The sequence below is a fragment of the Strongylocentrotus purpuratus genome, unplaced genomic scaffold, assembly GCF_000002235.5.
Source record: "Strongylocentrotus purpuratus isolate Spur 01 unplaced genomic scaffold, Spur_5.0 spur5_scaffold_21, whole genome shotgun sequence".
Lineage (NCBI taxonomy): Eukaryota > Metazoa > Echinodermata > Echinoidea > Camarodonta > Strongylocentrotidae > Strongylocentrotus > Strongylocentrotus purpuratus.
This window is the reverse complement of record NW_022145607.1, coordinates 10,676,734-10,739,626: the sequence shown is the minus strand read 5'-3', so window position 1 is coordinate 10,739,626 and position 62,893 is coordinate 10,676,734. Positions and strand designations below refer to the sequence as shown.

At 38.3% G+C, this 62,893-nt stretch overlaps 4 protein-coding genes across 4 annotated transcripts; 3 read left to right on the top strand and 1 right to left on the bottom strand.

Annotated features, from left to right (window-relative positions):
* Window positions 1-26,081: 26,081 nt before the first annotated feature.
* Window positions 26,082-33,645, bottom strand: LOC585651 (frizzled-9). The gene is given in 2 exon segments (XM_011666096.2): window positions 26,082-32,149; window positions 32,152-33,645. Coding segments are annotated over 2 exon segments (1,830 nt in total). The 5' UTR covers window positions 32,345-33,645; the 3' UTR covers window positions 26,082-30,512.
* A 5,748-nt stretch (window positions 33,646-39,393) lies between these two features.
* On the top strand, window positions 39,394-43,061 carry LOC585636 (general transcription factor IIE subunit 1). The gene is made up of 3 exons (XM_785456.4): window positions 39,394-39,490; window positions 40,556-41,256; window positions 42,200-43,061. The coding sequence occupies exons 2-3, from the start codon at window positions 40,598-40,600 to the stop codon at window positions 42,849-42,851; spliced, it is 1,311 nt and encodes a 436-aa protein (XP_790549.1). The 5' UTR covers window positions 39,394-39,490; window positions 40,556-40,597; the 3' UTR covers window positions 42,852-43,061.
* A 3,166-nt stretch (window positions 43,062-46,227) lies between these two features.
* LOC585619 (ubiquinone biosynthesis O-methyltransferase, mitochondrial) lies at window positions 46,228-51,191 on the top strand. The gene is made up of 6 exons (XM_030995311.1): window positions 46,228-46,545; window positions 47,346-47,481; window positions 48,013-48,159; window positions 48,709-48,951; window positions 50,045-50,204; window positions 50,953-51,191. Exons 1-6 carry the CDS (start codon window positions 46,319-46,321, stop codon window positions 51,093-51,095), a joined length of 1,056 nt encoding a protein of 351 aa, XP_030851171.1. The 5' UTR covers window positions 46,228-46,318; the 3' UTR covers window positions 51,096-51,191.
* Window positions 51,192-54,457: 3,266 nt separating this feature from the next.
* On the top strand, window positions 54,458-61,834 carry LOC753836. Its single transcript, XM_011666095.2, has 7 exons — window positions 54,458-54,593; window positions 55,577-55,904; window positions 57,586-57,821; window positions 58,368-58,518; window positions 58,984-59,152; window positions 60,025-60,192; window positions 60,659-61,834. The coding sequence occupies exons 2-7, from the start codon at window positions 55,665-55,667 to the stop codon at window positions 61,639-61,641; spliced, it is 1,947 nt and encodes a 648-aa protein (XP_011664397.1). The 5' UTR covers window positions 54,458-54,593; window positions 55,577-55,664; the 3' UTR covers window positions 61,642-61,834.
* Window positions 61,835-62,893: the final 1,059 nt, after the last annotated feature.

Here is a 62,893-nt window from a genome sequence, read left to right as displayed (position 1 = left end):
GGAGAATCACTGTATCACTGTATCAGCCAGTCTTCTCTTTTGTAAATGTCGCCCTCTAAACAAAGTTGATGACAGTGAAAAATGCAACTTTTGGAGGACAGCTAATAATGAAACGAATTGTGTAAACTTGAGTAAGAACCAAACATTAGGTCACGTAAATACATTAAGTGCTTTGGGGGATCTTGGTGGATGACAAACTTACCTATGAAAACACTGGTTGGAATATGATTATTTGTTAAACCATCGCCTACCAGAACCGGTTGTTCCTGTATAACGTCCGTGGAAATAGGAGAATTCAGTAGTCAATAGGTTAAAAATGAATCTGAAGTTGTTGGAGCTGTAACTTAAGTTTATTCGACAGCCAAAGTATATCTGGCGGTAATACGCCAGAGATGTAGACGGGGAGAGAGATAGAGGTGGAGATAGACAGAAAGAGCAAGACAGAAAAGGAGAGGGAGAGAAAGAAAAATAAGATGATTATGGTGGTGGTGGTGGTGGTGACGATGATGATGAGACTTCTCTATTTTCAAACTAGACTCATGTAATTACGTGATTTAGAATATTCTTTTGTTGACAAATTTGAATGAAGATTAACGGGACTGTACTGGGTATCCGTGAACAGATGGGAGGGGGGGGGGAGGGGAGGAGGTTGTAACATATTCAAAAGAGGAATTTCTCGAGGCGACAGCATAGGTATGTCTTACAGAGAGACAATCAGGGGATAGGCTATGGCACTAGTTTAGAACATTTATGATAATAATAATAATAATAATACTCAGTTCTTTTATAGCGCATAACACATTACAGGATAGCATGTCCCTATGCGCTTCAAATAGAAAGGAAAAAATTACAAGAACAAGTCATACACAATAGAAAATCCACTTAGAAGCAAAGAAGTAGTAGTGTTGATGTTGATGTTGCTTCTAACGTGACAAGCCCAACAAGCCTTGAACATTTTTATTGTGAAAAAACAAACATAACACCAACCTATACACACTAATATTTGGCTACCATTTAAGCACTTTACAACCTTATTTACGTGGGAGACGAGGTTGCTCTCCGTTTTACACAGACTGCGTAAGCTTGAGACTTTTTTTTTTTCTTACGCTCCTTCCTCCCCCGATTTGGAAAATTTACGGTCAGTTTTTATGAAATCATGAGGTTGCGGCGGGGTCGGGGAGGGGGGGGGGAGGGCACCTTGCATCATCATAACTGTAGGGCTAGTGTTGCAAGTTTCCAAATTTTCTGGAAGAATCAACAAACGTACTCAACCCTACATTTTATAAGATGTGATGATTTTTTTTCCTCTCGTCTTTTCTTCTTTAGAACCTCACTGTGAAATCAGCAGTGTTCTTGCTTTGATTGTAAGCAGAGGAGAGGAATGGAGCGGCAGTGGCGTAGTTTGGTCCTGCCATTGAGGGGGGCTCTTTCTTCACTAGGGTCACTTGTCTTACTTCACTTTTTAAACACTGGTAAAGGAACTTGGTATAAAATCGTATCATCATCTTCTCCCAATGTTCCCTATTCTATCTTTATTCTCCTCTCCTTACCTGTCTTCTTTTCCTTTGTCGTCATTCGATTGGAGTAGACGCAGTACCCCCCCCCCCCCCCCCCCCCCCCCCCCCCCCCCGCGAGCTTCACCACTTGGGAAATGAAACCAGCACGTGGAAGGTGTAAACCCTGTTTGTAGATCATAAAGTAACCAAGAAACGACCATGGAACGGTTTATATAGCCTGCAAAAATGAAAGAACAAAGATTCCCTAATGACCCCGACTGTGCCCGCCAGATTTTATGTCATCTGATTAAAATGTTCCAAGGTTTATTCACGTGTTTGTAGTTACATGGTTTATTACAAACAAAATTGCACGGGAACAAGTTAGTATGTCATGGAACAAAGTACAATCTTTCAATAAAGTCGTTAGGCAATTGATTCGAAATCTGTTTTCTTCTTTCTTTCCCCCCTAACCCATGACCATGAAACTCACCGTATTCTACCACGGACTTACTACCCTGATTATACGAAGGGTTATATACCCCCTTTCCTGAGATCAGCTCAAAATCAGTTACATGTACATACATGTATTTCATCAAGATAGAATCATGTACCTCGAATAAACTGTTAGGAATAAAGTTAGATTCATGCCAAGCGAACACAAGTCCGAGTTACACTGACAAGTCAGTGTTAAACCACTAATTCTGTTATCACTGCCTTTAACACGTTTATAGCGTAAAATTAAAATGAGATTGAATGTAGTTAACAATAGAAGCCTCCCCCTATTATTAGCTAGGAGTTCAGAGAAAGGACCATCACCTAGCCGATATTTTGGATTATCTTTTCTTTTCCTTTCAGTAACTGGCTTCGTTTCAAATCCCCTGGGTATACCCACCTCATTCTGGACTCGCCTCTGCCTCTGGTTTATACCTCAGGAGCACAAAATAAAACATCGAGAAAATAAAAGTCAGGTTGTAATTGGATGAAGTAATAAATCACTGGCCATTATATGTCGATATCTGAGGCTTTATCACCGTTGATGTGTTCAATGACCCACGAGTCGGTGCCTCGTTAAATGAAGGTATTTTTTGTTTGCTTTCTTTGGGAAAGCAGTATTCTCCCACTTGTTTCTACCCGTCTACATAAGATAGCACTATAGACTCGTATAAAGGTGCCTTCTTATCTTGATCAACATGATGTAGATAGTAACCCAAATAGAATTAATTCATATTTTTTCGTCCCCTACTCCTTCCGTTATTTTTTGTTCCAGCCCACCTCAATTTTTGTTTTAATTGATATTTTTGTTCTGAAATGAAGTTAATTAGAATCTTAGCATATCTAGAAAACATTGACTTGGCCTTATCTATTTTGTTTGTTTACAGTAAGGCATACTGATGTGAATTCATAACGGTGGAAACTTTCTAATGACTAGTAAAGGAGTACATAATTATGGGCAATTAGTCATAATAATCTTTGTCACGAATGACATTTTAGAAATTGAAGTTGAGCGATTGAAGAAAATAGGCCTAAAAAAAAAAGACACATGATGAATGAAATAAGAGGGTGCGTTTAGCTTGGTAATACTTAGTATATACCCCCCCCCCCCCCCCAGAATCAATATTATTCTTTACATTCTGGTTATGCTTAATAACATGGATCTATTCATTCTAATTAATACAACACTATTTTTAATGGCTGCATTCATTTGCTGTATGATTGCAAATTCAATTTCAATACCATATTGGCATATTGTATGTTCTTCTTCGAAATTACATGTTGATTAAGAAAAAGAGTAGGGCAGATTAATTTGTCTTTTCCCAAAGTTGTGCAAGATGTATTACCTCAGGGATTTGTGATAAATCCCTGATTAACTTATACAACTAATAAGAAAATCATATACAATATCTTGTAAAATAAACACTACGATTTACGAAATGTGCGCAGTGCATAAGTTTAATTTGTTTCAAGTTACATAATATCAGTTATACATGAATTTATTTACTACATTGAAGAGCTTCAGAGTATTATGCAGGTAGGAGCTAAGGAGAAGAGTGTTGTTATGCAGATAAGTCTATATAACACACATCTGAAATTGAATTTAAATGTTTACATGCTCTTTTTACTCTCATAGATTAATTCATATGATCCATAATATCACCGGATATAACAACAAACAATCTTTCGGGTTCAATGTATAACACCAACAACAACAAAAAAGATTGTGAGGTGAAATTACGGTGGCCTTCTTCAATCGGAGGACATTACATTTTTTATTTATTACCCCATTTACCAATTTGGCGTGAACAACCTTTAAATCGATTGGCTATCGGTTAACTTGACTATCGGATCATTTTTTTGGCGGCAAACTTCAGAGGGTGCACCGAGCCATGCATGTGCCTTGATTACATGAACAGGATAAGCTATCTGACAAGAGCTTTCCAAAGTCGAGTTCAAAGTCACGTTAACATCGGCCCAGTCTGTTCACATTTTCCTCATACGGGTCAAATTATATAGCTCACCCTGTTCAAATTCAATCACCATGTTTACATTTACTGGTATTCACTCACCAAACTAGCATGTATAGGCCTAATAACTTTTCATCTATCCACCCTCTTCACATTTACCTCGTGTTCTCATGCTCTGATCCTGTTCACATCTAATTCCCGTGTTCACATTTGTCACGGTTACTTTAGCTCTATCCCTATACAGTCACTCGTCCTTTTCCTATTAATTTCGCTGATACTGTTACACATTCACGAATCTCTCACATATTGACTCACTCGCCCTGAAACCGTGTTCACATACAATTACCATCTTGTTCTTCACGTGCCCTGTTCACATTAGTTCATCCTTTTCACATTAACTTACCTTGTTCACACTCATTCATCCTCTTCTCACGTACCCTGTTCTCACTCACTCATAAACCCTATTCATATCCACCTAGCTTACTGCTCGCGTTAACTCACCATCTTAACATTTACTAACCCTGTTCACATTTGGTTCACAATCGACTCCCATTCACTGGCTCTGTTTACATTCGCTCACCTTATTCACACGTTTATTCTCTCATCGTGATCACATTCACACGCTACAGTAGCAACATACTTAGGCCCTAAATGGAAAGGCTTAAACTACAGGACATAACTTATTAAACTACATGTATTTGAGCTATGTTTATCCCCCACAAAATTAATGATGTTAGATACAGTTCTTCAGATTTTTCAATTAAATATCCTGTTTGGATATTGTGTCATCTCACAGAAATGTCTATGAATCGGTAACAAAATGGTCGAACTATACAGTCAACAAAGTTCTCTTTTACTTGGCAAGATGACAGGATTTTTAATGGGATTTTGACTTATTCAGAGCTCTATATTAAACATGATTTACATTTGTATTCCATTCCATCAAATACAAAATACACACCAGCCGATGATGTATTTATGGACAAAATTTACATTTTTCCTTTTACAAATACGCTTCGAATCTATTTAAATGCCCCAGCCGGCAAACGATTTGCATTCGAACGTTAGATAATACTTTTATTTATGTTCCAAAACACCTGTTATGTCTCAGAAAAATATTTCCATTTCTAGAGCTTTCTCTCTCTAATGTGGAAATGTTTCCGTCGCCATCTTTCAAATCACCACATTTCCATTTTGATTTAGTTCTGCCCTTTGAAGCTGCCGCCTGATGCCATCCCGAGAAAATGTTGCTAATGCGAGGAGTATGTTTTCAGGAGGAAGATCCCCGCCACTCATCTATGGCATATGTTAGCATGTTTTATGGATCTGCAGAGGGTCTCCATCCGATCATGTTGCCGTCGTTAAAACATCAGGTTTCCTCGCGTGTCGGGTTTGTTGAAGGTAGGAGGTAACAGCAATGTTCAGCCGGGACTGTGGTAGATTTACACTGTCAATTTGTGAAATCTCGATCTTTTTTAAACAACGATCCACTAACCGAGGAGTGTTCACACGAGATTGAGACAAGGAGTGGTCGAGTTTAAACCACTAGCCGGGCATGTACTAAAGGAGTCACAAGCTGGCATAACCTTGAAGTCAATTGCGTCCACACGACACAGAACTTTGAGTGATGACCCCCCCCCCCCCCCCCCCACACCCACACAATATTTGCAGCTCGTTTTTATCGCAGTAACCATGAAATCGTGGTTTATAACAGCGAGTAAATTTTAATTTTAGAAATGAATAAGTGCGTCCGCACGGTCCCTAAAACATGACTACCTCGAAGAGTTAAACATAATACATTATGAATAGTAATAATCCAATTATTAAATATGTTTTGAGGTCTATACAAAAAGAAATAATTATGGTGAATGGTATTGTAGATCAGGGTTAGTTGAGCTCGGTAATAATAATTATTTGTTATACCCCAGCGAAGTTTAAAACCACGACTTAAACTTTAAAACTGTCGTATGAACCTTACTCAAGATAATGAGCCCACATCGTCTTTTCTGTTATGTCGTCTGCAAAGAAACATTCGGCGGGAAAAGGTATTTGATTTATTCAAGTCCAATTCTCGAGGCTGTTCGTAAAATGAGATGAAAGGGGGATGTAGGTAATGACTCCCCAGTCAGCTATCAGGATACCGATGTGTGCATTTCATATTTTCCTTCTTCTCCTTTGTCCTTTCTTTTTAGTTGAGTTTTGTTTTTGTTTGTCGGTTTATTCAATTTTGACGAGTGCTATCAAAATATACAGTATCAAATAACATTCTTAGTCGTCATTTTAGTACCCCTCAAAGACTACAACTTGCACGATTTCTAGGATTTTATTTCATGATTCCTTGGGTTGAGTTAAGAGATTCCGTTGAATGTTGTTTTTGGCAAGGAGACATCGAGAGAAGGAACGTATTCTTTGTGTATGGATTCCCATTCCTTTGATTGATCTAAATTTCCCGAATTTATCAATAAAATTATTCAGAATGCGAAATGTACATCGATTAGATTGTTTTTCATGTTTTCATTCCATTGCTATAGGAATGCTAGAGACTAATATCCAGAAAAGGCACTTCTTCCCCTGTTTGATATAATACTCCAGGCATTTATTACATCTACGTTCATATTATATCATCGTACATCGATGTATACATTTCAAGATTCATACATGATCCTATTTTCGATCTGAATTCAGCGACTCTATTTTACGCTGCCCTTTGGTGCACCACAAATCGAGAATTCGCTGGTGGAATGTCAGACGCGATGCGGAATAAACAAAACCTTTTACTTCATTTGCGTCTAAATTAAATCAGACAGGGTATATCTATTCTAATTCTAGCTATGGGGCTTTCTATTTGCAGGAAAGATGCATATATTTATTCCCGACGAGTATTTCTGTACTTTTGGATAATCGGGAGAAGCTATCAGACAAATCTTCGTAAAGCTCTTTTCACAGATGGGGTTAAAGGGGAGAGATATATAGTTGAGAATATCCCGGAAAGGTTATTTCACTCTGAGGTATTAAGTTACGCTGTGATATCCTGCAATCTGAAATTCTGATTTTAAATTGTTATACACGAAGGTAAACTTGTTACAAATCCGACCAACTTTAGACATTACTATGTTCAGTGTAATGTCTGTGATCACTCTGTACCAAAACACAAGGCAATTATAGTGTAAGTCTTTAGTTTCAATAATTTTGAATGTTTTCAGAGAAATAATTTCATTTCATTTTAATAATAACAACTAGTTAGTCTAATTTTCTGATTTTTTAGAACCGAGATTAGTCTATCATCTTAGGATAAAAAGGAGACCCGTGACATTTGCATGCATGTTCTTTCTTTTATTCATCACTCTGTTTTCAGAATGTTTGTAAGTTGGAATTAAAAATTGTTCATTTTATCTATTGATTGAATAACAAGCTGACATAGCATTGTTATTTTTACATGTACTTTTAATGACAGACCTTATTAGCAGACCAGAAGACATTGCAAAGAAGGTATCCATTAAATTCTATGATTTAGGATAAGTCCCATCGCTCCATGCGATGCTGGATACACCGCTAGCACTGACAGCCACCCTTGATTTAAAAAAAAAAAAAAAAAAAAAAAAAAAAAAATCTAAAACCTTGGATACTACAATCCTTTAAGTTTCATGACCAAGGTACCCAAACCAGATAATGTTTACCTCCCCGATTACATTGTGTACAGGTGCAAATATCCAACAAACTAGCCAAACATAGTACACTAAGGGTTCAGTGTATCAACTGCTCCCTATAGATCTGGAAGTCAGAGGTGCGCGGGGGGGGGGGGGGGAGGAGGGGGTACTGCAACACCCCCCTCAAATCGTTGCGATGTGGAGGTGTTGTTAGCGAATTTTGGAGTAGAAAAGGGTAGCCCAAATTTGTAAAAACTTTACAAATTGTATGCAGAACTGTGGGGTGGAAACAACACCCCAAATGTAAAGAATTTGTTAACAGTTCGCTTATCAAGGCATTTTAGAGTGAAGAAAGGCGACTTTCTGCGCCCCCCCCCCTTTCCCGGGGACAAATCGCTTTCATAATATGCCCGCTGTTCTCTTTTGCCGCATAATACTGTCTGATTTTCAACTCGCTTCATCATTTTCATCCATTATGTTATGTATACGCAAAATTATCAAGCACGTAAAATCACTCAAATCAAACATGCATATTTACCGAAGAACATCAAAGAATCAAGTAAAATCGGCTAAATTATCATAAAATAAACACTCTCGTGATTACCACCCATGTGTTACTCAGTGTCAAGAAGAGTAAATTGCATATCAAAATAACAATAGTACATTTAAATTTGAATTTTGATCCGTGCACCTTGTATTTGGTCATTTGCATAACCATAATAAACGATACTTTTGTCTTGGGAAGTATTTTCTTGTTCAATATTTCCACTGACATGTAGGCACTAAAAATCGCTCGATATTGTAGTGATTATACCAGCTTGCATGGTTAAGGTCATTGGTGTCATTTCAGGGTTACAAGTTATACTTAACCACCGAGCTTATAAAGTGCAAGGTTGGGCTCTAAGGTTAAGAGCGCTGCCCTCCCCCATTTTATTCTTCTTTTTACTCGAGAATAAGTTCATCGCCATAAGCAAAATCACATTCCCCTTCGCTTATTATTCTTTTCATCTGAATAGATTCATGTATTTGAAAACTAGTTGGAGTCGCCTCGAACTAAACTCTCGTTGTTCAATTATACACCGCATAACAGTAGCCTTATTGATAAAGCACTGTGTGTGATTGTGAGAGCGATAATATATCCAACTCAAAATGACATGTCTGCAAACAGGAGCTGAAAGAAAAATTAGTTTTTGAGATTGTCTGATAATTTCTTGCAACTTCCCCGCAGGCTTGGCGGGAATGTGCTCTTTACACGGCGCTATCATGAAAAAAGGAGGTTGAAAAAGCATCGCGAATGTAAAAAGTGTTTGAATGGGTGTTTAAGAGAGGTAATTTGCATCAATTCTATCTGTTACGAATGATCGTCAAAGGGACGCGTTGGTCCCCGAGGGGCGGAGAGGAGGATAATGATATCATTAGTATCATTTAGCTATAGCAGGGTGGAACATTTATGCGTTATTTATTTAATATTATACTTTGTTTGTGTAATATCAGTTAGTATCTGTTTCATGTAATTGTCGTGATAGAGCTTGTTAATCGCCACATTTCATTTTAGATCTTAAGTGCATGCATATTCTATTATCCCGAACATAATGGCATCATTTTCAAAAAAAAACCTCATAAGAAAGTTATTACACCCCATATGCTGTACTTGTAACACTTAGTTCGCATCGGCTGAATGTGAAAACTTTTAAACTTGCAATCTGAACGATAATGACTATAATCATGGTAATCTTAGGCATATTTCGCCCCTGTGAAATACAGCTTTTTACAGATACCTTTTTATTGACAAACTTTGCAATCAGTTTCCCCTTAAAATGAATGAATAAACAATGCCAGTAGTTTGGTTTTAGGGTAGATGTAATGCAAGTATATGTACAGTGAAGAGTTGAAGTTTATTTTCTCGAATAATGGTAACCATGCGTGAGTGGGGATAAATATTATATTATGTCCGCTTCATATTTTGAATATCAAATTCTTCATTTACAGTAAGTGAACTCTCTCTCTCTCTCTCTCTCTCTCTCTCATTCTCTCTTTTTCCTCCCTCTCTCTCTCTCTCTCTACCTCTCTCTAGCCCCCTCTATCAATCCCCTCCTTCCTTTTTACTTTACTTTTTCCTATAGTTCGGTCTCTGTTCTCTAAGAAATCAACTATAGGTGGAAGCTGAGCTTCTAACAGAAAATCGATTGCAATGAAGGGGGTAGTACAGAGGGAGTGAGAGAGGTTGATGATAATACTACAAAAAGAGACAATGTTATGTATTTTCTTATATTCTCATATCAAAAAAGTTTACAATGACATAGGTAGGACGTGTTTGGTATTCAGTAACGGATATCATCTTTCAAACGGAACAAAATTAGTGAAGGAATGCTACCATCTTCCCTTGTGGCAAATTCGGTCTTCTTTTACACGATTCAAACTCTGAACAGTTTGACATAGCGGGGGTGTCTGATGGTGGCACTTGTGGCACCCTGGTTGTCGCTCGTGGTCTACGGCTGTCTCCTCTGTTTTGCAGATGGGAGATGTATACAATTAGATGGATGAAGAGCTTGGTATCTTCTAGAGGTGATGTAGTATTGATTAACTGTCACTCGAAGGAGTCATGGGATAGCTGTTGAATACATCATCCTAGCTCTCATCTCGATAGAGGGTTTCGATCGCGCGACTGTTTCACTTCATCTCTGATAGCGTTGGAAGGGTACAATGATGCTGATGTTGCCATGGTAACTATGGAAGAAGGGCTGAAGATGTTGGTGTCATTTTAAAAGTATTTATGATGCTTTGCTTTTTTTTTTTTTATCATTCAGTTTTCAGCATCAGTTGCATCGTCACCTGTCGAGGAAAGGCTTGCTGCATGCACGTGTTTTCAATTATTTGTACACCGATGTAGTAGTTGTTGATTATGTCTTGTTACTGTTGCTGCTGCTGCTGCTGGTGGTGGTGGTAGTAAAGAGTTACAATTAGCGATTATTAAAGATAATGATGCTGCAATGGTGCAATGCTCCTGCTACAGCAAATGGTGATGATGACGATGATGATGTTGCTGATGATGATGATTATGATGATGATGAGGATGATGAGGATGATGAGGATTATGAGGATGATGTTAAGGATGATGAAGAGGATGATGATGATGATGATGATGATGATGACGATGATAATAATTATGATGATGAAGACGATGGTGATGATGATGATGAGGATGATGATGATGATGATGAATGTCATTGATGATAACGATGATGTAGAAGTTGAAATAACTGAAGTCATTGATATGGTTTGAGATAATTCGATCAATTATGATTATACCCGAATATTAATTCAGGATGTATCTCTTTCAAACAATATACATTTCTAGAGAAATGATATAACCGCAAATGTATTTAAATATATTACATTTATGATATAAATCTCCACCGGTGCGAATATACATTTCGAATCGTAACAGATTTCAATGTTTATGCGATTTTTGTTCTGCCATACTTAAAGATAAAGTTGAGTTCTGGTCATGCGATTGCATTGTGAAAGAAACGTGTGGAATCGATCAGAAAAGGTTGATCATCTAGCATATAAGTATTGGTGTGAACTGCAAGGTTCTGGAATCATCACAATGATAAGAAATTTGGCCCAGTCTTGGTAAATTTACAAGCACTGTACACAGAAAGAGGTATATGGGACTACACGAACATGTGCCATAAAAATCCGTCACGATTTGTTATGCTGTCACATGCCATATTTAGAATATTAAGGCATTTGAAGAGCCATGCTTTTCACTGTCATACTACACTTGCATGATAACAATGATAACGCTCACAATTTTTTTTCACCTCTTCCCAGAACTCAATCTTCTCTTTAAAACGCCTTTTGTTTTTCTTTCTCTCCTTCAAGAGAAGCAAAATTCGCCTCATTCTAAAAGCTTCCTCGCTACACCTCCCGAGGCGGGCATCCATTTCCATTTTGCCAATTACTGCCTTTCAATAAAGGCATGCAATTCCGCGCAGTATCTATAAATGAATCCTTGTTAAAGTTAGGTGCGATAAAATCTTTTTGCTCTGAGGGTATTTCTATTTTCTATTATTATATATTTTATTACTTTTTTTTTATAGATTGTCCACTGTTATGCCATCAGATAGGAATGGTTTTTGCCTGCAAGGGAAATGGACCGATTGTATGGTATAATGGTATGATTTCGATTAATGGTGAATTTCTATGGTTGCACTTATTTCTTTCCTGCTTTTATAGAATGCACTGAGCGTTTGTATAATAATTACCGTGTGATGTGTATGGACTATAGAAGGCTATGAACACGAGTTTATTCACAAGCCCCGATTCTTCGAATAAATTGTAAAATTCTGGAGGGAAACAAAATAATAATTTCGTATTTAAATGGTTTGGGGCGGCAAATATCGGCGTATACTTGCTATAGCCATATTTTCTCAAGGTAACGGATAAGTTTTACACAAAACAACGTTACAATTTGCTAATTATGTGTATTTGTGAATTACTACAGAGATATATTATAATGGGTGTGATGAGGGCGGGGGAGGGGGGTTACCATGGGTGCTACCCTCATCCGGTCCATATTTATTCGGCTTACAAGTAAGGTTCAACAATAGAAAATGTCAACGAGGAAAACATCATTTCATAAAGCAGAAATCGTAAATATATTGTAAATTCTTTTTCTTCATTTAAAATGCTGTAAAGATATTTCACTCGATTAAAAAGTCTGGTCTAAAACCGTTTTTCATGGAATATAATATATGCGGCTTTAACATTGCAAGAAGGAAAGGAAAGCTTTAAGATTATATATGAACCTATATCTGTAAGGTCTCTTCTTCTAAACACCATTAAAACAACATCCACAATGACATCATATAATGGTATATAAAATGCATCCACCATAGATGCATGCAGTATGCATTAGATCGCTGTTGATGTGTCTGTCTTTGCCATTACGCCTTCGTCAGAGCGATGCTGCCACATCATGCACAGAGAACACTGTACTTTTTCAGCGGTGGTGCAGCCTTATGGGACTCTCCCAAACATGCCTTTTTTCAGAAGACTGTAGAAGAGCTTCAGGGCGCGCCGGATTACTCGTTTTAACCGACATAATATCCGAGCCGACGATGATTTGAATTCCAAAACTGCCGACTAATTGGGTTAAAGATGACTTGATTAGTCCCGACAATTCGCCCCCTTTAACCGATCTTCCATCCGCCTTTCTTTCTTGGAGAAAAGGAAAGGAGCTTGGAGACATTGATGTGAGTTGCAATGATACCTTGAAACATGTTAGAGGAATATATAGGGTATTTAACAATTTTCATAGTGTGTTACTTCAAATCATTATTTTATTATTTTAGTATAATGTAATTTTTTTTAAAGAGAAATAGAGTGAAATTTCTGAAAGAAAATACGTGTCACTTTAAATTGAATTGAAAAGTATGAAAGGTTCTTATATACGTTTAACTATTATGAATATTTTACTCAAATTCACGTTCTCTCCCCCCCCTCTCTCTCTCTCTCTTTCTCTCCTTCTTGTCTCTCGCCCCTCCCCTTTCTCCCTTCTCCCTCTCCTTTCCCCCTATCTCTTTTAAAAAGTGAATTTTATTGGTAATGAACATTGTTACTTTTTTCTTTACGGAACACACTCAAAGACAAATTTAACTCTTGAGAAGAAGAACGATATTTCTTTTGTTTTTAGTATGTCATATATATAATAAAACATTTTAAAATCAAAAATCTTAGATAATATCTCCATGACGATGCTATGCATTAACTGACCAAAAACAAATTGAGAGAAAAAAAATACAGCGCAAAGATTCCATCGAACATGCAAAATAAAGTTATTAGCTTCGAGCGAAGCGTTTCTTTTTGAGGAGTCAGCTCTTTAGAAATACAAGATACAATGAACAACTCATGATTGTATCAAAGCATCTATTCCAAAAACCAATATTGATTCATGTCTGTGATAACAAAATGAATCAGATTCTAGCATTGCTCAAGAGAAGCCGTCACTATGAAGAAATACAGCAATCATTTATGTTACACATGATCTGCAAAGTTTGTTCAACAAACATATTGTAATTCTAAATTTTATCCATTTATGTGCTTTTCTCAAACATCATTAAATATTGCTGAATATTTTCTCTCTGCATATTTGATGGGCGATCATCCACTTTTATACATTCACGTATTTATAAAGTCTTTTCCTATTCAGGAAGTTTGCTTCAATCGAGTCACAAGGAAGCAAATAATGAAGCAAAAATAAGTGGGGAAAAAACCTACAAAAATGATATAAATACCAACTTTACACAAAGGAGCAGAGGAATTTTTTATGGGAAAACAATCATGTCAGATCGTGGATAAGACTCTGATAATTAGTTCATATAGTTATATAATCATTTCACGTTTTAGTGAGTTTTAATCTGTGTCTTATACAACACAAATTTGTTTATTGTGGGATTCTCCATTATCAAATCAGCATAGATTCAATTTAGTGCAATGTTTTGTCCACTAAAAGGTAAACGGAAATTAGCTTCGTTTATATACATGCACAAAGTGCAAACAAAATCATGACACGTTTTCTATACATTTTACTGTGGGCAATTTCAATATATTTCGTGAATAGCGGGTAATATAGTACAGAGCGCATACATGAAAAGTGAAAAGTACTTTACATTCTACACACTCTAAAAGCCATTTCTTGTCGAAACACAATTATTTTGACAAACGAAATATAGGAGGTCGTTTCATTTTTTATTTCCTCGACTCTTCCTTGATCCGGGCGCTTTGATTACTTTTTCGGAAATACTATTTTCTAAAAGGACGTGTGCTTTGGAATCAAATCATTCTTTAGGCGGAACGTGAACGTGGATAGGTAGGTTATTTTGAAATGATGAATAAAATGAAGAAGTGGCGGGTTGGTGGAAGCTAACATTGCCAATAACCAGCCAATCAGCGGTCTGCAAACGAAGCCTGATAGAAAACGTCAGCTTTCATTATTCTGCTGGATAAATTGTATCGTACAATGACTAATGCGTAAAGCAAGCCGACAAAGTGCAGCGTACGTCCCGTCTCCCTCCCTCTCTCTCTCTCTCCACCCCTCCCCCTGCTCTTCCTCTCTCCATCTCCTTCCCTTTCCCCTTCTATCTACGTCTATCTGTGCCTAACCCTCTCTCTTCCTTTATGTTTGTTTTCTGTATCTCCCATTCTCTCTTTTACCTATTCTCAATCTCTTTCCCTATGTCTCCCGGTCCACCTTCTTCTCACTCGATATCTCTACATTCCCTTCTTTTCCATCTCTTGCTTTCTTTCTCTCTCCCTCCCCCCTCTCTCTCTCTCCCTACCTCTCGCTCACTCATCATTCTCTTTATCTTCCCTCTTGCTATCCCTGTCTCTTTCGTCCTCCCCCTTTTTCCTCTCAATGTCTCTTTCTCTATATCTCCCTCCCCCTCCATTCCTACCTCACATACTAACATCCTCTTTGCTCCTCTCTCCATCCATCTCCCCTCTCCCCATCTATTTACCTATCTCTCCCTCCCATGCATCGCTGATGAAGTGAACATTATTCAAGCGGAGCCGACAATGCGGCTTCTTTTTAGGAGAGCGAGAAAAATATAGGTTGGGATTTTAACGTAAATAGCAGACTCCAAGTTGCTATCAAAAGTGCAGCGTAGTTAGCATGATGTCATTTAGGAGCGCATCTTCTTCAAGATGAGGCATATCGAGGGAGAGAAAGATCCCACAACAAATTGTCTTGTCTCCTATGCACAAGGCTGTTCTTATGTGTAGTTATGACATCACATTCTTCGCTTGTTGAAAGAGAAATCAATTCGATTCTATTCAATTAAAGAATAAACCACAATGATTTTGCATCTCCGCTCAAGTATTTTGAATGTTTTCTTTGTGGAGGGGGAGGAGGCTTCATGCTTTCTGACGTGTGCATTGTATATTATTTTAGTCCCTCTATTTGAATGTCATTCGAGCTGAATTTTATCATAAAGAGTGTAGACAGCTGGTTATTTTTAAAATGCAATATTGTTGGTTATCACGAGGCATGAAATAGTGTATTGTAATCTCCTCTACTTAATGACTTTTTATATGATAGCTGTTAAATTTATCGATGGTAACGATGTTTTCTACAATTTCAACAAAGATATTTCCAGATGGAATCATTTTTATTAGGCCTAGTTGCTTCTAATGTTAATATTATTAGAAATATACCTTTGGAGTTAACATTTTCAGTAATGGTTACGTATCTAAACTTTTATACATGATTTCATCATATTCATTGGGTTTTATTTATTATCATTTATATTCAGTTATTTCATGTGATGTTATTATGTATTCATTTCATCGCTTTTATTTTGATGCTTCCAAGACTTATATTATTTCCTTTCCTCGTCTGTTTGATGTCATTACACTTCATGGAAAATGCATGAAAACGTTGCTTTTCCATTTTCTTTAGTCGTAAATTTCAGAAGGGACAGAACGAATACAAAGTGTTGGTTACTATTCAATTTTATCGCGTTAGTTTCCATGCTTCCAAGATTTACATCATTTATTTTCTTCATCTTCTTTCATGCCATGTTAACTCATGGAATACACATTGAAAAAAACTACTGCACTACCTTCTTTTCCAAAAGAAAAACATTAGAGTATGCAAGCAACGATGTTTGTTCGTTACATTACCAAGCGTTCACCCTTTCTTTCTATTTTTTCCTCCTCAGGAATATGAATTAGTTTTGCAGACGTCGCTTCGGCTCTCCGGTGCTCTTAGTCTAATCAGCTCACTAATTAGATTCATTAATTAATCAACAATAATTAGTGCCGGCTAAAAAGTGCATCGGTTTCAAACATGCTGGTATAAAAATAAGTCAATAACATAGTAAAGCAGACATGAGTAAGATATATATTTTGTTCAGAAACGTAGATGAAATAGAAAGTGTAGACAAACATTGCGCAAAATTCATGAATGTTACGAATTAGTATGGGTACGGAGTTTAATGGCTAATTGTGAGTTAAAATACGATTGTGTATTATGGATCTTCTGCAGGCCAATATGATTTTGAGAAATGGAGTAATCTGAAAAGTTAGTACCCATGCGAAGGGGTGGGGGGGGGGGAGGAGGGGGCGGGGCGGGGGTGAGGAAGCAAACAAACTAATGCCTTCACCATTGTCCATAGTTTCAATGACGATTTTCTTTTCTTTCTTTTTTCAATGCGGTAACTTGGGAAGGCCTACATCTAAATTCTTGTTGATATAATGATAAGTTTTCGATGTACAGGTACTTTTGTTATTCCATTGAAAGCACACCCCCCCCCCCCTTATAATAAATCTTTTCCATTCATTTGAAGACTACGAACTTAGATGAGTTCATGGTAATTAATTAGTATATTCATTCATAGTCTTATTCTTTTTATTTCCGTATTTGTTTTAAAAAAATGAATGTGGGTGAGGCTAACATGACACTATCGCAATGTAGAAAAATTTGATTATTTTTTTATTTGATTTTTTTTTTGTGGACCATCGACGATTGATTATTTCATATTTGATAACCGCAATCAACTACACAGACAATACATTGTGTACAAACTTGCATGCCGGTGTTGCCCATATAGGCTTTTCAGTACCATATTTCAAAATTACAATATACCTACTCCTCTGCCTATAACGTACACTGCAAGCTATTCTTTCTAAATATGAGTCATACCGTATTTTCAATCCGCAATTAATAACCTTAAGAAATATTTGAGATCCTTCATGATATTACGAAGCGCCCCTTTCATGAAGCCGTCACAGGATAGACTACCCAGCAGAACTGACGCCTGTAGCCATCGGGTCTTATCAACGTCATCCAGATATGAGATGTAACGGACCCACCAGGTTCACTGCCCTGTCCGAAATGACCACGTAACTACATGTACTTTTCAAGTGACCATTGTATCGGAATCGGGTATTGGGTAGTTGGTGGGGCGGATATTCATGTTTATATTTTGCTTTTCCAGATATCCATTTACATGTATAAGATGTAACAAATCCATCACGTTTAAAGAGGAGCTTGAGTAGTGGGAGCGAAATGTTGCCGTCACTGAAACCAGGTATTCCATGGCTTGAAATACTAGAAATATGCTGCCCTGTCCGAATTGACTACGTACTTTCGAAGTGACCATTGTATCGGAATAAAGTACATGTATACTGGATAGTTTGCGGGCCGATATTTTGTGTTTGTATTTTGCTTTTTTTTTCTTTCTATTACTCGTATTGCATATCCAATAAAGTATTTTTGCGATATGAAATCATTACACTGACCCACACCAGTCATGTATGTCCTGGAGCAGTAACCAGCACACAGTGCTGACTGCTGATACAAGAAATACATCCTATTTCTGTAGGGCCATTATGGAGTAGAAAGCAGTGAATTCAGTTTCCATAGTTCCGGGAGGGGAAATTTTTTTAGGGGGAATCCAAATTTGTTACATTTACTTTGAATTGGAATTATTCATTATTTCGTATACCAACCATAACTAGTTAAAAACTGACAATAATCGTATACTTATGACACCAGAAATAGGTTGTCAATATCATTAGAGGACATGGGGCTCCTGCTAAAGCACACTCATTCAAAACATGCTCAACAGTCTGTATTTGACCACATGGACACAGGAATCGGAATTGAAAATCGTATCGTTATTTCTAAGTGCATCTCATTAAAAAATGGACCGATATCTTGCTATAAGCCACACCTCCAAACCGACAAATTTTGGCCATTCATGGTAATATAATTACTTATTTGGCCTGTAGTCGGTCTCGTTGGTGAGGCTGTGGTATTTGATAGCTATCGTTGATAGATACTAAGAACAATTACAAATGATAATACAAGAATTCTGACGTGATTATAATTATTATACAAAACAGGCTATTATATTGGACGGAGTTTCCGCGTCCAGCATATCGTTGGTTACTATGGGTTTCAGGATCGGGTGTAGGGTTAGGGTTAAGATGAACTGTTGGTAAAGGAGTGAAGTTTACAATTCAAATATATCTATATTTTTTTCCGAGGAGTAATTGTCGCCGAAGCACGTGTGGTATAATATGCACTTTGGGATTGAGGTATAACCAAGGAGTATCTCTTTGGTATAACAAACAAAAGGATTACGTCTTTTATTCCCATATAGCCATTTTCACACTGTTGGGCTTGTGCCGTATGAAGAGTGTAACATCTAATTCTAGTCCCATGTTGTGATTCATGTATCGTTTCGTATGAGTCATGAAGGATGAAATCGACTATATAAAGTATTGTTATCCACATTGAACTTTAACTAGTCATACAATGGCTTCCATACCGCTAGATCTCTTGCGCAAACTTAGGAAAAGGATTATTCTCACCGCAAGAATTATAATCCGAGTATTGGGTTTGAGTAACACATTGGAATATAAACACTGGTAGAGGCAAGGAGTTTATTACACCTTGGTAGATGTGGGTGGTGGAGTTAGGATTGGTTATAAGTGTTGCAGTGGCGTCGCTAGACATTTTTTTTCGGGGGGGGGGGTCGAAAAATATTATGGTAAAGATGATTTAGCATTTCACCTCTAAAATGGAATTTTGTCTTCACATTTCAAAGTTGCTGGCAATGAAAATATATTCCTCACATCGATATGACTAAGTTGAAAATTAATTTAAAAAACACCGATTATGGATTTGTCGATAGTAAGTTTAAGGGAAATTGAGATATGATAAGAGAGAGAGAGAGAGAGGAGGGGTGGAGATAGGGGAAGAGAGAGAGGGGGAGTACACAAGGGTGAATGGGGTTAGAAGAAGAAGAAGAAGAAGAAGAAGAAGAAGAAGAAGAAGAAGAAGAAGAAGAAGAAGAAGAAGAAGTCAAACTCATTAAGTGAAACTCACTTTGCTTATCGGGCACCAATGTACATACAACAAGTAGAAAATTCGAATAATTAATTCATTATCACTTTTTAGTTCACATTTGCACTTTTGTGAAGAATAACAATGTGATCGTATTTCTGTGTTTCGCATCAGCAGTTTACCCGGCCTGATTCCATTTGCGATTCATTTCTTGCCGCTCTGTATAATGATACGGAACCTTTACTTAAATCAGAACCTTTTACCCTAAATCAAAGCCAAATTACCTCGTTACGGTGATCATGGCTATAATTATCAAACTCAAAGAGTTAATCATTCACAAGTATATGCTTAGAAACGCATATGGCAAAGCGAGGAAAATCCCGACTCCGGGGTACTTCAAATTTGTCTTCTTTTAGTGTTTCCGTGGTTTATTGCCATGGTAGGTAATTAGCGATAATTACGATTAGAAATACCGCTGCCTCGTTCAAGTATTTGCGTTGAGTTGTCTCTTGTTTTCTCCCTAATCAATATCTTGCTTGCAGCATTATTATTTCTTTATAATTAGTCTATTTATCTTATTCTCGTGATGCTATATAGCTATAAAATATTAGGGCTTAGACGAGACCTGGGGAGTGTTTCACAAAGACTAAGGTCGAATTTAAGTTGGACTTAAAGCCCCACTGCACTACTTATAGCTACTTGCGCCCTCTATATAGCAAACAATGCCTAATTAGTGCCTGTTGGCCCCCATGATCCTCTTTTTCTTATGTTAATTGAGAGCTGATTTAATGAGACAACCATCTGTCAGTGACCTTCCAGGAAGGTCTTATCCCCCTGGCCAAACTAGTGCAGACGGGCTTTAACTATGGCATGCCATTCATGCCACTTTTTGCTCTCACCATTTACTGGCATTGGGCTCCCAAGGTATATACAGTACAAATTATGTTCACAAATCTACAGAAGTTACATTTTTTGAATATTTTATTATTGAAGGAAAAAATATTATCTAAAGTTCATAATGGTGAGAGCAACCAGTGGAATGAACGGCCTGCCATAGTTAAGTCCAACTTATAGTCGATCTTAGTCTTTGTGAAACACTCCCATGGGGTCCCAGACATATAGGCCTATATGTAATGTAAGCCCACACAATTTTGCAGTGAAGGGAAAAACCCTATAATAGCAAACAAATCTAAAAGAAATCATGAACAGTGAAAGAGAAGCAGATTTTTCTGGTGAAAGTTTGAATGAAATCGAACAAAAAGATAAGAAAATTATGAATTTTTGAAAGCTGAAATCACTAAATGTATGGGCACTTCAAAGTGGCTGAATCGTTAATGTCACTATGACCAGTGTCTCTCAACTTTCCAATTTATTCCAACACACAAATGACTAAAATGTATATATTTCAATATCTATGACTCTGGAGTTTGTTCTTTTTCTTTTTCTTTCTAGAGAACGTATGCTATCCGCAATATATTTTGAGTAGTGCCCCAATGGAGAAGGTGCTTAGGAGAAAAGCAGAAAGTTAAGATCTTTTTGTACGTCACAATCCAGTAACCGAATTGTCGATTTGAGTTTCGAATAGCTTTAGTAATCTTATTTTTCAAACGCTCATCAGACATACTGTTTCATATTATTCGTCCGATTTATTTCAAACTTTCGCCATTCTGTTTCTCTTTTTTTCTTCCGCTTTCGTCGTACAAACAAATGAAGTTATTACAAACGTTGGATTGTCATTTGAGTTGATAACTCCGTCAATTCAATTCAATTCAATTCAATTCAATTAACTCGATTCAAATTTAATTCAATTCAACTCAATTTGCTTCAATTCAATTAACATTGGACCCCCCAATATCAAAGAAAAATATACCTTTTGGCTTTATCATCAATCACGTTTCTTATTCTATGTTTCTTGGTATACGTATATGGGTCATGAAATGAGCAAGAAACTGTGCAGTATTATTGAGAGTGAACACAGGAGGTAATAACAGCTAGTTCCTGTTAATTCCCAGGGTAAGTAGAAGGTAAAAGACAGGTTATGATTACCAAAACAATGAATAATAATTTGGATTTGCCTAATAGTTGTAAAGAAAACAATTGATTATTCAGATGTTTTTATTTGAATGTGCTAGCAATCTCCATCCTCCTATTAAAGTCACGTGCTTATATCCCCTCCAGACTTCAATTTCAATGTCACTTTTGACCTTTGACATCGTAGAAATGTCAGACTTTCATGACCATTGTCTCGAAATGTATTACCCTAGCTCTTCCGAAATCCAAACCTCGATCAACCCCCTTCCCAAATCCAAAAAAAAAACTCAGAATAACAATAAGGTTGGTGAACCTGTGACGTCAGAGCATATTTTGAAGAACTTTTCTTTCATCCACATCCAATTGGCATTAACAATTCTAATTCTGTCAGATGTTATTAAATCAACGAAAATTAAACCCAACGATATGCCCGCTTGTTATGAGCCGGGTTCATGTGATTTTTCCTCTTATAATGCAAAGTGTATCGACTGAACTGTAGCGCATCCAAGGTACTCCGAGTCTGTTCTTCAATTTAAGAAAATTCGAAGCCATCTTGAAAGGGTTGGTTGTAATGAATAAAAATGACTTGAAACACGGGCTAATCTGGTGTAATTGGACAAGCAGGGAAGAGTCATTACCCGTAAACAAGGAAGAATATTTCGAAATGAAAGAAGTATATCAACTCTTGAAAGATGCCGCTCAAATTTTGCGGGAATATAGCTTTTTATATGCCTGTTGATATAGACGTAGAGGTCAATATTCCAAAATTTGGTTCGAGTACGTGGCTAACGTAAAGACGAAAACGCAATATCCAATTTGAATACATCTTTCTGGCTTTCGTTTAATCTATTGTCCCTCATTGCTTTCCGAGAAGTTGTTAGTATACAACTCTATAATCGTTTGCATCGTTGTAGTATAAGACAAATCTTCTTATTGTTGTTATTTTGTTTAACATGTAGTTTGGACAAAAAGATAATGTTTATGCTTCTGTTATTATTTTAATTTATACTACTTCAAAGCATAATAATTTGATACACATGTTAGAAGGAAAACAAATGAAATGAAGCTCTGAGTTTATAAGTAACGTGAAAGAATCACTCTTCATATTAATTTTTGCACCTTTCACTAACATGATAAAGGTAGACCATCTTTCATTTTGGACTGTGATATAAAATTAGTCTTAACCTGGTCGACGCAGCGTAATTACCATAAACCAAGCAGCCGAGACTAAACTGACTCTTAGTTCCATGCATAAACTAAAGACCGGGTAAATATACAAGAAAAAGCTGCAATATTTCCTTTGAAATCATACAGAATTTACTAAGGTTAAAAATATCATATTCATGTATTGTTTAAGTATGTTTTCATAGTATTTTAGTAATATTGAAAAGATTTTATGTAGAATTTAACTAGACCTATTTTCGTTTCTTACATTATCTGTTCTCATATTTTCATTTTCTTTGTGGCGTTTATTATGAAATATATGGTATCTTCCCATTTTCTCCCGAACCCCCCCCCCCTTTCTCTCTCTTTCTTCTCCCTCTTTTTCTCCTTCTCTCTCTCTCTCTCTTTCTTCTCTCGCGCTCTCTCTCTCTGTGATCCTGTCTCTTAATCCACACATTACCTACCTTTGTATCTTCCTTCTCATATCTTTCTCTCTCCACTATCCTTCATAATATTCCTTCATAAACTAAACATAGAAACACAATCATGTTTCACGAAATATACAAATTTCTGTTTTATTATCATAATCTTCTCTTGAATATGACAGTCTATAGCGTTGATCATAAATCTCTTTTCATATCAATTCACATTATACGAGATCAAAGTCTATCACAATCAACCATTGGATACAAAATGGCGGCATCGGTGAGTGATCACAAAGAATACAGACAAGCTTGTAAAACATCAAATCGTTACAAATGAGGAGCTCGGTTGATAATCAGAAAAGAACCACAACAAAACCTGAGCCCGAGATCGACAAGAATAATCACTATATACGTGTAATATTGGTGTAGAACGTCATCATGCGCTTTGTCTGTTTTCAACGTTAGTTTGACAAACAGAGCACAAATATATATTGCTATGGTATGATTCCTGGGGGACTGTTTACAAAGAACGTATAAATATTTGGGTCATGATTCACAAACACATAATAACAAATAAACACATCACATCATGATGGTAATTAATACAACTTTATGGCAACATTATTATCAAAATATTATTTGTCATTAAATGCTGACTTAGCAATAACATTATACACAATTTTATTTGCTATTATAGTTCCCTTGTGTGTCGCTAAATTTCTGTTGAAATAGGAGCAGATACACACCCCTTGAAAGGTCGAAGTTAAGTATTAGTATTTGACCTATACACTCTGCTTATTAAACAGTTATAAAACAAGTCAAAATCAGTGACTTTGATGTTTAGTTACATCGTACTGTTGTTAATTACAATGTATTACACTGTAAAAGTGTGGTCTAAGAAACAGCCCAAGTCAATATGAGGTGTAGTCATGACTTGTGTCCGAAAATTTGGGGGCAATATTATACGCCCAACTTGGATGTTTCTGGCTCATTTTGGAGTAAAGGAGATCTATAGGAAAAACACTACTATAGTCGAACTTTAAATTATTCAAAAGCTTTAAAAACAAAACAAAAATTAATAGAGGGATAAACAGGTGTTTAAAAAAAAATACGAATTTCATCTCGTCCTCTTGCACTCTGCAAACCAATACGCAAATGTGCCCAAATGTAGGATAGAAGAAACATGCATGTTTTATTAAAGTGTGGTAACCATGGTAACTGCGCTTAAAGTCAGCCGGGTGAGAGGGGAGAGTGGTTGGTTCTTCTCTCGTACACTGATGAGTTACAATAACATAAGAGTTGCCAAAATTAAGATATAATCAAATGATCAACGGAAACAATTATGGGTAATGACAAGACCCAAGTAGCCTCCCAAACTGATCACGATCGCCTGGATGAAAGTATAGGGAGAAAAGAGAAGAGAAGAGAGAGAGAGAGAGAGAGAGAGAGAGAGAGAGAAAGAGAGAGGGGAGGAGAGAGTGAAAGATTGATATGGGAGAGAGAGAGAGAGAGAAGGAAAAAAGTGATGCAAAAGAGAGAAAAGAAGGGGTGGCGAGAATGGAGAGGAGGGAAGAGAGGTGGACAAGGGAGCGGGGAAGATAGAGATAGATGATGGAAAATGAATAGGAAGAGAAATGAGTGATTGATTGAGCGTGGGGAAGAGAGAGAGAGAGAGAGAGAGAGGGAGAGAGAGAGGAAGGAAGAGGAAGGAAGGGAGAGAGAGAGAGGGAGAGAGAGAGAGAGAGAGATGTGATGGGATGTTGTGGTAGGGGTAATCTGTACTTTATTTTAGGATGTGGTGACGTACTGGTGCTGATGCACTTTTTGAATCAAATTCCCTGATCATCGTTTTATAAGAGTGGCGCCTATCTTACACTACTTTGTCGTACAAAAACATGATGTCATATCATACTCTCCACGTCTGCTTCTGCAGCTAAACAACACAGCAATACATATGCCTACGTCGACATGAAATAATACATGTACATCAAAGCCTGAAAATGTCTGATCGTTTTTATGTCTTTGCAGTGATCATAATCTATAAACGCTCGTTTTTATAGAATCCCGTCCCAGATATTTGGTTTTTGTCATAATTTGTTTTCCACCATTATGTCGTTTACGTGAGGTCAAAACATGTAATGTTATAAACGATATTTCCATCATTTTAATTCCTAAAGCTATAAAAAATGATGGGGTATGCAAACATTAGAGTTATTGTAAAACCGTATGACGAACAAAGATCATTATCAAAACTGGAATGGGGCTGTTTCTAGGTCTTTAACCATTAAAATATCATGACCATGATAACTGTTCGAACTTGCACTTTTGGATGTCATAAAACTGTTCTGAATGCCAGCGGTAAATTAAGGGGTGAACGAAGAAGACAACGGAGGGGGGGGGGGGGGTGCAGTGGGCCTAAGTTAAAGATAGAGTTGAGTAAATCAAATTCTTAGTCATGCGATTGTCTTGCGAAATAAGAAAGGTTTATTTTTTATGTAGAATATAGGAATAATCATATATTGTGAGCCTTTGGAATCATCAAAATGATCAGAAATAGACTCAACCGGGCTAAAGCCGCTAAATACAACATACAATGCCAGATACCGCAAAGAAATGTGTTTATAGGACTACACACATACATATGACATTGGAATTTGGTCAAAAGTTTTACGCTATTTCAAAATATGATGAGATTTCAAGAGCAGTAGTTTTCACATGACATTGCTAAATGACAATCTTTCACATAAGAATTAAAAAAATAATGCAAAAGCTGAATAATTATTTTTCACATTTGTAAGAACTCGATCTTCTCTTTAAAACCGAAATCTGAAAACCACATTGGGAGTGTCATTATAACAAGCCATAAAGGAATAATGAAAAATATGGCTATCAACTTTTTTCAGGTTGTCCTCGAAATTTAAACGGTGATTGAGACACGGCTTCACACATCAATCCCTTAATTACTGACAAAAAAATAAATGGACACAATTACAAACAGTTAGCTTTGTTGTGATATTTAAGCATGTATTGTGAATGGAATGCCAGCATTGTGAGATAAATTACATTGGTTTGATGATTACTTTATCAAAGGTCAACACAAACTAAATACATAAAATAAATACATGTATCGTTTGCAACAAAAAACAAGATCAGAGTAGTTATCACTTGTATAATGTATACATGTATTTTGAATTCTCATGTCATCTATAACGAGCCAATTTAAAAAACAACAAGGTATCATGTCATGGCAACAAATATCTGTCATTTGGTTCATTTCACTTCAAGTAACCACATGTATTGTATTATTCTGTAAAAGTATGTTTGACATTCGAGAAACACAGTTTTCAACCGTTAATAACAATGAGCAAAAATAAGATAATTTCCTGGCACCAGCTCAAGCAAAATGTAATTGGATTAGGTTTAAAACAAGTCCATATTAATGTGGATTTAAAAAATTCAAATGCATTTCCAAGTCAAAATCAAACTCGAAATATTGATTCAGTCACATAAGGCTTAATAGTTGCTTTTTGTGCACAGTGATACTGCATGCAGTCGCAGACCTGTTAAGCGGCACCTTATACTGTGTGCAATATAGTACAGTGTGTCGGTCGACCCAATATGCATTTGAATGCAGGGGCGGCTTTTGTGCAAGAAATGACTTCTAAATCGGTTTTTTCATTTAACCTTGTCATTTCTGCCAGTCGGGGCAATAAAGAAGAATCGAAGCTTGATAAATGCATTCGAGAAAATGGCTGTTCAAAGGGGCTTGTTCCAAAGGGCGAGCAATTACACTGCGATAGAGGTTCTGACAAAGGTGAAATAAAGATAAGGATGTGTTTGCATTGTTTTGGATGACTAGATTATGTAGCCAACGTTTAAAAACAAGCACTTGTAAATCGTCACAAAGAGCGTGATAAAACAGTGAAAAAAACCGTATCAACAAGCAAATGTAGCGCACACCAGTACAAACATAAATACATGTACATGACAAATAATTTTCGAGACTAAACCATGACGGCTGCTCGTTAGTTCAATGGGTTCGGCTACTATTGTTGAGAATTAAAAACAGCCCATCGCATTCATTTAATACAAAATTATTGGATACATATACTGTAGTTTAATGAATTACAACATTTGAAACCAACATCGTATTGCGATTGGTAATGAGATTGTAACATTTTAAAGCAATCAAATTTTCAATCGTTTTTAAATGTTTAATATAACCAATTAACCATCGAGCAGGGGTATCCAGAAATAACCAAAAACGTGACATGAGACAGGGGCGGCAGGGGCTCATTGATTTACACCATCGAGCAGACGTATCTAGAAATAGGGGGAAGTGTCATGGGGTGTGGGGAGGGGGGGGGGGGAGAAGGGTGGGATGATGTACCCCTTTCCGTACAGAGTCACTTGGAAAATGTTATTGTTGCTTTTGGTTTTTTTCCCCGGCCTTCGAAAATGAGGGGGGGGGGGTGCCTTAGCCGACCCCATTGTATGTTTTATACGCCATTGGTATAGAGTTTACATGAATAACATTCTCTTGCCGGTCTAATAACAATGTTTTAACCTTCAAAGTCCGACTCCTCGTCGGTGTTTTATTTTAAGTATATATATCTACTTAGCAACGGAATTCACCACCATCCATGCACATTTCCACTCACAATAAAACATATCATTTGTAATGTTATATATTTTGAATAATAACGCGTTTTACTAATGAACAAGTTACAGAGACGCTTGGATCATGATTGAGAAGAGCACGATTCGTGTTCGTAAATTATATATATCCATCGATATAAATTATACCCAGCTCAATCAGAAAAAGCTCATATCAATTATGGAGATTCATTTGGTTGATTGCTCTCCCAAATTAGTTCATGAATCAATCTCTATAAAGGTTTAAGATCATGCTGTGAATTTGTGAAAACCTAAGACCTTGGGGTTGCAATTACAGATCACGTAAAGGGCAATTGTATTCCAAAAATTCGTATTAAATACTCGGATCAGTAAGGGCTGAATGAAAATCGTTACCTATATTTATGCATTATTATTTCACATATATGTATGCATTATTATTTCACATATATATCGCAGTATTTCGAACACATTACTTTTCTTCTTCTTGGACACGACCCACACAGATACGTGTATTAAATTATTGTGGTACGGATCATTGTACACTAGCACAATTATTGCAAATCAAGTTGACGATTAGATTTGTATGACTCTGTATCTTTTGTATGCAGGTCGACGACTTTTAAAAAAGATTAAAATCTTGCTTCGTTTCTTGAGCTTGGGACAGAGTATTCATAATTTTCGCATGCGATTGTTGAATTTAGGAGTATATAAACAGGATTATATCGAAAGCAGTATAATGAACCATATTCAATTTCAATCTATATTCAGGGATGTATGAAGGCAACGAAGTAAACTTTGTATATTCAAAATAAATGACATTCACAATTCATTAATAATGAACATTGGTGGGTGAGGATAATGAAGCTCTACAGTTCTTTAAAATAAATACTGTGATGGGAACCGATAATAACATTGTAATATTTTTGCCTGGGAGATAATAATGTCAATTAAATTTGAATTATATAGGTAATTTCCGCTTTCCATTACAACAAAGCGGCAAAAACCAACAACACTGAAACATTCATGGGCACCATGGCAACGATGCTGACATCAAATATGACAATTTTTGCCAAATTTGATTTCAATACCAGCCGTGTTTTGATAGGGGCTGCAGTCGAACAAATAACGTGTCATTTATTATTCGTTATCGGTTCTTTTCACTTGATATACAAAGACAGCCGCCCCATGACTCGAGTGTAATGTAGCTAATGGAAATACATGCCAATGGTCTATTGATTTGTTATCGGCGGATGCTTTGTAGTTTTGTGAGGGCGGCAGGGGGCCCATCGAAAGTGACCGAACTAACTGATCAATGTTTAATAAGCAGATAGTCTATTTGAATTGATTAGCTAGTCGAACTATGTTTGTGTAATGCACCTTTATTCTCCTGCCAATGAATAGAATGACATACTGTGAGAGAAGTGTGAGATATTAATTGAATGATACCCCCAGCACTTTTTTGTTGTACATATAACGAACGACCAGGAGGAGAAATATTCTTGATAAAAGAAATAGGGTCAGCGCCTATCCAATCGTTTCTTATTCAATCAGTGCTGGTGGTTGGCAAGGCGCTTAAGGTTTGATTCCAAAATCCTTTTCACAAATTATTTTGCATCTACTTGAGCGGAAAATCCATAAGGCTTGGATATTAAATGGCAACAAGAAAATGAAAATGAAGACGTGGGGGTTAAGGGGAAATTGAGAGAATTGAAATAAATGAACAAGAAAACCAAAAGGGAGTACGCCATTGCTCCTGAAAGGACCCACTTTGATAAAAATCACAGCGGGGTGAAAACGTTGGAGTGGCGTTGTAAACGTATACAGGTGGCCCAAGTGTGAAATCCGGTTATACCAATGTCATTGTCAAGTGGTATTGGGGTTTACGCTGTGGGGATCAATTAAGGCGTGAACAGGGAGAGGGGGTCAGTGAGGTATGAAATTCATTCGGCCAGCTTTCAGTGAGTTCTTTTCAGCCCTGGAATCGATTTGATAACTCTGATTGGATGCAGAGGATTAGGAGGATGATTCGAAGACCAAGTCCAATGCCTCACTTCAAATGAAGAAAACAAAAATGGGGGAAATTAAAGGTGGTGTCGTGGATTTGGGAGTGTTGAACAAAAAATACACCCTGTGAGAGGAAAAAGTATATCGTGTATACTTTCATTTCCCGATTCCCAATCTAAAATGTGAGCAATCTAAACAAATAGTAACAAGTGTTTTAAAGAAAAGGGTGGACATAAATCTCACAAAACAAAAATAAAAGGAACTGGGTGTGAATTTGGGAAATATAGGCAATAATAAAACGAAAACAGATTGTAACCTTGCTTGAATGCTATTCGAATGCCATTTTCCAAAATGAAAATTCTAGCAACCTCAACAAACATAGTAGACCATTACTATTTTAATTTAGCTAAAGTAGACCTCACTTCATTGGCAAACTCAATAATCTATCTGCATAATTTGACATCGTATTCTTAAAACACAATTTGCAACGTATAAAGAATCATTTCAGACAACAAAACTGTCCCATTTTACATGCAGATCAAATAAGTACAAAATGCATCCTATAATACAGTCTCAATGTAATCACATTACAAGAAGCTATAAAAACGAGATGTCTTTTTTTAGATTTACACGAAGGGTCGACAACGGGAATAATAACATGTGGCCGTTGTCGTAAGAAAAACCACTCGATGGTTTAATAGCCGTTTGCGAACACAATATACATTTAATCTCTCTTTAAAAATGAAGGAAAAACTCTTTGGAGTGCGTATCCCTTTCAAGCGTCATACAATGGCGCTGCCTGCGTTCACAGAGCTGTAAACGATCCCCGTGCTTCTGTTGTTGCCATTTATTGTTGGGTACTTCCCCCGGGGCGTCGTGGGCCTGTTTTCTTTGTTTGGCGTTCCCCCATTTGGAAACTGCTGCTGCTGCTGCTGCTGCTTTAACTGCTGCTGTTGAAATGACGATTTTTGTGCTGGTGAAAAAAGGGCACATCCGCCAAGCCATTTCTGCCACGATTGCACGGTTTTTGAACTCCAAATCCACATGCCACTCGTGATACCCACGACGAGTAACATGAAGAGTTTCACTGATAACACAGGGACGGACGGGATGGAATAATCCATGGGGGCGCAACCCCCACCTTGTTCTGGGGGCAGGGGTCGACATGGGGCGTGCTCCGCTACAATCCTCCAGTATTCCATGTTCGATCTCTGGTAGAAATAGCAAGCAATAACTGCAGTGGCAGGCACTGTGTAGAGTACTGAAAAGATACCAATGCGAACCATTAGCCTCTCCAACTTGTCAATATTGGTGCCGCCATTTTTCATGACTTTGCGAATCCTAAATAAGTAGAAAAATCCCGCAAGAATAAAAAGAGTCCCAATAGCGAAATAAATAAAGAGCGGGACGAGAACGTAGTAGGTAAGAACGTCAGGATCGTGGTTTCCAATATAACACATTCCTGTGAGTTCGTCTGCGTCGAGTCGACGTTTGAAGAGGGCGATGACGGCCTTTAAAGCTGGCAAGGCCCATGCCACGACGTGGTAGTAGCTACTATAAGCCGCTATCGCTTCATAGCCCCATTTCATTCCCGCTGCCAGGAACCACGTCAACGTCAGGATCACCCACCAAATCGACGACGCCATGAAGAAGTAGTACTGAACCAGGAACACGATGGTGCATCCAGTGCTGTCTAGTCCTTCTTGAATCAAATATGGGACACCACTTGACGTCTTCTCGCAAGCAACGGCCTGTGGTCCGACGATGAGACGAACAATGTAGGTGATAGAATAGATATTATAGCACATTGATAAGAAGATGATGGGTCTTTCTGGGTATTTAAAACGACCTCGATCGATGAGGAAAGTGAGGACGGTGATGGAGGTACAAACGAAGCACAGGATGGCCCAGACACCCATCCACATCTCCGTGAATTCCTTGTCGGATCGCTGGAAGTACACGTCGACATCGCACCTCGGCGCACAAGAGTTCGTCTGCGAGACGAAGACGAACTTCTGAGGATTGGTGCAAGTTGGTGGCGCTGATGACGATGCATTCGATTCCCTCTGTCCATCTCCAGCGGATGGGCCGGATGGGATGTTATCATCAGGCCCTCCGAAATTGAAGTTGGGTTCGTAGGTCGGGATGGTGTCTCCGACATCGGCGGTGTCGGGGGCGACCATGCACAGGTCTTTTCCTCGAGGTAGCTTGTCACAGTTCATACTCTCAGGCCAGCTGAAACTGAAACGGGCCATCACCGGCTCACACTTCCGTCTCACATCGTCACACATGCTCTGACAGGATGGGATGCGGATATCAATGTGCTCGGAGCACATCGGTGCGTACATCGAGCACAGGAACAGTCGAAGATGCTCGGCGCATCCGACGACGACCAGGGGATGGAACTCGTGAATGCTCGGGCTGCTTCACTCTGCGTCACGTGTCCGAACAGATTGGGCATCTTCGTCATGTTATACCCGATTCCTTGACAGAAATCAATGGTGATCCTCTCGCAATGTCCCTGTGTGTTTCCATGACGCACACCAAGCCCATAGCTGCCACAACACCAACCCCACATCAAGAAAACACGAAGGATAAGGCTCCACGTTGCCATAACAACCGATTGATTTCCTCACCAAACCTTCAAATATCCCCCGTCAGAATTCGAAATCGTTCTCCATGCAATGTGAGATGACTTTAGCTGCGTTTATAATCAATCTCAGTTCATTCACCGCGACGATAAGTTACTTCAAGCTGAATTCACAATCGTTGGTATAATATAAAGCTACATACTCAAGTCTCTCATGTCTGTCTTACGTTTCCTCAAATTGGGGTTTCACCTTGAAAGCTCTCTACACGCCACTCGGGGTATCACTTTACAGTTGATCCCGCTCCTATTTCACATGTGTTCCTTATTACGAGGTCTCGACGCTCACAAATCCTGGCCTGCATCAGAAGAATCCTCCTCCTCCTCCTCCTTCTCCACCCACAGCACGCAATCTCAAGTCGAGTTTGATATAGAGCAGAGAAAACTTGAAATTAGTTTTAGCGCCGATTTGTGATCACACGTCTGTCTGGTTTGCTTGTCGCGCACACACTGTTCGAATGGCGAGATGAATTAAGCTGTCGGCTTTTTTTCTATCCAACGTAATCCGCTCAAGCATTCACAACAAGCTCGTTGAAATGAGAACATCAAGAGCCACCGACTTGAATGAAATGTAAACGATACGTGTAAACCGTTAACCATGCAATATAACACAGTCTCATCTCGTGTTTAATCATATGCAGCTCCGTTTTCGACTCGACAAACGTTGAGGAACATTATAGGGTCAATATTACTCCATTCGGTATATGATACAAGTCAATAATAGTTACTCCTCGAAAGTGCGTTGGCTTTTTGCTGTTATTAAAGAGAGAGGTGGATAGAGCCTCGGTAGATCATAAAGTCATTTCGGACAGTGGATACATAGTCTCCAGCATTCCAACCGAATAGTTTCTTCCCATCCAAGCTCAGTTGCGTAGAACTCCAATTCCAACTGGAAACAGCAAGAGAAGATGCATTATAACGGCGAATATCATATACCAGCTCTGTTTGTAATAAATAAGAAGGTTACAGACTGAGGAGCCGCGGTGGGGTTGGCAAGCTTGCAGGGAAACAGTGTAGCCAATAAACGACCGACCAATGACAGAGCTCTGCGCCTGTTCTCCCGGGTAGAATATTAACTCGCTCCGCACAGCTGGGGTCGTGAATCAACGTGCATTACGGGAGAGGTCACCGGCGGTAATAAAAAAAAGTGTATGTAGCGGGCAGGCTCCCCGCGAATGAGGAGGATCTGTGGAAGTTATTACAGTATTCCCTCGAAATCCTGAGGGGTTTTCCTCTCTCTTCTCTTTCCCTCTCTTTATTTTCTCTTCTCCCCGCCTCTCTCTTTCTCTCCCCTCTCCCTGTTCACCTTTCCTCTCTCCTACGTTTTCTCCTGCTTCTTTGACTTCATTGTATTAAATCCATTTACAAGTTTGATACTTGGATTACATAAAGTTATTTTGTCAAAAATTACAATTTGATTAGGTTCATATTACCCTTTCAGTCATTCATCTTGGCTACTTTAAAAAAAAAAGAGGACAACTCAGGACAACTAGCAATTGTGTAGAATTGCCCTCTTTTAAAATCATCGTTTTCTTGCTCTTTAGTACTTTACCTCCCCATCCCCTTTTCTTATTCCCCCTCCCGGTTCTCCCCGTTTCTGTTTATCCCCATCCACGTCCTATCCGTTTCTGTTTTCAGTCTACTTTTCATTCTCATCCTCCCTCTGCGTATCCCCCCCCCCCCCCCCATATTCTTTCTCTCTAACTTTTTATCTTGTTGTGTCTTGTCTCCCTGTCTCTGTCTGTCAATATGTCCCTCTCATCCTAACCCACCCCCTTCTCTCCTTTCATCAATCTTTCCATCCCCCCTCTCTCTCTCTCTCTCTCTCTCTCTCTCTCTCTCTCTCTCTCTCTCTCTATCTCTCTCTCTCTACCGCATCATATTATCCAATCCAAACTTCCTCGAAAGAACAGAAAGAACAGAGGGGGCGTTGAATCACAGACCACGATGACACACCGTCTTCATACTTTCCTTTGAGTGGACATTCCATGGGATTTACTTGTAATATCATACAGGCCTCTGTCCATGTTGAGTGTCTGACCCATGGGTCCATGGTTAGACCATGGACCTACTTGGCCGAACGAGGGGCGAAGCCACAGGGAGCACAGGGGAATCTGACCCCCCCCCCCCCCCACACACACACACACCAATCCCACAGAATGATAAAAGGGGAAAGGGGAAACAATGTAGAAGAAAAGAGAAATGATAAAAGAAGACGATAGGTACAGTACAGTAATGTACTCTCTTGAGAATCCTCCAAATATCTTCGACTTTAACCCAGCCCCCCCCCCCCTCCATCTTTGAATTTGTAAGAGCATAAACGATTTTTATGACAAGGTCCAACATCGATACGATATACTGAAAAATGTGCCGGAAATCTGATAAAATAAAATATTTCTTTTAAGTGTCTATGATGATTCCATTAGCTCTCCAGCCATTTATTGGTTTTCTTCTACCATCAAAGGTGTACGTAATATAGATAATAAGTAAATATATAGGCCTAATTTATAAAGGTAAACAGAATGATGGCATAGCTAGATAGCCAAGTTACATTACCATATAGACAGAAAGAGAGAACGATATATAGATAGAAATATAGACAGGTAGATGGATATATAGATATATAGAAAGATAGATAGATATTTAGATAGATATATAGATAAATGGATAGATAGATGGATAGATAGATATCCTTTAAGTTACTCTGAGTAAAATATGAAAGTACCCTTCTTATGCTCTTTCATTCTTACCCATTTTAATGTGTCACATAATTTGTTCATAAGGACCGTCATCATCCATGTTGGTTGGGTGCAAAAATGAAAATACAAACAAGCATACTGATGTACAGAGAGTTTTGGAGACGATTTGTTCCATATAGTAAATGATGAAACATATCTTCCATTAAAATGATCGAGGAATATAAGTGATGCAAAAGTATAGTTTTCCTTCAGCTATGGGGTCATCTTTATCAAATGAGATACCAAGGGTATAACATTATTTGGGGTAATACAGTGTATAGTGACAATATTTTATTGTTACCATCAGCGTTAGTCAGGCTGGGTGATATGGAGATGAGAGAGGGAGAGAGAGAGGGTGTGTGTGTGTGTGTGAGAGAGAGAGAGAAAGAGAGAGAGAGAGAGAGAGAGAGAGAGAGAGAGAGAGAGAGAGAGAGATAAGGCTGAGAATCATTCACAAATAAGTTTGAGCATGGTTTGAGGAAGACAAGCGGAGAAATATTTATATCCTTGTATAAATCTTACAGCCCCTGATACTCTTTTTTGTGTGCTAATACTTTGCGCGCTTTGCGTCACGCTGTTTCGCATTGTTGGTACTTTTAAATCCATTGGTATCATACTCTACTCTTCTTTTCACAACAAAATATCGATCTCTTTTCTTAGATTAATCATCAAAATGGTGGAATTAAGACGTATCTGGTTAAATTTTCCAACTAAACGTCCTAATATAAACCCCTCTTACAGCATCCTCCTCTCGCACAACACCTTAATTAAAATTCCTTTATCGCCAGGCCAGGGATCGGTGAATGGGGCTGGGGCTTAAAGCTCAATTCTATGGGATGAATGGAGGAGGGAAGATGAGCTTGTTAAAGTGATACCCCGGCACGAATCAGCCGACTTTGTCCCTGGTTAGCCGTCACAATAGACCGAGAAAGCTTCGTTTTGAAAGGAAGGCTTTTCATGAAGAACCGGGGAAGAACCAAGCGAGCTGACCCTGGAGACTAAAAGAAGACCCTAAGAAAACATAACCATTGTAAGAATGCCTGTTGGTATATGCAGTTTGAGGGATCCGGACGCCCAGTCAGAGCAAAAAGAAAATTATTGTTTTTAGATCTCCTTATCGGCAACGAAGTCTTAGTATCTCTTTGGTCAGAGTAAATTTATTCCCCAAACAGAATGTTTTGGGTCAATTGATTTCAACGAAAATTAGTTTGAAACATGTAAAATTGAATATTTTGTGACTTTTGTCACAGCGAGGAAGGTTTGATTTGAGAACTTTTGACATTCCATGTATATCTATGCTCTGATAAGTCTGAATGAAATGCTCCCAAGCTGATGAAATGATAAATAGCGTAATGATTTTCACATTCGAAAAATGAATACCCTCTTAATATTATTGTTTCAGGTATCACTAATGTCGTATGGTTCATGCCATTTGCTATTTCATCTGAATTATGAATTTAATTTAATCTGAATTATGAATTTAATTTAATCTGAATTATGAATTGAAAGTGATCTAGATTTGAATTGGATTTAATCTGAATTGTGAATTTAAATTAATCTGAATTATGAATTGAATTGAATTACTTAGTCTGAATTATGAATTGAATTTAGGCTGCATTTTGAACTATCGCATTTCGTGTTATCTATGTTCTATTATCTAAGTCAAATGTACTATCGTATTGATGTTTATAATTTGTAATTTTGTATTGACATGCAATCGTAACAAATTTTCAATAATTGGACAATAACATTTTAATTGAATTTTTGAATAGAATTGAACTGAGCAATTATAATAGGATCTTTCGTCAACAGGTATTTTGAATAAATTTGAAATCACTGAGCTGGGATACACGATTTAAATTCGCCAATATCAGCATGATAGCATTAACTGCGTAATTAAAAATAGAAAATGTATTGATCACAAAGACTATGGAATCTTTAGAAGAAATTAATTGAAAGATCCGAGATGAATTCCTCTCAATAAACTTTGTAAATATAACAATCTACAGTGTAAGTGCATGTGTGTAAAAACCAATGTAAAGTCAACGATTTCATTTAAAACGAACTACATGTGTATCATCCCACCACCTCCCGAATTGGACTGACGGCCATTTTCTTCTTTTCAGATATACCTGTGATTGTAAGATTGATCTCTTTTTACCCGTGTTTGTTTCCCTGTCACTGCGCGAGTAAATCTGAAAATTGACTTCGACGTATAACATTTTCAATAGCACCATCATTTTCATTATCAAAGAAAAGCAACCGAGACAGGCTCTGAATAGACACTGCCACTGGAAGCTCTATAGTAGAATGTAGACTGAAGATAATGGGACTGTCTTTTTGTTGCTCATCGTTTTGAATGGTTTAACAAGGCTGTACGTAGGGCGTTATCGAAGGCGCTGTTTTTGTCAGACAATGAATGAAAAGAGTTACTTTCGACCGTATACGTTAACCACAATTATGGGGTACTGCTAGACATAATGAGACAGAAGACGCGTCGTGTGTCTTGATATAATGATGATGCTTGGAAAGGGAGACCAGTAGCGTATCTACAGGAAAGCACCGGGGCACATCACCCCCCCCCTCCAAATCGAGTGTTGAATAAAAACTACGAAAAGGGAGAAGAAAAGGGACGTTTCCAGCACCCTCTATCCCCAACCTAACCATAAGTCTTAAATTAGCATTTCATTTCCGAGTAAGAGTGTTGCCCCTAATCGTCCCAGTGCCCCCTTCCCCCTTATCCACGATACGCCACTATGCAGGACGGTGCGTTTTATACAAGATAGACATGAATTGTTCTTTTATTTCGTTTAAGAAATTATGTACTTATATAGTGGAGATACTCTTTAGGACAAATTACTCTACTTTACCGTAATTCGTTCAAAGGGGATGCTGTGTAGAAACCAAACACCCTCTCAAGTCTAATATCCTCCTTGGTTAGACCCGGGTTAGACCTCCGGCAAAACAAAGATTTTAGATGAGGGCAGATTTTGTAAAAGAGGAGCGGGGGGAGTAAAATTCCGGGGAAATCCGACAAGCCTCCACCCAAAGACTACCACAATTTTAAAACTGTCATTTGGCTCGGGAGTTTAAAAAATAAAGGGGCACGTTCCATAGGGGTTATGTACTTGCCACTTAGGTTTCAAAGGAGCACGGGTGGGTTGCCCCCCCCCCCCGCTGTCCCCTCCCCCACCCGCACCAATCAGTATTGCTTTTGCTCATGAATGCGGCCTCCATAGGATTTATCACTGTATTACTGTTTCTGACCTCTTGCTTATTTGAAATAATCTTGAGTATCCTTTTACTTCCTTAGTAGCATTGAATTAATATTTTGGTATCAACATAATCAGAGTATTGAAATAAATGTGCCTTCCTTCATTTTTGTCTAATTTCGAATTATTTAAATTTCTATGCATAAGGAAGGAAACATATAAAGATAATGTCCAATATACAAAATGAAAGGACACACTCATTTCAAAACACTACATAATAATATAAATGAAATCAATGACACTTCAGAAGACCGTGCTAGTCTTATCGAGGCTGTTTCCATAAAATATTGAAAATGCTCCTGAATTGAAAGAAAGCTTCATTTCGAGCTTTTATATTTACTGCATATTCATAATTATTATTGTCCAATATGAAATGTGTAGGTTTCACGGTATACAAACGTGGAATATTAGTTTTAAAAAGTAGATTTTTTTCATTCTCTAAAAGACCATAATTAAATGAAGTGGAAAAAAAGAATAAAGTACATGTACTGAGTTTCCAACGTCCACAAATTTCCAAGAGTGCAGAGACAAGTCATAAACTTTCATGAAAAATACTTGAGAGGGCACTCTTTAGGATCTCGGTATGGAGTTCACATCGGGTTCTGGGTGACTCGCATGGCCCTGGCCTGGTATCAAAATAAAACTTATACCAGGCCAGGGAGAAGAGAGTGTAGTTGTAAGATTGCGATTTCATGAAATATCAAGTATCTGTCTTAACGTACGTATCAAGAATTTTTCTATTCAAAGTATCAGAAAATGAGGACACATTTTTTAGTATTTAGTCATTTTCCTCCAAATTCAAATCTTTTCGTTTTTCTTCTGATCTTATTTTATTTGGCAACATTTATTTCCTTATGTTATGACGAATGATTTTTTTCCCTGCCCCTCATCCATGATTTGTATTGCTTTGGAATGCAGCTACTAGTATTCGTTGAGTAAAGAACCATTTTAGCATCCGCAAAATTTAGCATCTCAGTGCATTTAATGTAGCACGTTTACGAGGTACGTACAGTATATGATTCCCCTCATATAGCATATCGTTGCTGATCTAAATTTATGTCTCCGAAATTCCGTCTCCGAAAGTCCAAAAGTAATACAATAAGGTATGTTTATGCTTATGTTGATTAACGATTTGGAAAAGAGAATGATTATTACCAGGAAGATGTTCAGTGAGTGATAATTACTTTGATGTAAAGATGATTTTCAGCAGGAATAATCTCGGGTAAAAAGGCTTCGGTCCCACACGTTGTAATTGACGAGGTGATTCTTGGGCATTCCATTTCTGCTGGCCTGCCTTGCCTCGCGCTCGTCTCTGACCGAGACTTTGGCCTAGGCTAAGGCTAATGGGCGAGAAGGCCATTATCATATCACAATCATCTTCGCAATCATCATCATTCATCATATCGCTGTTGTAATAATCATTATCATAAATTCATCATTTCAAAAATGTTCACTTCATTCAATGATTCATGTTAAAAAAAAGTTTATTTGCCAAGAACCGTCTTTCACTCTTTGTGAAAGATTTGACAATTTTTGCACTCAATTTAACCAATATTTTGGGAATGGAACAAGAGGTTTTTGCAGACATCTCATTAGCACCTCTGTTAATTCATGAATACCAGTTAGTGCATTACAATGGCCTGAGGTGTCTGCAACCTGACAGTGATGATGACTACTTGCTCTGGCCACTCCAGCAAAGCATAAAATGATTGAGAGTCAATGCTAATGCGTATTGACCTCTAGCACTGCATGCTTGCTGTGAGGCAGGTATTATTAGACCCATACACACACCACACAATATTGCATAAACCGCATCCAATCATGTCGATGCGGCTGTAAGCAAAGTTTGACTGTAGACTTACAATTTGAATTGTTAAATTATTCTTTTTAACATCTGTAAGTTGAAAAAAATGTATTTTACTGCTATTAAGGTGTCATTAATTGTCACTAAAGTACCGATTTTGAGTGAAATCAGTTGAGTTTTGTACAGTGGTGTTTGAAATGTTGAGAATCAAAAGCACAGCTTTTACTACACAGCCAGGATAGTGATGCTCCTATGTGTGGCTCTGGCCTCCCAAACAGTGATGCTATGAGTATGATCAAGTGCATAAAAGTGCCTAAGTACATGTCTTAAACTAAAAAATTCTTTTGTGCATCTTATTCAACAGAAGCAGAATTTCACCAGAGAGCAAGACATTACAGATATAAAGATGTCACTGCCGCTTTCAGAACAAGGGGTTCTCACAGTGGTCCCCGATAAGTTGAAACAGCTGGCAAAATACATCATGCATGGATTCTACTCTGTGGAGCACGCCCTCGTAGTTGATATGTTAGTCAGGAACACCATCATGAAGGAAGACGACCTGGCCGACCTGCTCAAGTTTGACAAGAAGCAGCTTCGGACATTGTTGATGAAAATCAAGAACGATAAGCTCCTAAAGCAGGTGATGCGCGTTGAGACGCAGGCTGACGGTAGAGCCATGAGGCACTATTACTACTACATCAACTACAAGACGTTTGTGAATGTTGTGAGATTCAAATTGGATCGAATGAGACAGAAGATCGAGAACCGCGAGAGGGACTCCACCTGCAAAGCACTCTTTAAATGTACCGAATGCACCAGAACCTACAACGAGTTTGATGCAGGGAACCTGTATGATCCTATCACTATGGCGATGAAGTGTACCTATTGCGGGGCTGAGGTACAGGAGGATGAGAGTGCCGTACCCAAGAGGGATGCGGTCACTCAGATGGTGACTTTCAATGAACAGATGAAACCCATGTTTGATCTGCTGAAGGACGTAGAGCATGTGAAACTTTCACAGCAACTTCTGGAACCCACACCAGTTCCTCTCAGTGATGCACAGAGGTAAGAGTTGACAGCTTAAAAGAAAATGAATCAAGTCTTCATTCTATTTTATGTTGAAAGAACGGTTTCTGAATGGATGACCTGAAATTTTTCTGATGGCTTTCTTTTACCAAAGAAGGAGAGTTATGTTTAAGGCATAGGGTCAGGGTTTGGTATATAGTGTTTGGTCCAGGGCTGAAGTTAGTAATTTGGTTGGTGCAGGAAATTGGCGATGAAGCAATGTCTTATGTTTCTAAATGGCATGACAGGACAGATTATATGTTAATGAATATAAGTTCATCCTCCCACTTGGTGATCATGTGATCACTGATATTTCACGAACCTGATGTAATGGTACTTTGGTCCTACATATCAAACATAATTCATTTCAGTAATCATATGCAAATGGTAGATTATAACTTACCTGCTTTAGAGTCTCTGCTAATAAACTGCTGGTCCACAAGATTTATATGTATTTGTTTTGCACTGCAGCTACCTGGTGAAAAATGTGTTATAGGGAATATAAGGTTTTTCTTACATTTGTTGAAATGTTTGAAGAGAGATGATCCATAATTTTTATTGGTTTACCTCATCAACATTCCTTACTCTGAGAATAATACACATATTACACATGTATTCCTATGGAATGCAGTGTGATGAATTAACCTAATAATAATCCCATCATTGTTAACATGAAATAATATATCCAACACAAATGTTGACATGTATGTTAATGAGTTTTTAGTAGGTTGTATCAACAATAATTTTTTGTGCATCATACATTATTTGCAAGAAGTATGGGAGAGTAATTTGTTTGGAGTGGAAAACAAGATAACGAACGATATCTTGACTAAAATGATGAGATTATATGCTGATATGAAATATTAACTAAAGCACAGAACTTTTTAATATATGGTTTATATGAACAAGAAATATGTTTTGATTTTGATTTTTTCTTCTGCAGGGGTCTTTTGGGCAACCGAGGGTTGAACGTAGGAGGTCCTCAACGAGGCTGGAGGGAAGGAGATCGTGGCCCTGCAGAGCTCTACCATCAAGACGTCACCATTAACATCGGAGAGAACCAAGGCCCAGCTACGGACCAGCCAGCACCACGAGAACGACCTGTCTGGATGACTGACAGCACCGTCGAGGGGGCCATCACGGAGGCGGCTCCATCGGGAAGTGGGGTTGAAACCATGGAGGCAGAACGGGCTGGAACCAAGGCTGGAAAGTCGCATGAGGGCGAGATCATGAAGGCGTTGCTTGCGCACGAGAGGAAGGTCGGACAGAGACCCAGCTTCCATCACGAGCACGAACCGAACAGTGACAACGAAAGCGACGCTAGTGCCTCGGACGATGAGTATTCGCAACCTCAAGGAAGAACTGAACCTCCCTTATCAGAGGACAGACTTGCTTTTGGTACAATGATGGGGGATGTGACAATGGGCAGACATGAGGAGGAAGAGGAGGAAGAAGAGGACATGATCGTGATGGTTCAGGGAAGACCGGTGCCGCTAGATGAAGTCACTCCTGAAATGATTTCTGAAATGGACCAGGAAGAAAAGGATGAATACATAAGACTTGCACAACAAGCACATGCTGATATGTATGAATGATGTTGTTTACTAAAATTTGCACAACATGCCAATATGACTACATGTAGAAGTTGTCAGCCAGAACTCTATTAACGTACTAATACGTAAAAACTATTGTTGTTGAGTGATTGGAATGTAAATAATTCATTAATTTGAGTGCATTAGTATATATGCAGTGCATGCAGGTTGAGTCACAATTGAATTATAAGGAGACTATTGAAGTTCATTATTTGGCTCATTGTGACTTACCAGTGTGCTGTACATCACTAATGCACAAGCGTTGGAACATGTCTGCAATGGGTCTACAATATAAGAAGTTGAGAAATAAGCAACAGACCTGATTAAAATGCCAAGAGTTGCGCAGTAATGGAGGCGTTGTGGCGTGCGCCTGTAATCATGTTGTGGTGTGCGCCTGTAATCCAGCTAAAAGTGGCAGTTACAAACTGATTCAGCCGAGGATGCAGGTTCGAAACTGAGTCATGTCTTTCGGATGGTGACGTTTAAAGGTCGGTCCCTAGACGTAAATAATCATATCTGATTGATACACGTCTGTAAAAACATGACACACACATCATGGAGGCGGCCTTTTACTTTCTTGAATGATGACATCACATATTAATCACAGCCAAACAGTATAGTGTATGTGTTAGTGTGCTCATCTATGCACTTGCCATTTGAAGCTATGAGCATTTCATCTTGTACGTAAGGAGATGAGATAACCTGTCATGTACAGGTTATCTTGGATAGGGCATGTTACACGACTGAATGGTGTCATTAGTTTTAGAGGTAATAATGAAACAACTCATTTTTGCCTGAATCTTGGCTAGGAAATCAAGAAAGATCTCCTTGTGTCCACCTTTCTTGCTATGTGTTTAACTTTGGTTAGCCTGTAAACGAAGAGTATCAATATATGATTCATTACCAAAAAGCAGAATAGATCATGGAGACTATATGCCATATAAAATGAGTAATTCACAAGTATTTCATCCCTGGTTATGTACCAAGTGATTGTAATGAAGAAGAAGAAGAAGAAGAGGAGGAGGAGGAGGAGGAGGAGGAGGAGGAGGAGGAGGAGGAGGAGGAGGAGGAGGAGGAGGAGGAGGAGGAGGAGGAGGAGGAGGAGGAGAGGAGGAGGAGGAGGAGGAGGAGGAGGAGGAGGAGGAGGAGGAGGAGGAGGAGGGGGGGGGGGGGGGGGGGAGGGGGAGGAGGGGGAGGAGGAGGAGGGGGGGGGGGGTGCGTAGGAGGAGGAGGAGATTATGTCTTGTTTATCTACATGGTAACCTCACCAGTAATTAATGAAACTTGATTCATTACACTGGAATTAGCACAGCTACCACGTAAAGTTGGTACTTCACAGAAGTCGAAAAGACTCACCACAAAACAAAACACATTTTTTAGGCTTTTGAATAGTAAAATCTTCTCTTGAACAGTTGATCAGTTGCATATGTCACTTGATGCCATATTAATAAAGTAAATTGGCAACACGTATTTCCAGAGTATATTGAGGATTTCAAAACCAATTACTCTTTTTCTTTATATTCACATATTGGTAATTCCATAAATTAGGGACCCACTTTGTGACATTTTTGGTGTCCCTGTTACATAAGGAACCCACACCTATTTGTGGCTTTGAGTAAAGACTTAAATATTGGATTGAGATTGTAAAGTGATTTCCCCAAGCATGATATTGTATCCTCATACATGTACCTAAAATCACTGTAGGTCAAGTCTGTAAGAAATAAAATGTCATTTTTATAAGGAACTTGAATCTGATATTCTGATTAATGTTGCCCTATCAAACCTTTTTCATCATGGATTTATAGAAATCGTGCATATGAAAGCTATGCTCATACCCAACAAGGGGAGTGTTTCGCAAAGACTAAGATCAACTTTAAGTTGGACTTAACTATGGCAGGCAGTTCAGGCCACTGTTAGCTCTCACCATCTACTAGCATTTGTCTCTTAAGGGACGTACAAATCGTGGTCACAAATCTACAGAATTTACCTTTTTTGATAGTTCATTATTGAAGGAAAAAGTATTATCTAAAGATCATAATTGATAAACCAATGGTGAGAGCAACTAGTGGCAGGAGCGGCCTGCCATAGTTAAGTCCAAAGTCGATCTTAGTCTGTGTGAAACATGCCCCAGAGCTTATACTTGGCTTGAAACTAATGCAACACAATGTAGATCGTAATGTTTTTTTTTCTGGTTTTGTTCGATTTACCAATTCTAAGAATACGTTATATTAAAGGACATGTATTTTGCCTACCGTTATTTTTATGCGAAATAAAAACCTTTATCCTAGTTCTTGGGCTAATGTGTTTGATTGCCCACCATTAATGATGACAATAATGACAATTATTTTGTATTAAGTGCTTTTACAGAAGACTGACGAAAGTGCTATTCATACATATGTACAGAGTCATAGATGCCTTCATCTGTTTGTATATTTCAATCACAAAATAAATGTGGATAAACAGGATATTATATCTTTGAAGATGAATTACTGTGATCTAAGAATCCTTATCTAGATCTAATACATCTTTATTCACTCCACTGTCTATCCTATACACTTCTCACAAATGATGTATGTGGAATTCAGTTTTTCTAAATATTTCAGGAGTTTTTTTAATGATATAAGTGTGATAGTGACACCCACCCCTCCCCCCCCCCCAACAAAAAGAGATTAGTTTCATGATCAATTTTTGCATTCTTTGAGCGAGTGTATTGTTGTGATCTAAGAAACATTTATATATAGATCTAATACATCTTTATCCATTCCAGTGTCTGTCCTATACACTTCTCACAAAAGATGTATGTGGAATTCAGTAGTTCAAAATATTTCAAGGGCTTTTTTTAGTTTGACCCCCCCCCCCCCCCCCCCCCCCCCCCCCCCTGAAGAAAAAAGAAGTTTCATGATGATGATCAACTTATGCTTTTTTTGAGCGAATGCATTATTCAGAGTTCAGCCTCTTCACACACGGGGCGAGGAGGAGAAAAAGGGAGTGAGTGAAAGAGAGAAAGAGAGAGTGAGAGAGAGAGAGAGAGAAAAAAAGGGGGTGGGGTAGGGAGCAGGAAGGCGATTGAGAGAAAGGGGATATAAAATGGATAGATAGCTATAGATAGAGGGAGAGAGAGTGAGAAAGTTGGAGAGAGATTGACAACTAAAATGAATTTGTATTCTCCATCCGACCTATCAAGACCCATTTTTCCTGTTTTGTGTCCAATCTTTCCTCTTAACCACTGTTGCTCGTATATTTGACCTCTCTCTCGTCCGATCCCCCTCTTGAAATTTCCAAAATTTGAAATACAGTACGCGGTTGAGGGGCTCACTGACTGTGCATTGATTGGACTATCCCATATACTGAGCACGCACTTTATCGGCTGCTCTCGATCGCGTTCCATAGTCCAATGACGTAACATTCAGGACTGGACTGGGACGTTATAAACTGGGACCCGTGAAAAAGGAAAAATATCCCCAATAACTATGGCTACCATCGGAGGCAGCTCTTCTTCTTTCATCAGAGGTACCGTGCAGAGTATTCCAATGTTTAGGCAAAGGAGCATGAGACCATTTTCCAGCATAGCATCTCGGAATCTGCCGTCCATAAACACCCGCAGCCGCAGGCTCCAGTACGAACGAGTGCGAGATACCGCACCCCCTGGTCCGGGGTGGATGAGGTGTAGTGTTCCGCTCATACAGCAACAGAATGGGTATGTACAGTGCGCGTGCGTCCCCCCAAAAGGAAACCGAGAATTATCGATGTCTTATCTTAACTTAGACCCAAATCACAATTGTAATTAATAAATGACACATATTTTCAAAGCTTAGATCCTCCTCTTTCATTTGATGCAACTCATATGATGCATTATTTCATGCATGCATGATTTCAAACATTTTGAAGAGAGGGTACCAAAAAGTCATTTGGGAATTTGGCGGGTAGTATCTGAATTTCAAAGAGAAAATCACATTTCTAGAAAGTTCATTTTCTGCCCTTTCACATGACACCTCAATCAGGAAAAATGAGCTAGGAATAACAAAGTTCTGTTTGTTTTTAAAGTAATGCTTGCATAATTTCCATAATTTGATTAAACAAATTCATTTTCACTGGCTGCCTGCCGTAGCAACAAACAGAGTTGATAAAAGGCTTAACTTTGTTTTCGTTGACGATCAGCCTTTCATCAAGTCTTTCGTATTCTAAAACTAACAGTTTATTGAAATTAAAATGCCCATAACTTATAAAAATATGAGCTTATTTCATACAAAACTACTCAAATTCAATATTTACATTGCTTTACATTTTGTATTAATTAATAAAAAAAAAAAAGAATTCCTGTCATATTTTTTGTTGTTGTATATATCATGTAATGTATGGAGCAATCAAAATGCTAGAAGTGAGTTCCCCTAAATGTGCTTTGTGGTACATGTATACTGTGCACAAGCTAACGGCCTTCTGCCAGCAGGACAACTGTGTCTTTGAAGGGACCAACTTTGATCTTGGTTTATGTTATAGTTTCAGCATCTCACTCAAGCACCACCATCAGTTTGAAGCTGAGCAAGGCAATGCAAGTACTACCATGGACCCAGAGGAACTGGAGAAATTCAGGATTCTGTCGCAACAGTTTTGGAAAGAAAGTGGAGACTTTCAGGTAATGGTGTGTGAAAGTTGATGGCAGGCTCAAGTCCTTACATGATAATAATAATGGCCACTTAAACATGCATCCATCACATAGTAACTCATGGCGCTTAGACATGATTAGTACCCTGGTTATAGCTGAGCCGCCAAAGTAAATGGTGTGCAAGCATTTCCGGTACCCATATACACCTGGGAGGAGAGTGGCAAATGTAGATGAACTAACCATAGTGGTGGTGGAAGTAGTAACTATTTACAAAAAATAGTAAGTATTAGTGATTTCTTGTTTATTTTCTTGAAATATCCTGGAAAAGCCATCTTGATTATTATTTCACCATGTAACGAATCTGCACATGCATGTCTCCTGTATTGTTTATGCTATACAGGGCCCCTGTAGTATTTCAACTAGTACTTCAACTACTGATGTGGCTACCTTGTTGAAATAGTACTAAATGAATACATACAAATAAATAAATACACATGTTTATTCCACACCCTCTTCTTCCTGCCCCCTCAAACCCCCCCTCTCTATCTCTTTCTCTTGCAGGCTCTTCACAGCATGAATGATCTGCGAGTACCCTTGATAAGAGACACACTGTTGAATCAGAAAGGCGGTGCTAACCGTAGCAATACAAGACCTCTACATGGTGCAACCATTGTTGATGTGGGGTGTGGAGGAGGCATTCTAGCCGAGGTGGGTCATCCTAGATTTAAAATGTTGGGTGAAAATTTGATGTGGATGTGATGTGAAGAAGATGAATTGTTAGTAAAGCTTTGTCTTTCAATATCTATAAGAAAAATCATCTCTGAAGTCGTTGAAAGTGACCATGGTTAGTAGCAAAGATGCTGTTGATTTCTGTGAGAATGAGTGGAATTTTGTTTGTACAATAAAATTGTCAACATCTTTGTAACTTATCACTTCCAAACCATTGTCGCTACCCATGTTGTGTTGCTCCCACAAACACTTGCGTTGATTTTCACCATTTGATATATATATATTTTCAATCGTTAGATATTCATAAAAACTAAATTTACACAAAACTTAGCTAAAAATCTCCTATACATGTATATATACATATAACACAAATTGCTGTAATTTTATCTTCATTCCTGATTTTTATGTTGATAATAAGTCATGCTGTAGTGTTACATCATCATATTTTATTAAATCCAAATTCTACAAGTGATGAACTCTGATGTCTGAACCTTGAAATAAGCATCAATCTTTTCCATTGACTTATAGCCTTTAGCGAGACTAGGGGCAACCGTCATCGGTGTTGACGCCACACCAGAGAACATTGAGGTAGCTCAGCACCATGTGAGCCATGATCCAACCATCAGAGGCAATGTGAAATACATATGTGGTACCGCAGAAGACTTGGTGCGTACCGAGGATGAGGCATTTGATGCCCTAGTGTGCTCGGAGGTATTGGAACACGTCAGTCATAAGGAGAACTTTATCAAAACTTGTGCAGAACTTGTCAAGGTAAATTAGAGACTTCAATTATTATTTTTGAGTATAATAACACTCTTACTTTTCATGAGCAGCAAAATGAACTGCAACAGAAATAGACTCAAATTATACAGCAATTTTTACACTTTCTGCGGAATTTAATTTTGTAATTTAGAGCACTCTCGATCAAAAGATGAAATAAAATGTCATTTAAAGAGTGCGAATAGTTTAGCTTGTTCCGAGAATGAGTCATTTTATATTTGTTTTATCCGTTCATTCCTTTTACACTTCTGTATCATGTACCGTATACTCACATTCACGTCTCAAATTCAGAAAAGAAATAAAAGAAAATCCTACGGCTCAAATAATTAAACATTGAAGGATTTAATTATGTTTAGCTGCTGGCTCTAATTATAAGCCACCTATACAGATACTGCGTTAGTTTAGTGCAGTTATCGCACAGCTTAATTGCATGGCTTGAGCGTGGTGACACCGCGGGAGTCGGCCGTGCGCAGGCATTTGAAGGGGGGGGGGGGGGGGGGACGCGCGCATAGTTTACTTTTATTGCTGACGTCACGCATAGTACCTTTTTTCCCTAGGGAAAAAAGGTACTATGCGTGACGTCAGTAATAAAAAAATGAACTATCCGGTGTAGTCGACAGGAAACGACTTTTATAGTAAAACTATTCTTTTTCTTGTTGTGTACACTCCCAATGCAACAATCTTACGATAAGGGATATTATATAAAATAGTTCATAGGGACAAATTTAGCGTTTTAATCCTTTGTTAGGCTTGATTTTATTGTAAATTATTGCTTAGCATTTACCTGTTCCTTTTTCAGGTTTTAAAAAAAGTTTTTGTTTTCCAATACATGTAGTTGGCCTTCAATCCATGATGCCTGTAGATAATGAGTCAGGGGAGAATGGAATTCTTTGGTCATAATTTTCCACAAAGTTGATCCTATTTTTCCTAAAGAAAATTCAGAGTAATTTATACTCCATAGATTTTAATAATTTGAATTACACAACTAATCCAGATGATAATTTAACAATCTTTAATATTCCATTTCGTGTTTGAATATATCATTTATAATCAAAGAACTTTATATTGGTATGTATCTTTGTAGCCTGGAGGTAGTATATTCTTCACCTCTGTGAACCAGACATGGCTGTCCTATGCATTGGGTATCGTCATGGCCGAGAAAGTCTTGGGTCTGGTCCCTGATGGAACTCATGATTGGAACAAGTTTATCAGTCCAGGCTACATACAGAGAGTTCTGGAAGAAAGTTAGTACAAAAAAAAATTGTTAGTACAGTCAAATCTGCTAATAGCAACCACCTATGTAGAAAACCACCTGTCTATAAAGACCACATTATTTAGTTTCACTTGAGTGGTCTGTATACACAGGTTTTCCTTTACTACAAATAAAAAACATTGCAGAGATTTATGGCATACTGAAGCTTCTCTTCTCGCACTCATCAGAGTAAACCTTAAGAATGAAGAGAAAGATAAATTTGGAAGATACAAATGGAACCTAAAGAAACAAAGCATGCACAAAAAATAAGGGCTCTGAAATAGCAGGAAACATTCGTAGGGTTTACTCTGATGAGGGCACAACAAAATCCTCAGCATACTATATAACTTAGTAGATTTAGTACAAAATGAAGCTATTTCTCATTTCAGATCTGTGTACCACAATAAGGTGATTTTACCTGGTTGGATGACTTTTCTCTCACTTGTCAAATGTTCAAGAAATAATGTACAGTGTCTACATCTTATTCACTCCATGACAATCTCTCAACTCATTCTGTAAATGTATTAGTGTATATTCAATATTCAAAGTACCATGTATATGCATATTCATAACATCCTCTCCGTCTCTCTCTGCCTCTTTCTCTTTCTCTCTCCATTTCTATCTCTCTCCCTCTCTATCTCTCCCTTCTCTATCTCTCTTTCTCCCTCCTCACTCTCTCTCTCTGTCTCTCTGTCTCTGTGTGTCTCTCCTATTCTCCTCTCCTATTTCTCCTCACTCAGATGACTGCTCAGTGAGACTAACTCACGGTATGATGTACAATCCTGCTACCAAGCGCTGGTCATGGATGGAGGATACAAGTGTGAACTATGCGATATGTGCAGTGAAGAGAACTGTCACAGGCGAAGATCAGGCAGCTTTATAGTGCCTTTAAACCCCAGTCGCACCGACAACAGACCGACCAAAAAAATTTAGAGGCCAGCTTGGAGTCGGTTTGGTGATGTGACCTCATGTTATTCACTGATAGAGAGAGAGGGAGAGAGAGAGAGAGAGAGAGAGAGAGAGAGAGAGATGGACTTGCAGAGAAACTCTACTTCAAGGGATTGGAGCAACTGTCTTCACAAATTTTATTTGAGACTCTCTTTAGTCATCACTGTCTGCAAGCATAGACTCGAATTTGACACTTCAACAAAAGTTTCTGTGACTTGAGCCAAGCCTAAACCAGCCAGAATGTAGATGCCAGGAACATCTATTGAAGTGTAGTCTACGTCCAGGAGAGCTCAGACCCTGCATTATGACTTACAAGGGTTGTGTACCTGCAAACTATCATCATCCCATCCTACAGTGATAGTTTGAGAGAATGGCAGTCTGACCTGATGAGACTACTGTGGACTATGACTTCTGACCCAATGGCACATGAAGGATTGAAATGAAGAGGAGAACTCTACTTACAGACAAATCTTACTAAATGAAAGTTTTTTTTCTGACCAAATTACCAAACATGGAATATATTTGTTCTCTTCCAATCTGATGATATTCAACTGTTTTAGGCAGACACTTTATTGACCGAGTCCTCGCCTCCTTGAGTCACATACATTGTAGCTGTATTTGGGAATTCCCAGTATGATGTTGGTCTGATGGGCCTTCAGACAAGTTGTCAGAAGGCCAGCGAGACCGACATGTCAGTCTCGTAGGCCACCTATTCTGTGAATCCTTAGATAACTTTTAAGAAGGCCTATGGAACAGTCTTTGTAGGGTGGAGCCATACAGGTATAGCCATTTCTTCTATACCGATACAATGTATGTACTCTCAGTGTCTATGTGATTTCATTAAGATTCATCTGTTTATGATTTAGTTGGGCTCAAAGTCCTAGTATTGCATGAAGATATGTGATCATCAATGCCGAAAATCTATTTCAAAGTTTTTCTTAAAGTGCAATCGTAGTGCAAGTACTTACTCACTGTCTTCAATTTAGTGACTTTTGCAAGCCATAAAGTGTGTTAAAAGAAAAAAAAAAAATGCTGTCACAAAATGTAATTAGCATACCTAGTGTCACAATTTTGTATGTTATAAAACATAAATTATTGAGCAGGGGTCCACGCTGTATGCAGCTCCTTTCTATTTCACCCTTATTTGCCTTTCAATTACATGATTTTGGATTACTGTTCACCACATCATGTTTGCACAAGGCTTAACAAGAAAGTAATTTATTTCTTGTTTCATATTTTCTTAATGTGAAAGTAGTTTATTTCTTGTTTCGTATTTTCCTAATGTTCTTTTAAAATAGCAATTTTTAGACTTTTTTGAGAAAACCCTTTTTTTTTTTTTTTTTTTTTTTTTTTTTTTATAGAACAAGGTTTCCTGAACGATTTTAAAATGCTGTTTGTTTTTTGTTTGTTTTTTTTATTGTGAAGGAGGATATTTGTCTATCAAACATTTGATTAAAGAGAAATTCAACACATTAAATATGCAAACATGGTGAATTTCCGAGTTTTCAAAGAACGTACCCGTTTTGAGAAAGGAGAGAGGCATGGGTGGAAATTATTCAATTCTCAGATTTTGGGGATGTGCCTATGTACTCAACAAAGTATTTGAATCACGATAAGCAAAGTATTGTGGGGGGGGGGGGGCATTTGATACTGTGCTCCCCCTTCCTCTTTCCAAATCATAGGAACACTTATCCCTGGATTTCTGCCCATGCCTGACTAGGAGAAGAAATGATACAGAAGAGGGAGAGGAAATGATGAAGAAGAAAATGAAAGTAGAACGACAGGTAGAAGATGAATTAAAAAAAAAAATTGTCTGGACATATGTATACTTGTTTTTTAAGCACCACATGAGGAAATAAACTAAACTTGAAACTTGATCTTGAAATAGGGAAGAAGAGAAAGGAATTGGAAGGGCAACGTGGTTGTTGATATAAGGATAGTAACAGTGAAGAGATGAATGGCCTAAAGAGAGCTTGCCATTTTGAAGGCTTGAAAAAATCACAGTTTGAAAGCATGTGCTTGATGTATGTGTGTTTGTGCAATTGTCTGAGTCGGTAGTACTTGAACCAGAATGTATTTGTAGGAAAAAAAAGAATTACTGACATTTTTATCCCCCACACATTTTCACTATTTTCCTTCAATACCTTTTTTTTTCTCAATAAAGGATGAGATGGGGAAGGGGCAGCCCATATCGGGCACCTCAACCTGCCTGTGCACCTTTTCTATACATAATCTCTAAGATATGAAATTATTCTTCTAGACTATCAAAGTAAAGAGAATACACAAGGGTAAAAAGGATGAAGCAAAGACTATGGAAAACAATATTGAGAGGAGGGAGACTTTCTAGAGAGGGGAACAGGAGAGAAAATAATTAAGGGTAAGATGAGGAAAAGAAAGGAGTAGGGAGGGAAAACGTAAGCTCAATTAATAAAAAGATATTTCATGGCCATTGAATGCCTTTTATTGCTTGAAAATCATATGAAGAAATACGGATACCTACACTGAGTCCTACTGAGAAATAAACATATCAATACCACATCTAGAAAAAACAAAAAACAAACTTAACATCAAAAAATAAAAAATTCAAAATATAACAATTGATAACTAATTAATTAAAAAAAAAATGGGTAGGTTCAAGTGAACAAACAACTCCCGCTGAAACAAATATCCAATCAGGGGAAGGAGATGGGCCCTTGGGCTTTGTCTTAGAACTCCATTGTAGAGATGCCTTTAAAACACAGAAAGGCAATGAATATATTAATTAATAAAAGCTCTGTCCTTTCTTGTACCAATTTTCCCACTCATCACCCATCCCTTTTATTTCTGTGTATGTCTGTCCAGCTAGGTCCATGGCCTGTCTGTCTCTCTGTCTCTCCGCCCCCGGTCTTCTCTCCCTCTATCTCTCTCTAGCTGTTCCCCGCTAATTTCGGTCTCACACTTTCTTTCCCTCTCGATCTGTTTCCTTTAATACGTACAAATACTTCATGACAAATTGTTCTATCCCTGTATCTCACTTTGATCATTGATTTAAATATTTCGGGCTGAGTTCTCGATCTCTATCTATTCAACCCCCTCCCGCTCCCCCCCCCCCTCTGTTTCTCCTCCCCCAGTCCCCCTCCCGGACCTCTGGCCCTCGCCCTATGCCTAGCTAGCTAGCCCTAGGCCCTGCAAAACTAGCCCTCCAAACTATTTTCTAAGCGACAGGTGCAGCTGATGCCATTGTCCAATCAGCGTGCGTGTACGTTGCCCTAGCCACCGCGTCTGAATGACGTCATTAATCATATCCGCATATCATATCGCTGCACTGCACAACACACTACAAGCAGGCTCTCAAATGCGTGTACCGGGTGCTAGTCTGTGCAATGATCATGGATGCTATACGCTAGTTAGCTAGCCCGGCAGCTCGGCGGAGATCAAGACGGAGATCCCGGCGGTAAGTAACAGTACCCGGATCGGGTATGTTAGCCGTACCATGCAATGAATTACACCATGGGTGGAGTTATGAATTACCGGGGAATGCAGGTGTGACAGGCAAATAAATTATACTTTGAGCATCTTTCATTTGAATAGCCGAAACATAAGCTAGAACATGTTTAGCGTTTGAATCTAGGCTATTTAATAATCATTATTAATAATATTATAATGTCTGTTTGATCACTGACTGATCGTCCTTTTTTAATGGAAGCTCGCCTAGCTCTGGCTCTAACTCTAACGTTAGTAGTAGATCTAGAACTAGTAGAGAGTTTAACGCCATAGTTATTATGCCTTTTATTAATTATATAGATCTAATTATTTCCCTTCACTTTCTTCAGTTTTTGAGTTATTCTTTTTCGGGACTTGAGCACTCATCATAATTGATTTAGATCTATCTGCAGTGCATGGGTTCCCCTACTTGTCCTTGTGCCTTGTGCCTTGTGGCTTGTGGCTTGTGTTTTTTGTTGTCTGGTATTGATTGACCTGTAGTGTCAGCTGTCTAACCACAATTTTATTGTTGTTTCCTTAATATCTTATTTGTAATACTAGACGTTAGACGACCATGCAGAATAACATGAATAGTCTACTGTACACTGCAGTGCGTAATCTTCGTTGTATGAAGTTGCATTTACCGAGGAAGAAGAAGAATAAAAATAACCATTACCCGGCAAGTAGACCTAGTAAACTAACATAAAACTGCACATATTGTCGCTAGGTGTTATTATTTTATCATTACCATTCGCAATAAATCACCACGATAATTGCTAACTTGAAGCTTTTTGATAGAAATCAAGTAATATTTTTTATGTTATAAAAATTGTAGACAGAAAAATCTGTATGTTCAGAGAATTTTTTTTTAAGCATCTTTTGACTTTTGATACTCTCATCCAAGATATGTAGAAAATATTTATAAATCCCATGAATGCAACAATCTCGTTTCAGATTTCTGTAGATGATAACCACATCCGGCATGAAGGAGATAAGGCTGGAAGATTTTCACTAGCTGGGAAAACAGAGGCACAGCATCAGGATGAGGAAGAAGAAATCTAAGACCAGGCTGGACTCGGCCGCCAGCAGCAGCAGCAGTAGGTACCAGCACCTCCATCAGGGTGTGAGGAATCCTGCCAAGAAGGTTGTCATCAAGAAATACGAAGAGACGCCAAACCGATACCGGTCGAAGATCGATCCCGTCAACCTGGAGGAGCAAAAGATGCAGTTCTTGAAGCATGGACAAATTCCTCACTTCCAGTTCAAGGTGGCACCGGAGAAGGTAAAAGGCCGAAAAGGCAGAAAATAACAGGAATAAATACATTTACATTCATATTTCATAATTATAAATGCGAGATAAAATTACGGCAACACTTCTACAGTAAAATGAACTCTGAACGATTGAAGAAATCAAGTTAACAATTTACCTGCACAATCGTATGAATAACATGCGTCATAAATTAAAATGTCTCATAATATGATATTTCATTAAAATGTCTCCAAATATAATATTTCCCATCAGCTCCTCCCCCCCCCCCCACCATCCGCTAGCTCCCGATCCACAGATGGTTTTGGATTTTGCAGAAAATAACAGGAATAAATAGATTTACATTCATATTTCATAATTATAATGTGAGATAAAATTACGGCAGCACTTCTACAGTAAAATGAACTCTTAACGATTGAAGAAATCAAGTTAACAATTTACCGGCACAATCGTATGAATGAATAACATGCGTCATAAATTAAAGTATCTCATAATAAGATATTTCATTTCCCGTCAGCTCCCCCCCCCCCCCCCCCCTCCATCCGCTAGCTCCCGATCCACAGTCTCCAGCTATCCGTTTAATTGCACTTCAATATCAGCTATTAAAGTGCAATTAAACAGACAGCTTTCAAAATCAACAATAGCAATTTCAAATCCAGTAGGAAATATTATAGTATTAATGACTGCTTTGAGAGAAATAGTTGTTTTATTACGCTCAAGGGAAGGTTAGAATTGTGCTATTCCCCGAGGCTTGCCGAGGGGAATAGCCCAATTGTAACCTTCCCGAGAGCGTATGAAAACAACTATTTCTCGAATATTAAAGCAGTCATTAATACTTTTATATGCCGAAAAAAAATAGACTAAAAGATGAAAAATTAAAAATATTTAACATTTTTGTCGAAGACGGGATTCGAACTCTTGCGTACAACAAGAGGTGTACCGAAAACCAACGCTTAGACCACTCGGCTATGGCCCGCCGTTAACCTGCTTGGCAGTTTTCTCCAATATATACATTAAAATGGATTGAAACCGGCTTCGCGTGTGATGAATGCTTCGCAAAAGCTCCATATACGGACTCTTCTTTTACTTTTGCAATGCATATTGGCACGAACTTAGATCAAGATCTATCGGCAGATGTTGTTTTTTTGTTTTTGGAAGTTTATTTTCGTCTTCATGTCAACAATGCAAGATAAAATTGTCGGTAAGATCGATCGAGATTCAATTGTATTGAAATTACCGACCAATCCTTCGCACACATACGGCATCCTCCATCGCTCAAACCATTTTTTAACATGTAAACCTATGGGGTAACCATGGAGGCTGACCAACTTTTTTTAATAACCATGGTTATTAAAAATATTGAAATGTTTTATGCATGGTTACCGAGAATTTTACAGGAACAGTTGAAGTTTATGAATGCAATTCGACCAATCAGATGGCTGGATTTCTTAAGTGAGGTATATAAATGATTATAAGGATAGGTAGGTAGCCTTATGTATACAGTTATCGCGTCACAGTTGAATTATACACATGTATGGAATTAGGGATGAATGAATTGCGAGAACGTGAAAGGCGAGTACGGGGATTCCAGAACGGTTGAACCTGAAACAATCATTAAGAAGATGGGTAATTGCTATGGGTTAAAATTTTAGTAGAGATTCATCTGTTTTATCTTTTTTCCCCTTCATCCGTTCAGATCGAGGAGATGTCACACAGCAAGAAAGCCGAGATTGAGTTCACGCTGCTGCAGGAAGCTACCTGGATCCTGGAGAAAGTCCATCAGAAGTACGGCCCAGGCGACCTGTGCGTAGAACAGATGTACGGCGAGAGGATCACTGCTGAGATGGCGAGCAAGAAGCTCAGTCGATACCTGAAGCAGGATGGGTTTGACAATCAGATCACCATCGGTTGGACCAAAGATCTAGCCTGCAGGTAAGGTTAACAATCGAATGAGGATTCTGAAATGATGGGAGTTGGGGCATGTGTGTTATGATGGCTTGGTGGTAGAGCGGAGTTCTGATATATGCGGTTGCCCTTTGGTATTAACTTACTGATTAACAAGCCCCTTAGTTGTCACTCCCTTTACTTACAAGCATATGCTTTCTTAGCAGTCACTTTACCACAAATCATCACTTATTTTTCTGTTGCCCCTGTTTCTTTATATTCCCTTTTTGCCCCCCCCCCCCTTCCTCAAGCCTTTCTTTGTTGTTTGTTCGTTCCTGTTGTTTAACATGCATGTACCTTTCTTATCGCACTTTGTATAAATGTATCATGTACGTATTTCATCTTTTGCACAAGCTGCGCCTTGAGCATTTGACTGTCAAGTGGATTTGGCGCCTTATAAATCATATGTATTATTATTATTATTATGACATTAGCCCTCCGGTCTAGTGAGTTTAACTGAATTTATAAAAATGTTACCAATCTACTTCATGTACATTCAAGACTGATTGGTTTCTTATTGTTTTGAATATGCAGTGCTAAGATGGCTTGGTACGGCCCCAACGCCAAAGCCAACAGGCCGGAAGCAAGAAAGTACTCTCTCTGGCTCAAAGACTCCACTGAAAACCTCTTCCTGAGGGAGATAGGCATCATCTGCCTGGCTGATCACGAAATTGGAACTCACTTTGTATCCTTTGAAAGAATTATCATGACTAATTTTGTAGTTTGTCTATATTAGCAGAAGAGTGCAAACAACATTTTAGATCACATTTAGTGTTGAATAATCCATTACTGGTAGTGATTTATCATTCCCTTGATGTACAGACAGTGCATGCATGAATGAAGGATTAATACATAATTTTTATTAGCATGTAACTCATGTTTGGTTCAGTTGAGTTCCCAATTGATTACAAATCACTTATGCATAAATATGCATTACTATAATTTGGCTAGTGTGGTAGATGTATAGTGTAGTCAATGAATTATCAAAACTTTGGAATTATCATTCTCAAAATCTGTTGGTACTCTTCTGCCTAGCACTTGACACAGTTTATCAAATTAATAGTACAGAAATTTGTAGTACATCGTGGCAATCCAGAGCCAAAAGTGATGTCGCTCTCCTTCTAAGTTTCCTTAGCATAACTTTGCTCAGCTGAGGACAGTGAACGATGGGATCCAGCCCTGGTTCTCAAACCGAGAACAGTTTGGACTGAAGAAGATCGGCTCCCATCTACTCTTAGAGACCGAAGAAGGCCTGGCAACCATCAACACTCTGGTCCAAGCAAGCAAAAAGTTCCTCTGGTTTCCAGCTCTCCTATACTGTAAGCTAAATATCTTTAATCTCTAATATTGAATTGAATATATTCACCACTTTCATAAAAACATACAAAGCCAAAGAATACAACAACAAAATTCTTGCAAACATCGATTAGCCAATAAAATGGAAAATACACTAAAGGAAATTATGTAGAGGTTGGATTATCAAAAAGTTACAGAAACTTAAACACACAAAAAAGGACAAAGGAATAATACAATATCAAGCAGCTCCGTCTACATGTATGTGGAATACACTTTCACTGTAAATCTGATTAGAAAATTCCCTAGGAACATTCATAACAAGTTGTACATGTTCTCATCATATATTTTTGTTGAATATTTGTTCAAAATGCATTTTCTCCCTTTCTTTTTCATTTGTATGTACGTTTGTAAATAATTCTCTCAATTTCCCTTTTCGTCTGAGAATAGAGTACTAGATTGATGGCACAATATAAATGCTGTATTTATGATTATTTTAAAATTTTGTTGGTTATTTGGTTATTAATTTGCTGCATGATTTATTTTGTTAAAGAAAGAGGGTTGGGGGCATAGATTTATATATTTTAAAATGTACTGATTGGTATGGAACATCTATGATAAGATCTGAGAGCTAATGAGTTGAATCCTTCGATATGACATCAGTTGAGACAAAATGATCTGGGCTGTGTCCCTTGTGCTTTATAGGTAAAACCCCAACAATTGTATCGTTCAAACTTAAGTTTGACACTTTTATCATTATCGTTGCATTGTACAGGTTATCGTTACCATTGTCAGTGAGGTCTGACCAACCCTTCATGCCATTTTATTAGACAAGTCATCATAATCATTTCTCGTTGAAACCACCTAAGATTGTAGTATTCTTATTGTTTTCTCTTAGACACTGCTTGTAAGGCTGCTACGATGACCTTTGAAGAACTGTTCGCTCACCTGGGCCATTACATTGAGAATCGGGAACTTAGATGGCGCTATGTGATGCGGGTCAAACGTAGTCTCCCAGACCCTGCAGGAGTAGGGGGATATGGAAATGACCAATGCTACTTTAAAGGTAATCTTTCCTCTCATGTAATCTCAGTAATGATAAACAGTCAAACCTGTTTTAGCGACCACCTCTCTAATAAAGTCAACCTGTCTATAGAAGTCACCTACTTTGTCTCCCTCTAAAAGGAAATGTGTGCTGTATAACCTGTCTGGAAATGCCAAGTATCTACAGTTTGGACAGTTTTCCAGTTTTCCTTTGGGTGTCCTTAATACACAGGCTTGACTGTATAACAATAATGATTTACATCAAAAGATAAAGTTGAGTTCTGGCCTCGTGATGACATTTTGAAAGACACAATCTCAACACAAAATGAAAATGTTGACTACTGCTAGGTGAAACATAAGTCTGGGTGTATATTACGAGGTTTCAGAATCATCAAATGATTTTAAATTGACTTGATCGTGCTGAAAGTTTCATTCACTACATGAAGAATGTGTGTATATTTCTAATATGCTTTTTACTCTTGATGTAGGTGCAGCAGACATTCTGCGGAACCTGGACAACATTGACTTCCATCTCCTGTATGCAGGAAAGGTGTGTGTGGAATCCTTACCTAGGATCCAGAGGATGGCACGAATGGACTGTATCAGGATTCCTCACTTCATGCAGGACATGGGTTCTTACCTGAGAATCCTCAGGACAATTGCTGCCACCAACGGACTTAACCTACATCAGAAACCGTCTGTCATTTCTAAGGAGATTGGCCTTCGACGCAAGCCGAAGAAATCCAAGTCAGGTGGGGGCAAGAAGCGCAGGAGTTCGTCCAAGGCGAAAGTTGACAAGACCCTAAAGAAGCAGATGTCTTCTAGTGATGACAACCTCACAGAGAGAAGTGATATTCTTGATTGCGATGAACAGGTGGATATCATCTTCCAGCGGACCTATGACCAGTCAGCAATGCCGAAGTTATCGCCTTCCCGTGAGGCAATTCATGATCAGGGTACGAGTCATGTTACAGGGTCGGAGAACACATCCCCTCGGGAGACCAAAGAGGCATGGGCCAGAAGGTTCCTCTCCAAGTCTTACATCTACACCTGCGATGCTCAGGAATCCTCTGAGCAAAGTGACCTCTCTGCGTCGTATCGAGAGAATGAACCTCGATTGTCTCCTGGGGGTCGTTGTCAATCCCAGCCCACCATCATGAACATTTACGAAGACTGTCAACGCACCCCCCAAAGTCAGTCTCAAGTTACAAACCATCGCAGTTTTACCCGGTTATCCCCTCTGAATGGCATCTCATCCAAACACGCTGGTCTGAATCGCAACTCCACATCCCAGACTAAAGTGAAAAGGACCGATAGACCAGTGTCCTCTCTCCTAGCTGGCATGCCCAATGTGATGCCTACTGTAAGCTCGAAATATAGAAGAGAGAAGTGTGCCTCACCAGTCCCCTTTTCTTCTCATCGTTGGCTTCTGTTGAGGAGAAACAAATGTCCTCCCAATTCGATTCACTAACTTTTACTTAGAATGCAATATTAGATTTCTATTCAAGAAATATACATTTTCTCCATAAATATGTGAAAGATGCAGTGAAATGATCGTGTGTCTTCTTAAATGAAGACATGATATTATAACACAATTAAAACATTATCTCAGGCCTGTGTTGTCCTTGCACAACAGTCCAACAAAAATTGTTGGTTTAAAGTTGATGCATCCCAAGACGAAAATCCAGTTGAAACCAATTGAACACCAATTGAAATTTCAATTGGTTTCAATTGGTTTCAATTGGTCTCAATAGGTCTCAATAGGTTTTAACAGGTTTCAATGGGACCTCAGATGTTTTCAATTGGTCCAGATTGGCCCCATTGGACAAATTGGCCCCATTGGCCCCATTGGCCTAGGCCCCATTAGACTTTAATGGCTCCCCAATTGGTCCGGATTGGCCCCATTGGACAAATTGGCCCCATTGGCCCCATTGGCCTAGGCCCCATTAGACTTTAATGGGTCCCCAATTGGTTTCAATTGGTCCGGATTGGCCCCATTGGACAAATTGGACCCATTGGCCTAGGCCCCATTAGACTTTAATGGGTCCCCAATTGGTTTCAATTGGACCAATTGGCCTTAATTTGGACTTCAATTGGTCCCATTGAAACCAATTGGCCAATTGAAACCAACAAATCTAGGCATCTCATGAATATTCATTATCACTTTACACGTGTCACAGAAAAATAAATTTATCATGACTTGTTAGGCAAATTATGACAATGCACATCAATTTTGTGATTTCTTTATTCCTTCAGCAATTATTAACCAATAGATTATTTTGTCTGATCATGTTACAATTACATTCACGTTTTAGCAATAGATATATTGATTTATATATTGATTATATGATCACTAACCAAAAAACAATATACATATTTAGTATATATATTTGTACGAGCCAATATCTCTGTAAATGAAACTCTTGAATTCACTTCAAATGATCATTGTGATGAAGTTAATGCAAATGAGATTGGAATATACCTAATTGGTGGACAGTTGCCAATATCGATTATGAAGTATCAATAATTTATCACTGGTTCTTCTAACTGGATCGATTTACCAATTGAATCCCCATTGAATGTCCCCATTGAATCCCAAATCAATACCAATTGGCAATTTGGAGTAAATGGAAAGTGAAACAATGGGTACCCATTGAAACCAATTGGCGATTGGTCCCCATTGGAACCAATTGGCAATTGGTCCCCAATTTGGAGTAAATGGA

Excerpts from the sequence above, each read along its gene's own strand:
- LOC753836 (XM_011666095.2), top strand. The coding sequence starts at position 55,665 with ATGAGGAAGAAGAAATCTAAGACCAGGCTGGACTCGGCCGCCAGCAGC. Across the intron at positions 57,822-58,367 it reads ACCAAAGATCTAGCCTGCAG|TGCTAAGATGGCTTGGTACG; the intron begins GTAAGGTTAACA and ends TTGAATATGCAG. Across the intron at positions 60,193-60,658 it reads TGACCAATGCTACTTTAAAG|GTGCAGCAGACATTCTGCGG; the intron begins GTAATCTTTCCT and ends CTCTTGATGTAG.
- LOC585619 (XM_030995311.1), top strand. The coding sequence starts at position 46,319 with ATGGCTACCATCGGAGGCAGCTCTTCTTCTTTCATCAGAGGTACCGTG. Across the intron at positions 47,482-48,012 it reads AAGAAAGTGGAGACTTTCAG|GCTCTTCACAGCATGAATGA; the intron begins GTAATGGTGTGT and ends TTTCTCTTGCAG. Across the intron at positions 48,952-50,044 it reads CTTGTGCAGAACTTGTCAAG|CCTGGAGGTAGTATATTCTT; the intron begins GTAAATTAGAGA and ends GTATCTTTGTAG.
- LOC585636 (XM_785456.4), top strand. The coding sequence starts at position 40,598 with ATGTCACTGCCGCTTTCAGAACAAGGGGTTCTCACAGTGGTCCCCGAT. Across the intron at positions 41,257-42,199 it reads CCTCTCAGTGATGCACAGAG|GGGTCTTTTGGGCAACCGAG; the intron begins GTAAGAGTTGAC and ends TTTCTTCTGCAG.